Below are 72089 nucleotides of genomic sequence, written 5' to 3'. Positions count from 1 at the left end.
CACTTTCCCTCCGCCATGTCTTGCTTAGATATATGTTATTTGCGTTACAAGCAGTAAACTTAACATTATTGCTAAGAATATCGGCCGTCAACGCTATATAGTCATCCGTATACGTTCTCCGATTTTGCACTCGGATGATCAACATACATGAATAGCAAATGCACGATTTTTATCTTGCTATTTCACTCAAAAAAAATTTATCTTTTCCCTCCTCACCCCTTTCAATCATGTGTCACCTGCCCCATATGTACGGCACTAGATAATGATCTAGCGGCAGCAGGTGCGTGAGTTTACGAGGTGACGCATCAAACGTCATTGGGAGGTACTCCGGAAGGAATGGCAGCAACACGAGAAATACGCGCCAATTCATTTCAACGTCATATCATCTATGTGATTATCTGCGAAAACATAGGGGTCACTATGCCCTATATGGCGCTAGGGGGTTCTAGGAGTACTAACCAAGTACCAATAGTCCTTCGCAACGTTTAAGGACACGCACAGACAACCAGTACAAAAGGACGAACCACTGCAGCCGCGGCGGCGGCGGCAGAAATATGAACCGGTGCGGTCGCGTCACCGTTGTAGTAGTAGCAGACGTAGATACAGCAGCGATAGCTGCGAAGAATTACGAGAATAGGCGCGACAACGCAGCATCGGCGCCGAACTTATGCGGCGCCGCCGTTACTCAAACTGAAGACTTCACGGGGCGGCGAACCTAATTCAAAAAATGAAATTCTTCATTTCGCTGGCTTTTCGTTTCAGCCATTTTACTGGCCGCCGCCGCCACCAACAGCAACAAACTCAAACAAGCACACACTCTCGAAATCTCCAAAACCTTTGGCGAAGTGAGTCTCAGCTCACTTCACTCATGCAATCGTATTATTCATAGGCCATTGAAAATAGTAGCCAGGCGGCACAGAGGCTTGAAGGGCGCACACATGACCTTTTTCATGCATGAGTGATAGTGAAACACCAACAATATCATTAACAGGCAACAGCATTTACGGTGGTATCATTAACAACGGCACCAGCTGTAGTAGAACAGCCGATACTGCGGCAGGTGGCGGGACGACAACTAATGATGACGCACAAGCAGCAAATCATACCTCCTATCTCAATCGCAGCAGTTAGCAATACACCGACACCACTATATCACCGCCTCAGCCTGCCACTGTTGCCGGTGCTCCTACTCTTAACTTCCGCTACTCGTATGACTTACAGCGAGCGACCACCCGCTCCAAACTTCTTATGAAACAGACCGACAGCCATGGCAACAGGGCAAGTCTGAATGAACATTAGAAATGCCACTATTGCTAGAATATCAGCTGCAACAGCAGCGGCAGCAACGACAGTAAGCGCGATCACGGCTAACTACGCGAAAGCAAAGGAGAACTGCACGCTGATGCTCACTGATGACGGTTGTATCGTAGTGGTTGACGTGGCGGTGGCGGGTAGTGGATGGTAGGAGCGCCACCGGCCGCTTTCGTTTCCCGCTCTGTTACTAACCGTAGTTGTAGTTGTCGTCATCGCTAACAAGACGCAGCGAACACCGCTGAGCCGCCGAACTGCTACCTGCAACAGCAGCTGCTACACTCCTACTACTGCCACAAAGGGGCAGGGGATCCGCGTGATAACTGGCCGCTGCCAGGACCGTCGTCAGACAAAACGACGAGTTGAACAATCACAAAGGAAGCGTCGCACGGGCAGCCGCTATAGGAGTGGCGGTGGCGGTGAAGGGCGACGCTAACGCCGACGCTACTGGCTGCGCGGGTTAGCTATGCTTCACAAGCTGCACAAACAATTGACCAGGCAAGTCCGTATATAGAACACGCATCCCCACCGATAGGTACACAGCCAGGTCGCGTGATTCTGTCAGGACAAAAACACATCAGAAGAAGAAAACAGCTGCGGCGAGTGATCACTTTCGCAACAACTACTGTTACGATGTTGTTTTTCCCTGGTTGCTTAGAACGCCGTTCGTAGGCGACGCCGTGGTTGTCTTCTCTGCGGCCTGTCAGGAAGCCGGCACGAGAGCGATACTTCGAGAGAAAACAGGAGCAGTTGCCAGTGCCGCTAGCTGCACTGTGGCCTTCAAAGATGGTAGACGCTACAGTTGCGGGCTTCCTGGTAAAAGGCAGGGCGATCCACGCAGCGATGGCACCACCGTCGGCATCAGCTTCAAGTGGTATAGCGCCAAAACGCAAGAACACACCGAGCCGTCGCACTACCTCTACAACACCTTGCTCTCGTCCGACGTACAGGCCACGATGACGAGCACCAGTCGCAATCGGTCGATATCTGCGGAGCGAGTGAATCGTCACATTTGCTTCACCCCCTTGATAATTTCATAGGAAAAAGTCGGTCGCACATTGCGGCCGATGCCGCTTCAACGATGGTGAAACGATGGTTGGCGATAATACGCAATCGGTACCGTTCTGGAAGGGCATCATCTCTTTCATACGTTCGCGTGGTCCGATATGTACGCACTACACCGTATAGGAGCGGCAGTAGTCCTACACAGAGCGTCGTAGCTCACCTAGTTTTATGGAAAGCACAGCGCCGCCAATGTAACTAGGAAACATCCCATGCGTCATGGTTACCATCTTCTAATTGTTATAGGAATATTTCAGCAATACTAATGATTGCTCTTTCTTGCCCTGCGTCCGGTCTATCTCAGATCCTATATTTTCGCGGCCAGACAAGTGCCGCAAGTGGTGGATGTCTCTGTTATAGGAAAGATGCGCAGTAGAGAACGCAGCGCTTGTTAGCCCAATTAACCCGAAGCACCGCTATTCAAACAATACTTAATATTCTATACAAATGTTCAAAGGCATATTGCAGCGTTTTGTGTATAAAAGTATAACCTGTGTTCGAGTTCTAGAATTCGTGTGTATTTTTTTGTATATTGTCTGTGATTCTGAATATTAAACAAAGAATCATTTGACGGTAGCCCGCGAGACACCTGAAGTAGTGGTTGGATCTTTGATCGTCTACTATCTACTTATCGTCGTTGCTGCTAGCGGTATCGAAACGGAGTTCTGACACAAACATATATATATGTATATATATATATATATATATATATATACGATAAGACAAATGCATTGCTAAATAGGGCTGATGGTTGATTGTCTGCCACAGCTGTTGCCCTCGCTTTTAAACGCATTGTCTCTCTGCTGTCACTAGTGCTGTTCGAACGATCGTTGTCCCATCTCCCCTTCACCCTTTACCTCTACCCCGTTCCCCACTTTCGGAGCTCTCGGCCACCCTTACGACTCAGTTCCTTTCTTTGGTTAAGTCGACTCCCGCTTTGCTGGTTCATTCGGTTCTCTCCTGACTCACTCGGCCGGAGCATTCACCCCAGCGGGAGCGATGGTGGCGGATCCTCGCTACCGCCGCAGCGGCCACCCCGTTGGCGCCATTTTGAGCAGTCCCTTACAAGAGCTAAGCGGATTTTGGCTCGGGTGCGAGACTATGGTTCGCTGGTCGATCACCATCTTGAGAATCCGTCACCCCATAACCTGTAAAGCATCACGTCGTCCAAGGCTGACAAAATAGGTTTGTCGCGCGCTGTACATATGGCAACGATATACTATATAGTATTCTGACGCACTCGCACCAACGACCATTGTCAATGCTGCGTGTACAGCTTCTCCCGTGAAACAATTGACAATAATACGTTTTGCGGCCTTCACACTCTCTCGTTAGCTTTGGCTAAGTCCGGCGCTGGTGTCGCTGTTCCTATCGTCGTGAGCGCGCTAGAAAAACCAACGATCATGCGGCCTGCATGTTGGCTGGCCAAGTAACTCATTTCTGTGGCGGCGAAACGATGCAATAAGAATCTGCAAAAGCTCACTACATACCGTACAGATTGACAAGCACAGCGAGACTGGCACAGCAAAGTGGCATTACTCGTCGTACTATACGAACTTTAGGAGTAGGGGTGTCTGCACGGCGTAGGGCGAGCGACGGACGGACGGACGCATGGACGAACGAACGGAGCATTTCTGTGGCAGCAAGACCATGATCAGCTCATGTTGCTGCTGCTTCTGTCGTTTGTTGCGTCGCGAGTTCAGCTGCCGCTACCACTGCTGCTGCTGACAACGATCACTGTTCGCTCGCGCTTGGCCCGACTTGCTACCATTTCTATGGGAAGCCACCACTACGGAGCGCGCTAGGGCGGGCAACGAACAAGGTAGTAGCATCATTTAATACGCAGCGTTGCTACCGGATAGAATATGAACAGCGAACGGTTACATTGTCTTATTCGGCAGGTGCTAGCTTGTTATTGTTGCCATCGTCGTCGTCGTCGCCATCTAATATCAATTCCTGAAAGCGATCGGTCACAAGAACAGCACGAGCAATACGGGCATTCCTATCCGCCTGTCCTGGTGAATGCGCTGTATGGCGTTTCTATCTAGTTGCTGCTATGTAGAAAATTGGCAGCGCGCGATGACCGCACTACCGCACCGACTCTCGGCTGTTGGCGCGCGCTTCGCTTCTTTACTGATACACTCACACATCCAACTCACCGGAGACGGACAAACCAACCTAGCGCCCTGCCATAAGACGCGTGCGTTAAGACGACCCGCTCCGACGCAAGATAAATCAACTCATCGAAAAGTACGCTACCATCCCACTTTACGAACCCGTTGGCGGAATGCGCAGGCGCCATTTGGTGTGCTCGATAGCACAACGCGACCGCTAGAATGGCGGGACGAAATCGCGCCACGCAGGTTTTGCCGGCCGCCCACAGGTTGTTGACATGCCGGTCAGCATTCGATTTTTATGAAATACTTGAAATTTTGAAAAGTTTTTGCGCGCGTCTGATCCAGAAAAAATCCATAATTCAATTCACAGCAAGAATTATGGCCGAAATCGAATTTCAGATAAAATGCGATCCTACATGAAACCCGTAGAAAACCAAAAAAATCTCACATGATTTTAATGTCAACATGATCTCTGAGCATCGGAGAGATAAGTTCAGTAGTAAAATCGAATAAACTCACCAAATTTCAGTCAAAAACAGCATAAATCGAGGCATTTTCGGTGACAGTGGCGCCCCCACCGCCAGGTCGAGGGAGAGGGCTGACTGAGGCGCGGGTAGCTCTCACGGCGTTAGCTTTCACTCGAGCACCGGCCGCCGATCGGACAGGATCTTCTCGTGTCTTTACGCAGCTGCAGCGCACAAGCAACAACAACAACTTACAGTCGTCATCATGCCGGCCACCCGTTCTCGTCAGAGGTATGTGTGTTTCTTTGTTTGTGACGATTTCCCCGCACCTTGCCAATGTCGTGTACGCCGTTGTCGCCGTGATTCTAGGTGATTTTTAAGCTGCGCCGCGAAATGCCGGTACACCAGTTCTGGCAATATAGGTTCGAATCGACAACCGACTAACGACCGACCTGAGTGCCTGTGACAACGAGCTTTGGCTGTAACAGCTAACTTGCTGTTGTCCAGCTCGTGGCTCTCCTTGTGTGGTGTCCTAAAAACGCTGTGAGTTCAGGAGGCAACATTCCCCTGCCTGTGTCACGTTTTTAACACGCCCGTTTAGTGGCGCTAGCCAGCCATCGCAATTGCGCTGCTACACCGCGTCGCTACCGGTTGATCGACAGACAACAACGAACGGCCGCTTGTTTTTCTAGCCAATTCCTTGTACGTACAATATAGTAATAAATGTTCTGGTAAGTTTTTGTTTGTGTTGACCGACGACGACAACAGGAGATCTGTATTCTCTCTGGCCCGCTTCCGTTCCCTTCCCTTTTTCCACTACCACCACCACAACCACCACCATCATCACCACCACCCCCTTTTGAGCAGGCTTACTGCGTAGCCTATGGCTAGAGCTGGTTGTTTAGCGAGTTATTGCATGATGCTAACGTTAGGGCTACGAGAGACGTACGGGTGAATTCTAGCTGGTTCGGCGAGTGGCCTAGCCAACTAGAGTGGACTACCGACTCGACTAACCAGTTCCCTCTTTGTTTGGGGGGGGGGAGGGGCACGTTGGAGAAAGATTGGCGCCAAGCGGACGTGGGGGAGGGGGCGTGAGTTTCCCTACAGCAGCGACAGCAGCAGCAGAATCCATCGTTCGTTTATTCGTTCGCTTGTCTGTCTGTCTGTCTGCCTGTCTGCCTGCCTGCCTGCCTGGGTGCTCCATGGCGGCGCGGCGCGGCGTAGCGCCAATAGCATCAGCGGCAACTGCTGCTAGCCGTTCTGATGTTAAATTCTGCTCAGGAAGAAATTGGATGCTTGTTGTTCCATTTGTAGTCGCCAGTATCGGTAAACCAGTGGCTCTGGAGGTATAAGCAACGTGTATATCTATGCGCGTATGGTAAAAAGCCTTGAAAACAGTACGAATCGTAATGAAAGGGGGTCATTTTTGTGGGGGTAGGGGGGCGGATATCAATCAGGCTTATGTGCCATAAGTCTTTCATGCGTAGGAAGTGGCACTGCGTGGTATTGCATTCGTTCGTTTTTCCGTTGAAAATGACATAAGACATACAGTGACAGACGTGAATAATTATCGTATCTTTGTGTAAATGCTTGCGCACCTGATGTGTATTGCTCGTCCTGTCCGTACTGGCAGTTAATTCCAAAATGATTTGAATTCCACAGCAGCTTCGTTTTGCCGTAATACACTATTTTTGTGCGACTTAACTTTAATAAAGTTGTCGGTTAGACTTATGGTTCACTCCCTCGTTGTTAGGATAATCATTTACATACAATAATTAGTACTGAGAATAGCTTGATAGCGTAGGTATGTTTTTAACAAATTTTCCCGCCATATTTTGCTTTGTACCCACATGCCGACCCCGAAGCCTGTCCCGTGCCCCTGCGATGCTACCACAACTTCGTCCTCTCTACGCCTTTATTCATCCCGTCCCCCCAACCTTCCACTATTTGCTCCTTACCTCCCCCTGTATGCTTTTCTCGATAGTGTTTTTTAGTACCTATAATTACTGAAGTTAATGCAGCGTCACGCGGGCAAGTCCCCGTGACGTATTAATGTCACTTTTAATTCAAGCTTTTTATATGTCACTTTTAACTTATTTATTCGAGAGGGAGTCTGATTAGTGATTATTACATAGATTCCAGTAAATTCGCGGTAAGTCATTAATCGTTGAACTGATCAGTTAAGTGCACTACTGAGTGTTATGAGGAGACTTCATTTACACACCGGTTCGTTCACATTTTCGCCCCTGAATTCTTCGTTGTTCCCCATTTGGTGGGGCAACGCGAGTCAGACTGAGCTTTTATCATGTTTTTTGTATTCGCGAGTGATGGCGAGGACCAGTTCAGTCGTCGTCGTCGTCGTCTTGGCATTGGCCAAAAGAATCCATAGAACACGGCGACGGTGTGATTGGTGATGCGCCTCCGCTTACCGCCTGCGACTGCGGCCTCGGTTGCCCGCCCAGTGGTCGCCACCGGGCGGTGGTACCAGGTGGGCGAACGATCTGCCGCCGGCGTCGCTGCTTCAACTAGCAGTAGTAATGGTTATTGTTGGTATAGCATGGTATGGCATAACGCTATCACTTGCAGCTTTTATTGCCTGCTGCGGTTGAGGCTGCTGGCCAGCGACCGGCGCCGCTGGCGCCATCGCGAACCGCCGTGGTTAAGCCGCTGCAATACCAGCGACAGCTTCGCCAACGGTGGCAGCTATAGCCGCTTGGTTAGCTTTGGCTGCTGATGCAGCAGCAGCAGCAGCGCACAGCGTGCCTGCTGCTCTGTCTGTGCCTCCCTCTTCGCTTGGCGCGCTCCGTTCGCTCGTAATCCAAGATGGCCGTCGTCTGTTATGGTTCTACGCGGCGAGCTGAAGGCGTCCGGAGCGGCGTGAGCCAATCGAAGAGCTATAGCAGCAGTAGAACGGCGGTAACGATAGGCGCTACTGGTGGTAGTGGTGGCGACGACAGTGGTCGTTGCGCCGCGTGCTATACAGCAAAGGTATATGATGATATGGCCACGACGCCTATGATGATGATAATGCCGTTGCTTCTCTTGCCCCTCCCGCCAGTGCTGCTTCCTCGTTGCCAATGCTGGTGTTGTTGTGATGGTGATGTGCGTGGAGCAACAGCTACTGGTAGCTGGCCGGTGGCAAGCGACGCAATTTCATTGCCGCGACGTTACCTGGCTCATTAATGTTTGGCTGCCTTGTCCATGTTGCGTTGTCGCAGTCGTTTTTCGGTGTCTGGGTCTGTCGACCGTTCGGCAGTAGGGCGGACCTTCCGCGGCTACCTGTGCCGTTCACAGCCAACAGAAATGGTACTAGAATCGGCTAGACGAGGTCAATATCCGTCGTCTATGCTTCTATCCGGCATTCTGCTCCGCTATGCACCTCGCCAGCGGATGGGCAGCCAACAACTACAGCTGTATCCATGACTCTGCGAAACCTCAAAAACGAGCCTGTTTTCTTTCCTTTATTGCTGGGTCAGTTGTCGTTTCGCTCATATTTCGACATCATCGCAGCATCATCAAAAAGCTAGCAGAAGAGGAAGAGTAGACTTTTGTTTCACAGCAATTCAGTGACTGCCGCCATCGATCGGAGTCTTTCTCAATACCCGCAACAGTAGTAGAAGTAGCACTGGTCGCGCTGCTTCGCTTTTGTCGTCGGTTCGTAGAGAAAAGCTCGAGCATATCAGAGGCAGCGGCGACGACAGCACCAACAACTGAAGGACGCAGAGCTGAAGATAATGAGAGGTCACGGCGACTGCATTTATTTTGCAGTGAACGTAGTTTTGCTTGCGAACGTTCTCCTAACCCTGCCGCCACTACGGTACCACTAGGCAACGGAAGTTGCGGCTGCGACGCGACTGAACCTTTTCTTGCTGATACGCAATGATAATTTTGCGGTTTTCATATCAGCGCGGACATAGGGGCGCGGACGAGAGGACGGTCATTTAGGCGGTTTTCTTCTACAACCGTTTGTTCCGAGAGTCACTGCTGTTCTTGCTATTAATCACAAGTGAGCGCCCTATATAGATTTTGCCGTTTTCCTTGTTTGTCGCGTACTCATGCTGAAGAAAATGATGCGTGACGAGGTACTTCTTTAATTTAGAGTACTAAAAATATTAAAACAAACCTAATGCTTATCAACGACATACAAGCTAATTCCTTATATTTACGTTGGTTTGTTAGAAAATACTTGGCACTTAATTACTTGTTTGTGCATCAGACATTCGATTCCGGATTTAGCTAACCCGCTTCGTCCTGCTCTTTTTGCGTTCCCTCAGCACTGAGAAGCCCGTTGAAGAGGTTCCGACCGAGCCCACTAAGGTTGGAGACGAGGCCGCCGAGGAGGTGAAACCCGCTGACGTCGAAGCCAAGGACGTCGCTGAGGCAACCGAGGCCGATAAGGACAAGGAGCCCTCATCGACGGAGGAGAGCAAGGAGGCCGAGGCAGCTAAGGAGAACGGCGAAGATAAGGACACCGTTGATGACGCCGAAGACGACGACGAAGATGATGAGGCTGATGAGGCTGACGACGCCGTCGAAGGCGACAAAGAGGAAACCAACGGCGATGCTGCAGAAATTGGCGATGGTGACAAGCGCCCCGCATCTGGCGACAGCGAGGATGCCTCGCCGGCTAAAAAACTGAAGCCCGATGAAGAGGCCAGCGAGGATTCGACACCAGCCGCCGAAGCCGCCGCTGCCGCCGATGATGCCTAAACAGTACCAACATCAAGCGTTTACCTACATACACAAGACAAAAGACAACATTTGACACACACACATCTGACATACCACTATTCCTCTAATGGAACACACTGTAGGCGGTCGTCATGTATTAATGTAATAATTATCAAGTGAGCACACACAAGCGTCTCCTTCCCTCAGAAACTTTAAATCAGTAATAACCTTTCGCAGCGATACCTGCGTTGTAGAGCCAAATACCATCTGCGTTATCATGATTCACAGAGATAACGATAATACCAATGACGTCCTGTAGAAAAAATAACGGTTAGGAACTTCATCACACAGACACAAACTTTGCCGAAGTCGTCTTTATTAGTAAGACAAACACACAGACTAATAGAAGGAATACACAGAAGTTAATTTCTAAAAAAAAAAAGCTCCCTCGGATCCTAGTCTCATCTTTGCCTTCTTTATATACATATATAATACGTTAACACATTACGCCCGCTCCTACAGTGTATATTTATATATATACATGTAAAAGATTGCCGATTGTGAAATAATAATAATACTAACGCGCATGTCTAGGAGCCCGAAGAAGTTACGAAGAACAGGTGACGAGGGGGAGAGTTTGAACGATTAACTAAAATTAATTAAAGCGAGCAACAAACACGAGTGTTAAAATGATGAGTGCTGTAGGATGAAGGATGGACTAAGAGGTGGAGGAGACGGTGATGAAGATATTATGATATTAATGAGCTAGTAGTATTGTGAAGGTTAAAATAATGTAACACACTATTATTCATGATACACGTACATAATATACAGACGAACATCATACGGACATTCGGATGGTTCGGGTCGGGCTATCAAAGCCCTATTTAGAACCTGACGACAGTCAACATTTACACGACGGACGAAGAACGCAGGAACGCGCTTCAGACGACGATGGTAATAATAATGATTATGATTATGATATTGCAAAAGGAAAAGGAATAGAAAAGGAAATCAAGAACGCGACAATGATGACGACGACGATGACGACGACAACGACGACGACGAGGAGAAATGTGTAAGGCGGTAATTTATTCTTTTTCGCTCGGCGTGTGCCGCCCGCGTGTCCGACGCCGACGTGCACGGGGCACTGTTCATTGTGCTGACTAAAGCAGGTTCCGCTAGGTGGCGTGGAGGGCGGCCCCCTTTGTACATTCGTTTGTTCTCTCACTACTACAATACACCACCATAAAGAATACCGCAACCACCACTGCTAAGGACCATAATTACTAACAGGAACAACGACGACGACGACGACGACCACATCAACAATAACGACCGTCAACAAGAACAACGAACATCATAAACCAGGCAACAAAAATAACAACCGTAATATGATCTACTATTGAAGAACTACTGTATTACAACTATCAGTTATCGCTTCACTAAAACACTTTCGAAAAATGAACACCAGCTATATATTATATGGAGAACAACGAAATCTACAACTCTAAAAACACAAATATCGGCATTGGCAATAAAAGGCGGCGAGAAAATGTGTCCGACAACAGCAACGAGTACACAGTTCATGTCGTCTATTAAAACCTTCTTCAGCCAGACAGTTTTTCTAAAATCGGCGGGAATATATCAACGATGGCTTCAGCTGCCGAAATCGACAAAGACCGGCAACGATTGCGTCGATACTATTATAATTATTATTGCTATTATAATTACCATAATCACTGAACCATATTTGCTATATGATTGACTACAAAGACCAGTCAGTCTCAATGAGAAAAATCGCAATGTTGAGCATCTCGTTTCGGCCCCGTCACTCGCAATGCCTAATTACTCTGGGCGAGCTCTGAAAAGAGTGAACTACGAGACCACCTTGAATGAAGTACAACTATCGCCTGTCGATTTTATAGGAGCATGGCTTCTCATCGTTGTGGCATCGATGCTGGAAGGCGGCGGTGTGACGCATGCGCTCTGCCATCGCTTAAGAGATTCAGGCGAGCGGAAGTTTAATCACTGATTACATTGGCGAGGCCGAGCGAAACGACAGAACAGGAATAACGAAGTAGTTGTTAGCTGGTGTTTGTCGAGAAAAACGACCCATGTAAATGACTGAGGACGAAATGACTGAAGATATTTTACGAAGCCGTGTGCGTCTTGGGCTAACATGTTATATTCTCTAGCGGAGGTTAGTATCGACCTACGGTTGCCAGGTTTATGCACTTCACTACCATTTCTGTATGCGCACCTTATTGTGGAATATTGTCGTCGTTGACGCGCCGCTTCACGGGAAGTTTTTCCCGTGGAAAAGCACATCTTGCTCCGGTACACTTCACGGGGCTCATGTCCTGTGCGTGTGGTTAGGATTCGATTCGGTGGAACGACGACGCTCGACTCTCAACATAAACCGCGAGAGAGGAGATTGTCCATTGACCAATCAAGTAGGGTGGCTGCTGGTAGACATCATCATGTATAAAATACAGATAAAGAAGAGAAAGCCCTATCCTCCCACCCCGCGCGAGCTTCGGGGTGGCCGGCGGGTCAGTACACAACTGTATAAATAAATAAAAAAAAACAATACGTCTTTTCTATTATGTAGTTTGGAGTTATGCCTACATACGATAGGTGGGTTCGAGAAGGATGATGTATTTATTGTATGTCGGAAGACCACATGGTGACTGAAGCTGCGTGGTTTTACATACGCGAGAACACATTCGAGTCTAAAGCTTTACGGTTGAGAATAGAAGGTGAGGTAATTATAACGTCAGTCATGAATAATACATGTCCATTATCACGTTAGTAAAAACGCAAATTTAGAAGATGCAGTAAAAACTGATTAGAAATGTCCCGTTAAGAAGTATAGGTTGTTTCGAGTACCCAAGGATTCAAGGACAATGGAGAAGTAGAATGTTATGCCCTAGACGGATATAGATAAAAAGGTATTATAAGTGAATGTTTTGATAGATCAATTGTTCTAGTGGCGATGTTCAAGATGAGGACACCTTCGCTGTGCCATGTGATTGGCCTAAATAGAAGTTACTTGGTGTCCTTAGAATTATTGGTGTGCTTTATAGTAATCTTTGATCGGTTCTCCCAGCTTATATGATAATTTTCAAAATTAATTCTTTAATCATACATTATCATAGACCGAACATCAGTAGGATGTATTCCGATAATTTTGGTGATAAGGGTATAAATGTATTTTTTAAAATAAGTGGTTAAGTAAGTACTAATGTCTGATTGAAATAATGCACCATACGCATTCATGATATATAGAAGAAAAGTAACTAACGGCTTTGTACCAATCCGTGAGCTTCATGGTGATATTTAACTCATATGTACAGAACCGGATATTAAATATATATAAAGCTTTTTCTTACAATTATGCTTAGAACTGACATTTATTTCAAAAAGTGGCATTTTTTCTTTTTTTTTTTTATATCGAAGCTTTTTTCATATTTCTTAACAAAATCCAAGGTCTCTATTTAAAAAAAAACGAAGTAGCATCTTGATTTTTTTAATCTATTGAGTCGGTGAATTAGTGTCCGCATTTTGCATGCAAGGGTCAATTTACGCAAATCTTAATTCATACCTGTCATGAGAACTTGGTATGCAATCTAATAAATCTTTCAGTTTTATGAAAATTAAACTTAATATGTATACAAACCTGAATTAATTTGCTCAAGGCTAAGGCAATTGGAAACAGGACTTAATTTAAAAAAAGAAGAATATACGCATGACTTGATGATTTTTGATAAAACTTCAATGAAGTAACAACGATAGTCTTCTGAGCCACTGCGATCGATCAATGTTTGATAATAATAACATATACGTATTTTTAAAGTCAACTCAAAAAGTGCCTTCATTCGAAGGTATCTGTATCCTATTGCCGGAACCTTCATCCTTCGTATAATAATGATAACCACAATATAATATATAATGTTCATATGTAAGAATCCAACGTCCAAGAATATACGGTAAGCCAAGACAGACTTTTCGAATCTTTGAACTATCGCATTGTCTTTTCGTATAAATATTTAAGATGTATATCGTTGTATGCATTTAATTATTGTTATCATCAAATTGCGGTCACTTTTAATTGACACTGATATTGAGATTTTTAGGCCGCTACAAAAATAAACCTAATGTTTCAAATTAAAAATTGTTTGTCAGGATTATTATTAATATTACTACTATTATTTATGATCTCGGCCTTTATCAACGTACTTTCAATAAGTCGATGATTTCTTTTGTGTTTGTTTGTCAGGAACTTCGGCACTATATCGATGATTTCGTCGAGTGTGTAAATCTCCTAAAGATGATTGTTACAGGATTCTTGAAATCTAATTTTGATACGAAAACATTCTCGGGAAGAAAAATAATTTGATTGGTTGCTTCTTGACTCGATTATAATATATCCATATGCGATCCTTACATTATGGGCAAGCCATCCTTCAAGGTTCTGTCAAAATAAGATGTTTAAGTAGCGAATATTTACACATGGGTCTTGAACAACAGACACACAGTTATCGATATTAAATATGTGCTCACAACTACTTCAACGGACATGATCTTTTCAATTCACACTGGACAATTGACGTTTTGTGAGCGTTTCCTGTTTTCTACATTCCTAATTGAACGTTAATGAACGAGAACCTGTTGGAAACTACACAGAGAAAAATCAGATATTTACGTTTTCTTGGGTACTGGCGTGGGTAATAAGTAATACATTATTTATTACGGATTTATTATGACAGATGCGTCCTAATAGTGCAAATAATTCCATTTGATACATTTACATAGAGTATAGCATTTTTACTGTTGCGTCTTGAAGTTGCCGAACGTACTAAATAAAGTATTACTTACACAGAAGGTATTTCGAAATTTCGACGTAGCTCTATGTAAATTATGTCCGAGATACATTAATTTAATTTAATAATTAATACAGTAATACATATGGATATTTCACGTTCATCAAGCTGTTTTGCTTCAACCTTTTGTGATCTGCTAGGAATATGGCCAACGTTATTTGAGTAGGGTTATACATACGATGATGATATCAAGCTGTGGCCGCGCGCTTTTGCTTAGATGGGTTTGTTTTGATGCAGATAGTTCACTTTAACTTCTCGCATTATTTTTGCAAGCGATCTACCGAGTCCTATTAGAAAGAGAAGTAATTGTCCTGCCATCAACCCACCCTATCGTTTCAAAGTATATCTCACTAATATCGCAAGCATGGTTCTAAAGGTGCGCTTAGTTCAACCAAACCAGATTATGTACCAAATATTTTCGCCAGTTTGATCATACGGTAAGATTTTTAATCTCGTATTTTCATTGTATATATAGTTATCACTTCAAACGGGTTCAGACTCAGCGTCCAGTCGTGGGTGAATAATCTAGCAAACCCATTCTACACAATATTTATTATAACGATTGAAACATAAATATTGTATAAATATTTTCTTATATGGTATGAGATATCAAAACGCTAATGCACTTGCAATAGGCGGTAATTAAAAAGGAACTATTATACAAACGATTTCTAGTAAAAAAAAAAATAAACTCGTATTACTTTTTTGCTTAACAGAAAAGACAAATTTAGTCTGGTACCATATGAATAACAATGTCTATAATATTGACTATATACGGATAGGCAAAAACAACCTTTCGAAACCCCAGCAGTTTTTAGAGACCCTTTTGATTTCTCGCTTTAAACATATTTGGACGTATGATACTCGCTTGATTGAAATATTTTTAGCTTATCCAACTTTTATCACGTACCTCTGTACGCGACTACTACTAGTACCATTAAAATAGACTGTATAATTGTAAACGAGTTTTCTTCTATGTTCTTGTCGACCAGTTTCTATTTTCACTTTGTAATTTTGTTGTACTTCGACTTACACCTCCGATGGCTAGAGACGACTGGTTAGCGAATTTTCAGTTTTAGATTTTAATGACGATAATATAAAAACGTCGCCGTTATTTTATGATCACCCACAAAAAATGGTGGAAACAGTTTCACGGTGGTCTCGATGTGTGCACAAACACATCGAAAGCCTCATGAGTAAGTACAGCACTCAAAAATATAATACTCATTGGAATAATCACCAGAGAAAATCGCTCTGTTTAGCGTCTTGCTAAATTTGGCATGCTGAAAAGGGACACAGCAATAGAAATAACTGCAATTTCTTTACAGTAAATCAGCGTGTCATTCTTTTCGGGGTTTGCATTTAAAGAATTTGGTATAAGCTTAACGCACGGCAAACAATAAATATTTTAAATTTTGATTGAGTTTGGTCGATTTGAATAGACAGCTATGAAATACCTAGATCACCCAATAAACCTACGTATGACGGGCAAAAACTCTTAAATAGATAAGCACTGCAAAGGAAATCTTAACCACCACATCATTTAAAGAAATGTAGACTCATATAGACGTGTATATCGAAATTTCTCAGTCTTTCAATCCTTTCTCAAAAAATTTCTTTTTCAAAAAAACGGTAGCAAAGTGGGTCAGAGCTTGACATTAGGATTTTTTATGGTTTTGCGGTGGATTTCGGTCGTTCACACGACTGCCATTATTATTCGACATGGGAGAGGCTGATGAATTGACAGAACACAACAATCAATTAAATAACGCACTAATTTATAAAAAGACTTGCCCAGTTGGAAAGGATGCACGTAAATCATTCGAACACGATTAAGCTAAGGGTTTTCACGAAATCTCGTGGTCTGGACATATATACGTGTATACATAGTGATTCTGCAAAAAATTATTGTAATTTATGCTAATCGCATAGTTATATTTAAATAGCATGCGTACTAATAATACTGTATTGCATGTTTGACCCCATCGTTCGAAGAGCTATCGGCTTTTACTGAAATTATCGATGTTAACAGTGGGTTCTCTCAATCCCAGAACAAAAACAACATTTTCAAATTATCTGTTCTATATTCCCAAGCTGCGTAGAAACATCTCATAAATTAAGAATATTTGCTTGTTTCCAAAAATCGTACTCCAACAGTACAGGCATAGTGTAAAATCACGCTTAAGCAATAGAACTACTTTCTTTACAAATAAGCATCAATACATACGATTAATTGAGATCCTCAAAAAGACATCACTGTGATTTATATAGAGTAACGATTGTTTATTCTTTCATATCGCAGCACTGTCCATCTGCAAAACGCTTTCCCCTCACATAACTAATATAATGTAATGAATCGTTGCAAATTTGAAGTTATTGCCTAGCCTTTATAACTTTTCTGATATATGTTTCAGAAAAGTTATAAAGAATGTCTTATGTATATAACGCATGCTCCCAATGGCATGTCATGAAAACAATTAAGACTTTTACTAGCAGAAAATGTTAACTTTTGACTGTAACGGCTTAATGTGTTGAATTTCTTTGCTACTTGCTATTTGATGTTTTGCACTTTCGAATACAACATTCACCCTATTCACAATCGAATTCACGTTTGTACCATAGATATTTATGCTACTTTTAGCTCTTCTTGTGTTTTCTTATAGATAGTTGAACGAATAAGTCTTCGCCGTCGCATGATTCTAGCACGAAGTCGCTCAGAGAGACTCGAAGAATGCTTTTTAGCTATTGTATTTTTTCTAAGCATTTGCTTGCTTATCTCCCAGTTCTTAGCTCTGCTATCTCCATAGTAATGCGATTCCTTCATTTCCTTAACCATTTTTTTGCTTTGACATTTTTATTTGCTTCTTATACTCATACATTAATTTCGATTCTACATTGCATTTGGGTCACTTGTTCAACTAAACACGTGCTACTCTTACAGCCTTTTCCCACTTTGCATGCTCATAAGTCATTCGCTGACATTGCCCCTTGTAGTTGCTTACTTTATGCTTTCCCAGTGATTATAATTCTAGTAAACGTATTTAGGCTATTGCATAAACAGGGGCAAGCACTATATTTTCTTCTAGAATTAGTGCATGGTGCATCATCTGCTCACGAAAGGAAATATGCCTTTGTGTATATAACGCTATACTATATAACTCTAGACAGGTGAGAAACGAGAATCTTGCAGGACACTTTTGGCATTTTGTTTGTTATTTGTTATATTGACACCGAGGTATCGATTTAAGTTAAATGATGATGATAGGGTTGAAGCCGTGATGTCAGCAGTATCATGCAAATCCCACAAAACAAAGCACCCACTTATTATTGCAGACACATGTCTACAAATTATAGGCTGTATAGTAAAAGTCATTGCGCTAACTTCTCTGTCATTAATAAACGACATTCTAACTTTTTTTCAAGTCAGATAGAACACATAATTACGATATCTGTAAAATATGAATTATCTTGACGTATTTTGAGTCATATCATGTAGATTAAATTGGAGAAAACGTAGCACATAATTAAGCGGTATTTATGATTTAGTTTTTATTTATTTTTTCTTTATAAATATGAGAAAAACTCGAAACAAAATACCGTTTCAGAACAAAGTACGGTTGCATAAACTGTTTCTTGGTTTATTTGAAACTAATATTATTAATTACTATTTATTAGGCAACGAACAAAACGTAACGAATTCGGGGGAAGGACATTGGAAAATATGTATATATTAAGGCGCTCACCACTCATCCATGTGACAAGACAAGTTAGTGTTAGTAGGATTCGAAATGGTTATGAAACGTCGGCTTCGTTATGTATCAAATTCTACTCAATGTCCTCTTTTTTTTCTTTCTAGTAATAGTAACAATGCAAAAAACTACATCAGCTTCTAAAATCGTTCCTTTACGTATATATATATAATCGCTGAAGTGTTTACGCTCATTCGTTTTTGTCCTTTCGCTCTTTCTCGCTTTTTTATGTAGGTTCTTATTATCTTTATTATATCTACTTTTGTAATGCTTAGGTCCGTAGTAATAATAGTAGCAGCAATAATATATATATATATATATATATATATATATATATACTGGAGATAATTAGAGAAAACACATGAACGTATATTTGTGTGTGTCTCCTCTGTGGCCTCAGTTTTTTGAGCCTGTGCTCGAAAATCGGACAAATGCAAAATATGAACAACTTCTATTTGCTACGATGTTAGTCTCATGTTTCCCACTTCTTTCCTACAAAGCTTCGTCTGACGAAGCTCAACAGGGTTTTTTTTAAGTTTCGCATGTTAACGTAGGCTTTCGCGCAGTAGGTCAATCCTACACCGTCGCGTTTAAGGGAAAGCTAAGAGAAACTTCTCCTAACATTTTAAAACGACTGCTGGGTACAAACTTTTCATTGCACTTGTTCATTTTGTATCCCGTTCCCTCGACGCGTTCATATAAATATGTGAATCCGTCTATTGTATGCTTATGAATATCTGCGCGCGCATGTGTGTTTGCATTTAAACACTGATTACATAAAACTACTACAGTCATGGTACAACTGGTTAAAATATTCATCCACCAACATTTTTGCATACCAAGCTCCACGACTGTCACGTTTAGATAATTATTCTCATGATGTTATCCGAACAATTGCAAAACTCAAATACTGGTCGATAACACGCATATCATAAACACAGCCGTGGTTTTAAGGATCCTGCCATTTTGTTTTTTCGTAGTGATTGCTTCATTTCTCAAATAAAACTGACTAAAAAAATAATAAAGAAGATTAAAAAAGAAGTGAAAAAGAAAAAATCTATTTTTTCCGCTGATTGTACTAATATTAATTAGATGCGATAATCATTTCACAAGACAATTGACAACCATCACGTTTGACGCTGTCTGACGGACTATCATCACCAAACGACGTTGCGTAATTTTGCGCATTCGTTTTCGTCATTTACAATACCTGCCTAAAATTATTTGCCTCGTTTAGTGTCATCGCATCTTTACGGAGAACTATATTTCGGCCGTGGTATTTGTTGCCATTAATGCGCAATGGATAAGTCTAACAAAGTCGTACGTCGAAGTGCTATTCAGTCGTCTATAAGAGTCCATATGTAACCATGCGGGTAATAAAAACTCAGGTGGATGTCGTTTCCAACAGGATTATACAGTACAATAAATGTTGCCAATTTATCATACATTCGACAGGAGCTCATCTTTCTTGGGGTGCCTCCGCAATGCCACGCAGACGATAAGGGACTAGAAAGAGTAAATCAACATTAATTTCGCAATTGATTATTCAAATAAGCAACGACGTTGATATGATTGCAGTTAAAATTTGGTTCGCTTGGTAATAGTAAGCTAGCTTATATTCGCTCCTGTCGATACTGTTGCAGTGTTGTTAGAAGAAAAAACGCTAAAACCCGAAAGTTTATTTTCTGTGGCTCGATGATTCCTTCTTGTCGTCGTCGTCTTCGAACTCAGGCTTAGTACGCCGCTTCTCATAGATGAAGATAATCGTGCACAGGATTGCCACCTCGGCGCAAATTCCTACACATGCAGACGTCGCGAAAAATTAAGCACAAATAAGTTAATACAAAAATACCGACGGGATGACGTGTTAGATTGAACAGAATAGATCATACATTTAACGGTAATTACATCTCCTAAAAGTCCACACTTCATGATCGATAATTCTAAGCTAATATATTATATGGCCTGTGTGGTTCTGATAGAACGTGTTCAATAATACAAATTTTAGTAGTTACATTATTCATGACACAGGTAAATTATTATTTGATTAGGAGGAAACTATTTAAGACGCCAACTTCTTTGTTACCAGCCTAATTATTTTTGCCCTTGTAGGATACATGTACAGATGTAACTGATGTGCATACCAAGGAATGGCCAAAGGGCTGCATATTTGTCCTTCACCCTGACATTGATCTCCACTTCAGTTGTGACATTCAGCGATGTAGCCTGGCATACGTACCTGGCAAGAAACGACAGTCATTAATAAAAAAAATTAAATGTATTTTATTCATTCCATTAGTGATCATATGCGCGGATTTATTAAGCCTAATTATTTTGGATTAAAAGCTGTTTGGAAAAAGTGACAGCTGTTTGTCTCCAAACAGGTTCACAAAAAATACGCGTACTTTCCCTTGTCCGAATATTGAAGATTTCGAATGATGAGTTTGGCATCTTTTACACTGTCGATATCTTGCTTCTCCATTCGCTCATCCATTATAAGAGGCTCCCCGTCTACAGAAACAATTAGTAAATAGAAAGTATTAGCGGTACTTTTTAAGAATCGTCAATTTACTCAGATGTGCTTTTTACGTTGATTATAAATATCTATCAATAAATGTATAATAAAATTGAACCGGAGTCTATTGCAAGTTTAAAGAAGAAGTGCTGCTGACTATCCTAGTAGCTGCGTTTTTGTCCGAAAATGTCATGCCTCTTGACAAACTACAAAACCTAGCATGCCGTTTCGTTTCTGTGAGGTGAAATCATTGTTATTTTACCTTTAAGCCATTTAATTGTTGGAGTCGGGGAACCACGGGCCTTGCAAGTCAGCGTCAGGGGATCACCTTGGACCTGATTTTTTGAGCGTTCCACATGTTCCAACGTGGGATACATAAGCACCTGCAAAATATAAAATAAACAACTCAGTGAGTGAATTGAGGAGAACTGGTTTGTATTAATTACTAATATTTAAAATATTTTTTTCTACAAAGTAACATTTACGTTAGTGATTAAAAGGTTCGAAGTGTTACTTTCGTTCTAACTCGTATTACCTATTTATGCAGCCATAAAAGGCCATTCTTGCCAATATCTGCTGCTGATAAAGAAATCTTGTACACATAGTGCGTAAAGTAAGCTGTTGTTTGCCGTTTTCGTATGACTCAACCTCAGCTACTCCCAAAATTTTCATGCCGTACAAAGATCCTACATATAATACGAGGATCGGTATTTATGTTTCATGACATGTTTATACATGTGAAACTTCTTATTTGTGATCCACTTACCCGAAGCGTGGCTTCCTCTCCTCGTAGTTTACACTTGTAGTTTCCTGCATCATCAACATTACAATCTTCAACGGTCAACACCGAGGCCGTACCGGTAGTCTGCAAATAACACACATATGAATGCACTTTTTTTTTGATTTAGCATTTACAGAGGCAGCATAAAACAGATTAAAGCTTTCTAAATGTTCTCAGTATAAGAAAACTGACGGGTGCCTATAGTAGTGAATAGGAAGTATGCCGTTACGTAAACTTATACTGCGCACGAACTTTTTAGTATCAATTAAAAAAATGTTCGGTCGATTTTTGAGGTTGACTGCGCAGTAGAGCTTGCATTGAGGCTATTAAGTAATCGCAGCATACTTTAACTAGGTACTGCAATGAGGATATTAGTCTGTCACGACGCCTGTAGCTTTAACATTAAGGGGTTAAGTTTTTGGATCTTTTGCCAGAGTGACGCCTCAGAGTGGCTGTTGAAAGTGATATGCGCTTTCGTGAAAAGTCTCTTGCTTGTGAAGTTAAGAATCCACTGAAATTCTTAAATGACTATAGAAATAAACCATTGAATTAAAATATTTTCGAATGCTTTTGCAATTCAACACTGTTCAGGTTAAATAATTAATTTGTAGTACGAAACCCACTAGAGGAAAGTTTGTCGGAAACTCGAACCATGGACTTTATGAGACGTGTATATGCATATACGATATAAACGATTTTTCTTGATAAACAATCTAACAGGTTGTTTGTAAATAAATATTTGTGAAATGATTATGCGTTCCGTTGCATGCATATTCTACAATGGCACCCAATTAACTTGCTTCGATGCAAAAATACAATAAAACTTTATTCATCTTCACTAGTAGTAGTCAAAGATCTTTTTGAGAACTAATATAAATACAATCAACAATACAATATCCCAATATCAGAAAGAGTATATAGAGCCACTTAAAACCATTTGCACTCGTTGTTCCTCGTAGCATCAGAAGCAAAAAAAAACTCCATCAATCTCTGTGAATCTTCGCTCCTTGTTTCTAAGGCTTGTTTTAAAGTCTTTCATGGCTGGGAGTTTAAAGCGACGGCGTAGGTTTTCGGGCAACTGGAGCGGATCGGTTAAGACATACACAAGGTTCTAACGCGACCTAATTTTTCGAAATACTCCACTGTGAAGTTCTCTTAAATGATGCGTATCTAATACATTGCGATCGGAGCTATTGTGAGGTGGAACATGATGAAAACCGCTGCAAGGGACAAGCGCTGAGGCGACTTGATTCACCAATACAGCCAGTACTGCCTTCTTGCATTTTTGGTGATGTGCGGAACGAAGTTTGCATTGCTCGAGCAACCCAAATTACGGAAACCGATTCACATAAGTAAGAAAAAACCTGTCAAAATACAAGGTGCTTGTAGCCGCTTTTTTGCTTTCCTTTCTAAACTTCATCGGTTCTCACTAGGTCAGGATTAGAATATGCCTCAAGTCTGTCACTGCCGTGTGGAGCCAAGCTACACCTGCTGGACCCGTATATCACTTAATTGTTTGCATACAAGATGACTTCGACTAATTTCCTCGGCTCTCTTATTATATCAGGGACGCCCTTAAGAAATATGGAGAATAATACTAGGCTGAGGCTGTTTCCCTAAGTCAGATCGATTTTCTCTGGGAAGGACAGGAGTTCGGTTTCTCTGTTGTCGATAATTATTATGTTTTCCTGTAGAATAGAAGCTAGAGGGCTGCACACATTCATAAGCACATACACTTTGGCCACCGTGAACATAACGCTTGTCACTAAGCAACAAATCGAAGGGCGGTTTGAAATCGACAAACACCGCCTGTAACGGATTATGCAGGCATAGCCAAAGCTCTCCTGACGTCAGCCATTGAAATTTTGCAGGCCGTTTCGGTGAAGTGTTCGTTTCGAAACCCACGTTGGTTTGCTAAGATACTGTGTGCGATTTCTATGTAACTTTTCGGTCTTAGTCAACAACATTATAACAGCATATCCTTTGCCATTATGGCGGCGCGGTTGGAACGTTCTTTCCTTTAAAAAGCACGAACAGGATAGCAGTTCTATACTGGGCTGGAAGTATGTAGACATTAAATAGTCTAGCATGGCCCCAGAATGACGGTACATATGACCCTACCTGAGCCTTCAGTTTCCTTACTGCACGGGCTCCCAAAAAGTTGCGAGAGTTACCACATTATGAAAACTTCTTGAAGAATATCGCATTGTACTGATATACCTCTTCCCATGCTGCCGCGATAAAAGCACCACGAATGGTATCGAATCCCTTGACTCAAACATTTCCTAAAAGTGATTCATGTAGGACAAGAAATTCATCGGGCAAGCCGCCGAACTGCCATGGTGCGTTGGCCATTTGTATGGTTGACGTTCCGTATCGGCGATCAAACGAGTCTCTAGCTGTTCAGGGTAATATTGCCTTAATCATTATGCCCTTACTAAAATGTGATGCATACGTTCTCCGACAGATCCTTTTCGTTTGAAAGAAACGGAACCCAAAAGACTGATCTCGGGCTGTACCTTACCATAAGCTAAACAACGGCCTATGCTTCCGGGGGAGTGACGGAAAGGCTGTACTGTAGACTGGAGAATTTCAACCACATGCTAAGGGATATTCAGTCTTCTGAGGGATATCTCCACCAACATGAAATTAACTCGAAATCAGCCAGCTAAATATAGGGTGCTTCAAGACAGTCACTGGCCACACAAGGCAATGGCGTTGTTCCCCACTAGGCATTACGTGAGGTCGTCTATCTTATAATTATGGAAAACGGAGGCGTCTTTACTAGGCCCCGTGAAGCTGTCTGGTCCGTTGTTCTTCATTGCAGGGCAGCGCACCGAATAGAAACGCGGTAGGTTGAAAGGGCTAGTTGCCCAAGTCTAGCGTGAAGATAACTATACTGTCCAAAACATCCGGAAAGAGGAGTACCAGAGTTGCAACCCCTCACAATCCCATTGTGTAATTCTTAGCGTCCCCTCAAGGTCCGGCCTCGCTGCAAGCTCCATAATCGACCTTGTGGGCGGCTGCGGTGAATCAGTGCGTCGCATGCAGAAACCAGTTCTTTAGTCGTCAATATTGCGAGAAATTGCTCCACGCCTTTACCATTGGGCCGAGCGGGATGGGTTGTAGTCCAGCTATTCGGCTTGGTGCTGCCTTTCCAAAGGGGGGGGGTCTTTTAACGGGGCTCTTCAAGCCCTTTCGGCTTGTTGCCATCGATGGTCTTTGGACGAGCATTTTATGGCTCCCGCCCCTCATTTTTTTTATGTCTAACTAAGGCCTCATCCTCCTGACAATGTTGTGAGCAATTTTCTCCCTTGGTACTGTTCACTTTCGACGATCGGGCGCGTTGTTTTGAAAAGGGAGGAAACCAAAATTTCGCATTTTCTTGATTCGCTTTTTTCGAATTATTATTTGCTGCTTTGCATTTTCTGGCCGAGACGAACAGCGAAGACCCCATTAAGCTTTTAACCCGGGACGCAAGGTAATTAACGTCTCTGAAAAACTCTCCACTTTGTTGATCCATTTTCGTTTTCAAATTCTATGTATTTATGGTAACTAACTCGTTAATACATAGCAACTGACCCATCGATGCTGTTAATATATTAATATATTTCTCTACTTCACTCACGACACTGTCGTTGTCCATTTTCGGCGCCTCACGAATAGTTATTGACGTTTTTTTTTTAGCAACAATGTCTCTCAACGCGGGGCCGAGGGCTGCAAGGTACTGTTGCCCATTACTAGTGCAGTTTCTTTGTGACGAGAGAGGAATAGAGCTGTCCGAAAATCTCATAGAGACATTGCTCATTTCACAGTCAGCATATACATATACAATATACAGCAAATACTTGTGACAGGGTTACGGGTTTTGTCGTATGTATATGCTTCAATGCTACATCGTTGATCTACCTCGATGTGAAATTTGGTCCCCTCTTGGATTGGCTGGTCATCCTTGAACCAAGCGTACGTAGCCTGAAAGTGTGATATGTTCAGAACAACAAGAATGACAATATGAGAAATTTACTGGTGTTTCACCTTCAATAGTCTTTCATTAGAAGGCACGGGTCATACAAATAATTAAAAGACAACAATTTAAAATTATTAATTAAACTATATGAAATGCAAGCATACAGCACACACGTATGTTGGATAATCGAACGTTTCCTTACATCTCCGTGGTCCTCGGTGCCAGTATAGTTACATTTAAGAATAAGCTTCTGAAGCTTCGGGTTAACGAGTACCGCTAAGCCGAATTTGGTCTGCTCCTCGTTTGTCAGTATCTCCGATTCTGAAGGCATAAAATGAATAGGTTATCTGGTGATGCATACATTAACCATTTCGTCACAAAAAAGACATATAGCCTGTCATAATCAAGGGTAGAAACAAGCCGCAGACCAAAATGAATCGTATTTTTCCTAACTCAATTTACATAAACTGAATGTTCGAATCTTGTAGCATGTTTAGTCTAACTAGTAACTAAAGAAAGATAGCTTAACAATGATAATTAATTTATCTTCATAAATATAACAGTTAGAAAGAAACAAAACGAACACAACGTTTTATAATGACTGTACATTTGTAGAAATACTTTTCTGTTCCCGAGTTGTTGTACATCGTCGTGCTATTGGTATCTCACTTCAGTGTAAAGGTATTAATAACAATAATTTTCGTCCTCGTTGATGCCGAAATAAAGTAGAAACTATTATTTAATTGTTTTAGTGAAGACCAAATGTCTCAAGCCTTGTACAGTACTTAAAAAACCGATATCGAAAAATCATATTGTTTCAGCAATCGTGAGCTTCATTATTCTTTTTTCCTCCCCTGTTTCATGCAAGAACGCACCGGTCAACGAGAGTAAAAGCAGCAAACGGTAATGCCATTCAGAATTATTATTTACTATGTGGTAAGCAGATTTCAAAAATAAGTGCTAGAATTAGAAAAATAATATAAATTACTAATTAGTATTGTCTGTGATATTTAACTAACAAAATTATGTTACATGGTATGGTTGGTTAACAAAAACGCAATGCGTTTTTGTATCAAAAATATTATGAATTTTTTGAACTGCCTAAGTAGTCAAAACCATCAGACATGTTATAATGGCAGCAAATAGCGTCAACAGTTCAAAACACCGGTAATTACCAGTACAGATAATATAGATAATCATTACGTATCTTACCCGCATTCATAGTAATCAGTCGTTCAAGCATACGAAAACATAAACACGTAAATCGATCTTACTCAATGACTGTTGTTGTGACATATTAACACATCCTTCATCCTTGAAGAAAAGCTCTGCATTTTTCGAAGGTACTAGTTGAATATAACAAACTCTAATCCGTAATGCCAGGGTATTTGCAATTTATAAGCTTGCTCAAATTTATCAACTGTATTTCAACTCTTTGCAAACCAAAAGCAAATGGGCGAACACGCCCTGTTCAACTGAAATATAAATAAATTTAAAACTACAGTTGTGGTACTGAAATTTAACTGCTGGTGGCATTTATTATATTCGAACGTCTCCTAGAGAAAGTGTTCGCCTCTCCTCATTGTTAGTCAGTCATAACTATAGCTCTATAGGTTATGAATACAGGTTTGTTCTACGTATTTTTTTTTCGATATCACAATAGATTTTTTTAATCTTCAAATGTTCCTCTCTATTACAACTTCGTTTTCATCGATGTGTAGTAAACAAGAGAAATATGAGAAAATTAAAGGAAAAGATCACAGCTCTATCTATGGTTAACCATGACGCGCCAACTTCAAAACCTTAAGTCTACGTTTCATTACCACACTTAGCATATTAAACTGTGCCTGACGCTTTTGCGTTGTTATGCCATCAGTCGTCGGGTGCATGCTCAAGTGCCACTTTGAGCTGACCTCTGCTTTCCCTGTTCATTTGATGGTCGTACTATCCATTTATCCTCTAGTTAAGAAAAATGAGCCCAACTACCTGGTACATCTAACACAAACTTCTGCCGCTGTTGCTACGAGTCAGTGGCAATAGTGGGGGCGTGCGGCGACGCCACGCCGCCGCCATGAATGACGTATAAAGTACTATCTTATTCTTACTGGGCGACAATATTGTGTTAAACTAGAGCAAACGTACGAGATTCTTCCCAACTGCCTCTAGCATTGGCAGCTCGTAGGAGCAGTAAGACCTAGCCAACAAGTGCCTCGATTACGTAGAGAAACATATATCGTCAACAACAACAACACCGTCGTCTTGTCAATATACGACGACATGCCCCGATCGTTCCTCCTAGCTCCTGACTGAGCTCCTTTTCCGCGCATTTTATGGATGACTCGCGTACTTGTTAGCGCAGCGTATTATTGCATTTTTACGACTATCTTATTAAGTGGACTAGATCATTAGTAAATTATTTCTAGGTCGTTCGTAATATCCTTCCATACAGCTTCTGATGACAAAAATAACGGATGAAATACCTAGAGAATTAGGGAATGGAAAAGATTTGAGAAAGAAATTATACATTTAAAGCACGCAAAAATAATTTCATGTGCGTGTCTTCGCTTTTAGAAAGTTCTGCCCGGATTGCACAGATTCGGCATGCCCTAACCTATTTTAGCACGTTTATATAACACTCGATACACAACAAAAACGCGTTTTTGCCTACATTTATCAGCCAATAGCATTGGCTATTCATATCGCCACGTACATTTACTGCCAATGACATATTTATATGCTATAACATTATAGGTTTTCCCTTCATGCTGCATCACGGCAGGTAGCCAAAATGATATGAACTCCTCCGTCGTCGAAGTTCTGTATAGCCACACCATTTCAGCAGTCCTAGGTACGGTAATGATAATACTATAAGTAGAATTTATGTTATTATATCGTTTGGCAGCACTGAGCCGATATCAGCGCGTTCAATGTTAACCGGCCGACGTTTTCAAGTGTTTTCAAAATATCGGAAAACTCCAACCCATCTAGGCTGACATTACCAGCAAAGGTTGCTGAAATTTTTTGTTAGACCATTCTGAATGATCACCACGGCCAGCGACTATGGCCATAAGTGATGATTTCATCTTTTTATGAGGTGTATGAGAGAATCTAGCAAGGGCTTTTAGGTTTTCCTAAACAAAATCTATTTGGCCGATTTTCAAGTAGGTCCTATCTCAGCCCCTAAACGTTTTGTGTATACAGGAAATCCGAGCCCCAGTAATTTGTATGCCGCAGGAATAGTGATAATAATATTAGAGACCGACTTTTTATTCTGCGTAAAAAATATATATCAATGGCAAATAGCCTCGTTTCTGAGTGGCTAGATGTGTATTTTAGAATACAAAAAAACATAACATTTTATTCTATCTTTCTCGAAAATTTTCAGAAACATACTATTTCAGAAACTCGTATTGGAAAACGCCTTTTTATATAATAAAAAATTATAAATTCAACATAAGCGCGTAAACTATTTTTCCGTGGGCAAAAAATACAGTGACAATTCAATGGGTAAGGTCTGCAGCCCAACAAAAGCTTTCTCTGCTAACTGAAACCTAGTCTGTGGTAATCCAAAGTTTTTTTATTTATGAGTAAACGCAGGTAGCTGACCGAAAAGCAGCAAACATTGACTGTTTTGATTAAAGGAATAACATTATTTAAAGAGACTTGTCCTTGTCGAAACCAATTACTACGTCAGTATTAATCTACAAAACACAGTTAAAAAAAGCCGAAATTCAGCGGTTCTGGAAGAGACTAACTTTACATCAACGTTCTACACCTGCCGAAAGTTATATTAGGGAATGTCAAATATTTTAACTGATACAAGAAAACTTGTGGTAATTTGTTTGTTCTTGAAGATCAGGAAAGATCTTCCCGTTTTTACGTTGAGTACGTACTCAATGAAAAAATAAAAACAAACATTAAATAAAGTTCGCGAAACACACGGTTATACGGCTCCTTCTTGGCGGTCCGTTTGCAAGGATAGGTTACACTTACTGCTAGAACTTAAAATTTGACAACGATCTCGACCTAATACTACACATAACGTAATGACATTGAAGGGGCATCTATGATAAAGATCCTCTCACAAACTGGCTGGTGCGAGAGGATCTTTATTGACTAGCAACAAGTAAATGTAAATAGACAAGCCTACATCAGCAGTCGTGTGATCCTAGCGTGCATTCTCTGTCCTGACCCAATTAGTCGTTTGTCTAGCCAACGGTACCTAGTCGTCTTGGCGTCGGGCGTACACCGATGCCGTCAGCAATTTATGTAGCTCGTAGCCGTCTCGCAGTTTCAAGATTCTCCACAACAGAGTAACCAAATGGTAAAAAAATATCGAAACGCATAACAAGAGCCCCGCATATCTAATTGATCGATAGGTGCTTACATCGCGAGCAAGTCGACCTTACTATGAGCCAGCGGATGAGATGAGCATAAGAACACAGGCCGATGTTGTCGTTCTTGCGCTTTGTTACTGTGGAACGACTGGTAGATTTTCCGGCAGCAAAAGCGCAACTACGGCGTACTAGAATTTTTTTTTTATTATGGTTGGACATAAGCACGAGCGTCTAGCAGCTTCACCTTCAGCGCAATGACAGGTACGGCGAATGCTTCTAGCAGATGCGTCATCATCTACGTCGCAGTCGCGATACAATACGCAATACAGATGTAGTAGGAGAAAAATCGAGAGAAATCAATAAATTCGAAGATGGATGCGAAGTAGATTTATTAACTGCAGCGATTCATCCGCCATTAAGCCCATTCGGGACTTTGTTGCGCTTAAGTACATGCCTTTACCCCGCGCGCTCCCTTCTTGAACCTTACAGTTTTGCCAATTTCGCCATTCAAGTCAGTCCATCATGCTGGTGTCTTGCCTGGTAGTTCGATGGTTGCCTTATTCTCCAGTTGATCGCGGACACGCAATTGAAAATTGGTGATAGCCTCTCCTCCGCACGTGTAGTTTCCTGTATCCGAAGTTGTAACGTTCTCTATAAGCAGAGTCCACAGCTCGAGCTTCTGGCCTTGGCTGAACACAGCCTTCAGGCGCTCTGAAGGACCTCTCTGACTTCTCTGTTGCCGCTTAACTCTGTTATGTTGGTTTCCTGCATCATGCTGCTGCATTCTTCCTTTTTGATGTTGCCTAGCCATTGCTGAAGGACCTGTAAGTCCATTTTCTTTCTGAACGGCTTTTTGGTCTTGCTCGAGTTCTTCCTGATCACCTTCAACCTCTGCGGATGCATCCTTTGCACTGTCCTCGCTACTATCCTCGCCTTTTTCCTCTTTTGATTTCTCATTTTTGGATTTTCTATAATCGTCAGGATGCGCTTCTACCCCGACTACTTTCCCGACCTTAAATTGGATATTTTCCCCCAATGAAATCTTAACGGAGGCCTTTGACTTCAATTTTTCCTCCCTGTCTGCATTCTGTTTTGCTGCCAATTCACCCATTTCTTTTTCCTCCATTTCTGCCATTTTATCAATAAGCTCTTTCACTTCCTCTTGTCGAAGCCTAACACTCGTCATAGCTACACCCGACTGGCCTGATGGAAGGACGACATCATCTTTTTTCCAGGCGTTAACCAAACCGATCCAAGGAGTGACACAACGGATCACCACACTGTCTCCGGGCTGTACAGCCATCGCCGGTCTGATATGGTCTAGGAAGATGTTATCCTGCTCTCGAGCAACAGCGGCCCTCCTTTTTTGATTAAACTGACTATGCTGAGGTTTCTCCGCTGCGTTCGTGTGATGTATATTAACACTTAATGTATGTCCGTGGCCAGTATATTCAATAGGATAGCTATTCGAATTGGTAGAGGAAAAACTTTGCTCATGAACCCGATGCTTATGAGCTTTGGTTTCATGGTGTCTCACTAGGAAACCGCCATTATACAGACGTTGCAAATGCTCACCCGAGATGCCGACAGCAAGCCCTGCAACAAAAAAAAAAATGTTATTTAGAAAATCTAATCCTCTGACTTCATTCCAAATTTTCTATTTGCATGCAGTTAAAGCGTGTCGTTCTTATATGCCGCATTATGCGACAAAATTAAAATTAACATACAGAAATCAGAAACACGATATGCATGCACAACTGATGTCTTTACAGGCGAAATAGGACTACTACATAACCCTACCTTTGTTCATGTGTCTGCGCTTATATATATGTATGTACACTTAGAAGGCCTTTAGTTTTTTTGCCTTTTAGCTAAACATGTAAGCATAAGTACCTTTTCAATCAAAAACCGCAGTGAACCTTCTGTTGTACAAAATACACGCTGTGAAGCGAGCGAGATACAAATACAAGCTACCATACACAAGCACGTTCAACGAACATATAAAGAAAATAGCTATCTTCATACAAATATGTATATGATTCGGTGTGCGTTCACACTTCTATAGACGTTCGTAAAAATTGTTCATTCGATAAAAGTTATCTGCTCAAGGACCGCTCAAAATCCATTAACAGTAGACGTATTATTCTGTTTCGACTTTACTAGTTTGGCCCTGCGGTCTTTTATATTAATCTTACAGATAAAAAGTATTCTCAATCAGAAGAGAAGATGTAGCGGCGAAGCCTGATTCGCGTTTCAGAAACCGAAATCGCCGTTCAGCTTTGACGATACCTCAACGTGACATTACAAAGAGGTGGACTGGCCGACTTATCAAGATTATATAACTCGATAACGATAGCAATTATGAATCATGGAAGACACCATACTTCCTTGGCAAGGTCGTTAAGAACATCTCAATTAAAACACTGAATTTCCACGATAACAGGTACAACGCAAGTTTCCTTATGCTCGCATATTACGATGTTTAAAACATATGCTTTAATGTATATCTACACTTTCTACTAATGGCAGGGCCGTACACCAGAAAGTAACCGTAGCAGAAACAGACGTTCTTCAAAATTGAATAAAAAACACTGATCTAAAACGTTGATTTTATATAAAACTCTATACTTTCAAACATGCCGGATTTACGACCACAGAGAGGACGTTGTGAGCACTATGTCCGCACGCCTCGTTCAAGTAGTATCATTATGATATAATTTATCATCATTATATTCCTATAGATTTGGTTGATCATTATCCAGTTTGGGCAGATTATAGATATCGTCAATCTCTGTATGTTCAGTATTGTCAAGTAGACGGAGGACAAATATATACACGGATACCATCCGCCCTGGGAGAATAAAAAAGACCGACACATACATCTCACTTACGTATATATACACCTAGCTATAGTTAGGCATACGTGCAAATCTAAAAGATATACATGCAAACGCATCGAGAACAATTTGAACTGTCGCTGAAATATAAATGGTTGAAAGTAATCTGGGTGGATCGTTTTTCTATTGATTTTCCAGTCACGTCAACAACAGCAGATACAGGGATTCCAATCGATTCGGCTGTCATTTAATGGCACCTTTCCGTGAATCCGTTATTTTCCGTGATCCGTATTGCGGTTGTGGTGGCGATTCGAGACGGATGAAGGAGTGGTTTGAAGCGACCCGTAAAATAAATTTATGCCTGTATGAATATCTGTGTATAGATTTCATTGCATGCTCGATGTTTTGATCATATTGCGGTGTGAAATTATACCAATAGAATAAATGAGGCAATACCGATACATTTCGTGTGAGTCACCCCAGTTTAGCTAGCAAAAACAGGTGTATGGGGAGTATTCTCTCAGAATTGGGACCAAATAGAGGTGATTTTTGTATGTGCCACCCTCGTGGACGTCCTATCAATAAAATTGACATTCAGTTTGAGATTTTTAGTTTAAGGTCTGATCAACTTACAAGCAGTTTTCAAAATTTCCTTATCTAAATTTACGAAAAACCCGAATAGTAATTATGAGCGATACAATATTGATATGGCTAGATCCGCTAAAATTTCGATCTTTACTCACACTAAACGTAATATTATTTCATTTTAGGCTACTGAGTTATTTGAAAGTCCTGCCTTTGCTTTCAAATGATCGGAAATCGTATTCTAAGCCTGATGGTGTGTGTACGACGGTTTTCTCTACCGCAGAAGACGAATGGTGTTGATCCGCGTTTTTGCTGCACTTTATACTGCACACAAATAGACTTCTTTTATAATGGTACATCGTCTGCACAAAAAGCGCGACGGCATAAAGCGACTCTCAGTAGGCGATATTTTCTAGCTGACACATAAGTTTAACACCGATCTTTCACAGGGACTTTCCAGTTCCAATTAAAACTGAAACACCCTCAATGTAGTGTAGAGACCTGTCTTCAATTGGCTATTGCAAATCAACGGTAAGACTTTCTCGTCAAAGGAAAGCTGAAGATCGCCGGATCATTGCTACTTTGAAAGGTATATCGGTGAGAAAGTTGCCTGCTGCTTGCCTCTTCAGCAACTCTGTTTCTTACGATAGAAGAAGTGGGCCTAAGGTCCTCGTGAAACAAGCGACATATGCGCTTTCGAAAAATCACCTTTGAATTGCGAATCGATATAGTAGGATGTCTAATTGTAAAAATTTTCTATAAGTTTTTGACTAATTTGAATCCTGTCTCGAGTGACTGCTTAGTATCAACGTATGGAGGTGTACTTTGAACTTTTTGAAAGCGTCATTGGATATTAGACATAAGGTGAATCATAAATTTCAACACACGAAGAACGCTTGCAACCCCTATGGGTGTTGGTCCAGTGCAGACACAGTGCATAATGGCTAATTTTCTTTTATGTTCCAAAGACAAATCTGCTATTTACACCGTAAAACACGTGTGGTATTGTGCTAGAAAAGACTGACTTCCTTCTACTACAATGGATAGCAAATGAACACAAGCCCGCTACGACAAACAACTCCAATTAAAACTTGTCCAAATTCTGACTGAGCATCCTGTAAAAGAAATAGATTATTTATGCGCACTCAGTGATCTCCATACAGACAGAAATACTTCTAAGACAACAGTACAGAAATATTAAATTAAGGAAAAAACGAACTGATTTGCAATTAACAGCGCCTTTAATAAAGATAAACCTAGTTTGGAATCAGCGGACCCTCTAAGAGGATAGACCCCCTTTCTAAATTCAAGCGGCATCAAACGTAGAAGGGCACCGTTACAGATCAAATGACTGAAAGACATCTTGTCGTTCAATCTAGAATATTACGCACGTGATTTCAGCATTTCTAAAATACGTGTGAATGACAGGAAAGACCATATCTATCCACTGTCAACAACTTACGTATCTTCATATTCCGGCTGTGGCCCAAGAAGGCACAGTGTGACGCAGTGTTTTACATTATCGCCCTGTATAATCTACAGGGTGAAGATTGTATGTCATCTAAATTCGCTGCGTAGGATAGCATTAACTTGAAAATGCATTAATCTATATAAAAATAAGAAGTGGTAATTCGTTATCACAATGTTTGACGAACTGCCGTTGAATTGGGTTGGAACTAAGATACGGCAAAAACCTATGGAAAGCTAAAATACCAGCGATGCGACATCCAATAAAATGGGCATCAATCTAATATCTCTATTTCTCATGGTCCTCGAAGCTAGCTAACTAAATAATTCTACGATATTAAGTACAGTTTCGATCCGGCCTATTCCCGTGTGTTTACTCAACGGCAGGCTTTAGACAGGCTCGGCATAACGACGGCGTACATATCAGACAATACTGCATCGATAGATTTCAGGGAACCATGTAGGCAAGAGAAAAAAAAAAACAGCTATTTAACCAGTAGTAAATGGAAACAATTAGGTGCTACTGCCTTGTTTGTCGTATCCTTTTGCAGGGGCTAGAGAAAGAAAAGCTGAAAAGGCCATTTACAATACAGCCTCTCGCCGTTGCCTTAGGCAGGTGAGTTATAAAGCATTCTATAGATTCTTCGATAATCTAAACAGGTCCACTTGTCCATTTTACTACTGGCTGATGGCCACGCTCATTATAGCCCCATGATACAGCTATGTAAGACTCATGTTCTTAGGAGCAAATACTTCTTAGGAGACGGCTCTGTTCATGTGTGGTCGAAAGGCGCATACATACATAACACCATATATCTACTCAAATGACACGATGTCTAGATCGAAACCGCCCTTAACTAGGATCAGCCTTGTTGTATCGCAATAGCCTTATTACTCACTCTATCAGTTCAATGCTGTTTAAGAATGTAACGACAGCCAGCACTGCGTCAGACATGAAAGGTAAACTAATTCTACAGGAAGTATACATGTGTTACTAATTACTATCGTTATTGTTGTTATAATAATAATCATTCATTGTTACGTATTGATGATAGTACGCAGAACTCGAAATAGACTAACTAAATAACTATTTAGTTTGGTTATGAAGCATTAGTAGACAATCGTGTTTATCTTCCTACCGGACCTCCTTGTGCTCGACGGAGGCTTCTGGCCTAAGCTTTCCTACATTCTGTCTAGGTGTTCTGGGCGAGCCACATCACGTCTGTGCGACATTACATAAGATGTTTGATACGAGCAAAGACCTGCATGAATCAGACTATACGTGCATCCACTCACCTAGAAGAATGACGGCGATACTGTGGAACGGTGCTAAACGACGCATTGTGATCTCCTGCCTGATCCCTTAGAAGATTTACTTGAGAGGACACTCTAGTTATTCGGTGCGCTACTGCTGACCGCGCCTGCGAACCCCCGCAGCTGAACGCAACACGCTTAACTTGGCTCACGTTCGCCTCTTGAAGCACTCTTACATACGCATACACAGTCACAGCTTCACACAAGGCTTCGTTAAACGACCAATTCACTCGTCGTTACGAATCGCTACTTGCTTACCAGTAGCAGCACCAGCACTAAACTCCGCTGTCTACCACAGCAGTCACTGTTATGCAGGCAGCAATTCGGTGTAGCGATGGGTACACTCGCTAAACGGCCGGCCTGCCGCCCGCCTGCCCGCCTTTTGACGGAACGGCGTTGAACAGCTGCTGTCGATGAACGCGAGATGTCGCTGCTGCTGCTGCTGCTGTTGTTGTTGCTTTTGCTATAGAGCTGTCACCGAAATGGCACACACCCCACTTGCAATGCTGGCAGCGTTCGTCAGAGCCTTAACGACCGTCTTTCAAAAGACGAGTGCCACCAGCATCAACTGCTGCTGCAGTTGTTAGCGAGTCAGCCGTAACAGCGCAGAACAGCACCTAGTGATAGTCGTCAAGTGGCGCTGCAATCTCCGGGCACCCAAGATACTCTCGCAACTCAGCGGCTGCGGCAACAACAGCACGACCGGGCGAATGCAGCCACCAACAGCACCGAATTAACAGCAGCAGCAATACCAGCCGCAGCAAGTTACCAACAGACGGCCCTTGGCGCTGTGTCTTTCATATTCAACCAACAAAGCACGCTTACCCAGCAGCCGCTACCACCAAAGCAGTTCTTGGCGCACAGCCTCCGTTCGTCGTCTTCTTTCGGCACTTAGGGGAATAATGGCTACACACAGGTAGCGCTAGCAGATATTTTAAGGTGACGCCGAGTCTAATCTCGTGCAACCCATTGAGCTAGCAGTAGCTGTTGCCCACTGAACGCTAATGCTGGCGGTGGTGCTAGCGGCAATGGCTGTACCACCTTGCGCAGCTGCGCAGAACAGTAGCCCACTGCTGCTGCTGCTGCTGCTGTTGCTACACCCGGCTAAGCGATAGCGGAAAAGAACAGAGGGCCAGGCTAGGAGCAGGCTGCTGCGAGAGGCGTGCGTTTGCACCAGACGAAAGAGAGAGAATTCAGAGGGCGAGGGGGTTATAGCTCGCGATTTAGGCGCGCGAAACTCTTGAATCCCGTACGCGCGGAGGACATGCTCGTAAGAAAAACGTCAACATATATTATCAGCAATCTCATACACAGGCGACATGATTAATGCGCGTACATATAAAGGCGCTTTTATTTTTAGACTCTAAAATTTTTAAAACAAACAAAAAACACCGTAAGTATGAACTTACGGAAGTTAAATTGGATTAGCTTACACCCGTGGAAGACGATTCGATCTCGTGCCGTGTTGAACCTACGTATTTATTTGTATTTAATGAATAGGTTTTGTAGCAGATTCTGTTTCCAAGCGATCAGGCCCGATCATTGCGTTCGCTAGAGTCATCATGTACTTTTTGCGATGATACAATGGTAACAGGTTTGCTTGCCAAGCTTGAAAACGCATAGTGACTTGGGTTCGAATCCAGTTGTTTTGAGCGCTTAGCCATGATTACTTGAAAGCTTCCGCTTGCTTTATGATATAGGGCGACAGATTTTTGCTGTAAACTAGTAGTTTAATGTCTGGCAGAATTAAATAGCTAATGCATACCGAAATCTTCTCCAATTGATCTCATAACGCATTCACTTTAAAACACTTGGAGTTTTAAAATATCGTATTGCCGCTACGCACTGCTCTAGACGGCTGGTCGTTTAACAAAAAACAAAATCCGTTTACGCACGGCTTCTGACTTAGACCACTTATTATCACTTTTACGTTTAATTCGCAAATAGTTTATTACCCTACGCTCACGGCACACTACGCGTATATCAACCTGACTGCTAGTGTGCTACCAATAGTGGTAACAAAATTAATTTTAAAAGTAAATAAACATTTTGAGTTACAAGCACAATAATAAGCATAATGTCCAACAAAAAACAAAATACAACACAGTTTTTCAAGTCAAACGAGCGGAAGTCGTCGCGTTCACAAATTTAGTATATATTCATTCATTCGCATTCAACGTCTGTGACAGACACTACAAAGTGATTTAGAATAGGGTTCCCGCATAGTCGGCTTAGTTGTTTACTTATAATATGTTACTAATGAATAAACATAAAATTAACTAATATGACACAAAGTTTACTTTATTACTTAGGGAACCTTCGAGCCTGCGAATCATTTGGGACCTCGGAGCGTCAAGCTGCATATGGCTCCTATGGGAATATCAAACGGGCATCGTAATACGATGTGAAGCAAGGTTGTAAAACTAGCGATCGCTTAAGCTACTGAAGACAGGGATCGCGTTGCCCCTTACTTTGCTCCATGATATTGTGGTTAGGAGCAATCTAATAGTAGATTTGTTCCACTGGAAGTAGAATTCAATTTGTAAATACTAGTGCTTTGGTTCGGGATTTCTCTAGCTTGGCAAGCCAAAATCTTGCGCAGTTAGCGGTAACGGGTTGGGCAAGCTGATGACAACGGGATTCAATGGTAAAACGTCTACGATCAAAAGCGAAAAAATGCTATGCACTAAATATAAGTCTTCAAACAATTAAGGTTTAAACAATAGAAACGGTTGGAGTAAGCATACTTGATAAACTGTGACAATCTCAAGAATGAAACAAGTTAATAATCTATTTGAACTACGATCACGTTCAGAATAGACTGTGCTCAGAATGGGTCCTAAAGTATGCTAATTTACCCTACCTGTTTGTCCTAGAAATTTATGAAGATTTTGACAAAAAAAAAAAACCGATAGCTGTGCGACGAGCTATAAAAAGAAATACAAAAAGAGTAGACAGGGAATGCTAAGTAAATGTAGTAAATATCGGAAACGTTCTATGTCAATTCAAGCTTCCGCCACTCAGCATAACTCACGCATGTACTCTGTAATGATCTTGCCGAGGCGTGGAGAGTACACTAGGTTACATAGTCTAGTCTCATTACCGTGGTATCATACTCTTAAATCATTTGTTCTGAATACTTACTTTGTGCCCGCATCGATATAATCTGCTCGGTGTGTATACCACACATGAGGTGTGAACCGCGACAAGTATACTCATTGGTGTCGGTGGGATCTACGTTCTGCGCAAAGGAAAATAGAAATTGCCAAGTTTATTTAAGTCTTTCTGATTAATGACCGATTTTTTTTAACTAAGCGCGAAAGCCTTTCGATTTTGCAAACGTAGCGGAGTGAGTATTGAATCCTAGTTTGATAATGGATTTATGATTACTTGTGGCGCTGAAGGTAGAACTTCCACAATAGAAGCGCAATGACAACCAAAATAATGTGCTAGTGATGCAATTTAGCAAGAATATTGTTTGCTAATAACAAAAAGCTATAAAGCTCTTATTGTTCTCCGATATATTAAACTGAGGACCAAAACGAGGCGAACCGAAATTATGGCCAAATGTTTCAAACTTTGAGAGGCGTGAAAAGCACTTAGTTCAAACCAACTCAACCAAAGTTAAGGTAATATCAAATATTTTTTAGTTATAATATGTCGTCCTAAATTTCTTTCCGTCATCATAACCTATTGACATTGTTTGCTCGGTAAATAAATTCTCAACACAAGAGCCTGTCTTTGAATGAAAAGCTTCTAATTTCATATTCTAGTATTTATTTTATACTCTTGGCTCGTGTGTGTGTATGCGTAAACTGTTCAAACGATGCGCTGTCCTTACTTGTACGATAAGACGCGAATTAGCTACCCCTGTCTTCGGGTTTGTAGATATATGCACGCGGTGTTGTGCACGTTTCTTCAATTCGGCGTGGTCAAAACCTAAATTGTGCACCATAGAGCATAGGTAGTGCGGATAAGAAGGCAATTTAGGTAGTAGTAGTAATAATAACGATAACAAAATCTTATGTGTGAAAGACAATATATCAATGAAGGTTTGTAGGCCAATGAAAGAATCTGCCTTTTGGTCTCAAGAAAAACAGGCTCCCGTTACCCAGATGTCGAAGACAGGCTTTAAACCAACCGTTGTCCTAGTGCACACTTGAACAGTGTCGACATACTCAGCTGTTAGACATTTATATTCCTTTCTTTAAATAGCAAATAAACATTCAACATGCAGAAATGGGACTTAGGTAACTCACCGATGAACCATTCAATATGAGGTTGAGGGTCTGCAATGAAATCACAATCAAGCGCCACTGACGCACCAATTCGACCCACTGTGTTCCAATGAGAACTCTGTTTTGATGTAATAGGCGCTGTAGATTAAAGAAAATGTACACAACAGAAAGAGGTCATGCCTGGTATTCTAGATCGTTCATTTGTCATTCGCGAGGGCCGAAAAATTCCAAGCAAGTACAATAATATCCTTGTACTATCTAGTAGCACGTGTTTCCTATTATACATGATCAAATTTAAATAACCTTTGTGTTCAATCTAACATTTTCCCGTAAAACTGCTTCAACACGAAGTTGATTTACTTTCTTTTATACGATTCATGAACGTGTGGCCCTCCGCGCCAATCGCGTCTCAATAGGATTTTATCATACCCAAACATCACGCTGGAATGTTTTGCAATTTTTTTTTTTAAATGTATACCATTATTGCTTTATTATTGACTTCTGCTATGACTAGCGATGACAGCACATTTGAGAAACGTCAAGGGATAAATCTATACGTACTAACGAGATGAAAGACCGTTTCGATCGAAGGATCCCGTACGCTGCGGCATGTGTATCGCCCCGCATCTGATAGTTGCACTCCATGAAATAACAACTGAGCATTTCGCATTTCCACGTGACCTTTCGGAAGATACCGCGTGTTCTCTTTACCGTAGAACCTGAATATAAGAAGATATTGGAAAGTCTCGATTCTTTAAGAAGCATCGTTGATTACAATACATCTATAGAGTATCCAATTCGATAATACTAATGGTCATTCTCTCGCTACGCGCCCAGAGTGCAATAGCATGATAGAACTCCAGCGAAAAAACATTTTATTGCATTATTTTCGTCGTCTTATTCAAGTAAATTAGGCATTCTGCTGTAAATAAATACTTCAACAATGAAAAATATGTATATAGGATTAAAAGACAGGCCGCAGTTTTACTACACGGTGAGAAGAAAGTGTGATATAAACAAAATGGGAAAATATTATAAACAATCATAGTGTCTACTGGGAATTAAGCGGGACATTCTGTGGTAACAATCTTGGAAGGTATAACTTTCTTTATTACATAGTAAACTAAACACGGTAGTTTTGAAAGGCTTCCACAGCCTTCTCCTTGTCAGGGTTGAAGTAGTCTAAATTTCTAGTCCACTTTTAGCTCAAAGAGATTCCCTTGTACCTGGTTATTTGTCAAGCGGAATCGTGGACGGCATTATACAATGGCATGAAAATTATCCACGTAAGAATAAGTTATCGTCCGTTGCAGTGTTTCAGGTAATGCTTACCTTTAAGGAGAATATATGAGCGCTACGAGGCGTATTACGAGTATTATGTAGTAAACAGTGGCCTAAGTATATATGTGTTCTATTTATGTTAGTTTGAATTGTTTTATGAGCTCTGCAATATATACAGTTAAGGAATACGAAGGTCCTACCAGAAGAAAGGGGCCCTTGACTCCGGCTCACAGCTGAGAGCTAGAGATCTGCCAGGCTGAATCAGGAAGCATTTCTGGGTGTCGTTTAGACGTTCTGAAAGACAACACAACATGATTATATATGGAATACAACCTGAATACCAGGATAATTAATATAATCCATTTCTATGGAAAAATTCTGTGAAATAGTGCAGTTCTAGAGTGTTGTAGCCCTAGTGCGGCGAATGAAGCGTACGCTCGAGTGTGTCGAAATTTCGAAGTTACAAAGAGGATACTAGCAACAATAAACCACGATGGTAGCGAATTAGATTCATCAGATATCCCGTAATTGTTCCTTTCTTTTTTGCGTGATGATATATTGTAATCCCCCTGGCTGTTTCTGACGCTAACGAATAGTATACGATTGTTTGCATGCGTGAAGTATCTTGAAGCCGCTATGAGGGCTTATCCATAAAAAAATCTATCATATGCCGTAGTAACAAAATATGGCCATTTGTTTTTGCGTCTTGCATGATTTACGGAATACTTACGTGGCAAAAATAGATGTTAAGGACTTACATTTACCTTGACAACCAGATGAGAACTAAAAATCTCGAACGGAATCTTTAAAGAGACATCCTTCACTAAGCAGAGCATATGCACACATCTCCATAGGCCGTACAAAATTTGAACCTTCCTTTAAAAAATAGGCGCATCGGTGAGAGATTACATCACAGTATGACTTGTTCTTGACTAGACTACTTCAGATACCAGGTGATTTGTCTAATAATCGAGTCGCTTACAATAGAGCTGCAGAAGAAGCCTTCAGACTTATATAGGAAAAAGCCTAATTGATACCTTAGGGGTCTGGCCTTTCCAGTACTGCAGCTCGCTCACTGATTTTCGCCCTTGTGGCATTACTACGTAAATAGAAATTACAAAATATCTAATAGATAATGTACTCTGCAAAAATCTCGATCATACAGATTAGATGTTTGTTAACGCAGTTTACGTAATGTAAATGCATATTATTTACCAGAAATAAATAACAAACTTCGTCGTAACTCTGGATCGGTTGTCGACGCCTTTTATCATACTCGTAAACAATAATAAAAACATCGAGCTCGAAATAAATATGATTCTACATATTTATGGTGAAATCACGTAGCTTACATTTATTCAGATAAGCTCATTATTTCAATACGAACGCAGTATGTTAGGAAGAAATCTGCATTATGCCAGTTTATTCGTGTGTTAGGGTGCTACAAGTGTGTCCAATGTTATTAAAAGTGAACGGAAAGTATTAGAAGAGGAAAATTGCACGGATAAGAGGTATTCAACTGTGAGGTGACTCAGATGTAAGCCTTCAGCAAACGCACAGTTCAACAGGAAACAGATATATGACCGCCAATGCTGCTTACTTTTCAAAGTAGCACACACGCTTTAGCTAGAAAAAAAATTGATCCTATACGGAACACAACACAACCCTGGTCCTACAAAAGAGAGTTTACGAAACACGAAATGTCTAAAATATCTTACTCTAGTACAAAGTGTTTTAGAGTAACTCAGCCAGACAGAAGTTAGAAGTGCTCAACGAAACACCGAGAGTGGAGTCAGAATGAAATTCTGTACCTGTGTCAATAACATAGATATAGTGTTTATCCACGTCGAAGGGATCACAGCTGTATGCGCCGGAATGTTGAGGTCCGGCAGATAGGACATGGAGTTTTGCCTCCTGGCGACCGCGCTCCTTTAACAATAGTCGGATTGTAGTCATAAGTATATATATAAGTGAAGAGTACACCATACGGTCTTAGTAGCTAACTCGACAGCTTATAGATCGAATAAGAAAAAATCTATATAAGACGTTCTAAGTGTGAATGCAAGATAGGTTAGAATTCATTGCCGATTAGCGAACATCAGTTGGCAACACAAATGGAACTCGGAAAGAGCTTTCTATTTAGTTCTATTAGCTGTGGTAGGTGCAACGATCGGTGCTAACCACACGAAGCCAGTGTGACTCCTGACGATACTGCACGTGAATCAATCATAAGCGGTGGTCGGAGACAGGTTTCTATGGAAGCTTTGGCACACCTTTGGTCTGATGACTTGTAGCGCAAAATTTCCCTCCATGCTGTGCCCGTTCAAGGTCCATTTAGGAAATCGAAACGCATCAGTTGTGCACGTTATAGAGAAGTCTTCCCCAGCACGTACATACACCGGACCCTGGTAGGTAGTGTAGCCCCCTGAATCCAATTCGCCAGCCATGCAAAATAAAACAGAAGTCAGATTATTGCGCCAAGGCAAAATTGAGCATATATTGGTCATGCTGGCCAATTATTTATAGTAATGTCAATTCAGAAAAAAAGTTGGAAATTATGGCAGAATCTAGAAACCCAGACTGTTTTTTCATTCTTGTTTCTCTTCGCTCGTGTTTCAGGACTGGAAGGTGTTGGACAAAAGTGGTTGGAGCCTGTTTTCAGGCTGAGCTACAGTCGAGTGGTTTGAAACTTAATGAGTTGGGTTGTTGTCAAATGAAGGTGCGAGTTCCTGTTCGAAATATTGTTCATGCAGTATTGCCATAATCGATGAAATTATTTATAAGGCAAAACCAGAAATACAAATCCATTGATGAGATGTGGAAAGAAGGTCTTGGAAATAGGAAGCTGATTTCCCCTCTAACAAGGGACTCTTACGTCATGCGCATTTATCGACCCTCATTTGTCCTCAGAAGTGTTATTAGTACATAATAACATTTGGTAGATTATATATTCCATTAGTACAGGGCACGCTTTGGTCGCCTGTGTCGATATAGACGCAAATCGGTGAGGCCGATACTTCAAAAAAAGCATGCGTACCTTCGCATATAGACAAGTGAAATTTCTTATCTATATACCTTAACAATATACCATAGTGCGTAAAAGCAACGTCTCGAAATCAACAATTAACCTAATGACAATTCATCAAATTCATGCCTGTGTGTGTTTTGATCTTTCCGAGCTGCTGCTCAGGGGATCATGGACTGTCAATGATTTTGGCCTAATGTAAACAGGTTTGATGATGCTAAACCACAACAGGTTAACAATTCCATTATAACTTAACTATTTATTTTTTAAGAGGCAAAATTAATGCATTAGCGCACTTAGCTGGGAATTATGTTAGACCCAAACCCGACGGATGGACTTGGTTCCGCCAAGACTGGTAGCTTAACTATTACGTACAACCAGCTTAACCTAGTTTACATATCGGTACATTACGATATACTTAAATGTAGTCATAGTTTTTTCTTTTTTCATATTTGTTATTGCTGTATGGCTGTACAGATTTAAAAGAACTATATCGTATTCTGTTGACCTATACACCAAGCAACGAAGTAACGAGCGATTTAAATTCACATGTAAAATGACTGTCGAAATCGTGGTCAAGTGATGTTCTTTTGTTCAATTTCGACCTTTCATACATACCGTAGGCGGTGGCTGCACTAACGAGAACTACTAAAATACAGAGAACGTTAAGAGAGTCCATGATTGATTCGAATATATTCCTCATAAGCGGCACACACAGAATTCGGATAGAGCACTTTGGTGTTCCTTCTGCTCGCTAACGTCTACGAAACGCAAGACGTCAATCTGTTGTTCATGCGCAACCAGCCTTCACCTACAATACTTAAAGCACACTCACTATAATCCCAATCTTAAGCGGCGTAAAGATAGCACACCATCCAACGGTGCATCTAAACCTAGAGGAAGAAAGTGGCTGTAGATCAGCCACTGCTTTCTTTAAGATGGTTCAGCTACAAAACAGGCCCAACCAACAATAGGCTGTCGTCAATTTATTTAAGAAGGAGGTCCCGATGGCAAGTAAGCTTGATAGCTAGATGTGCGAGAGGCCAGCCTTGCCCGAAACCGCAAATCTCCTCAGTCAACTCAGGCATTCGTCGACTGTGGTCTGCCTATACTTTCTCGGCCTGCCACCCAGATAATGACTGGCGAAGCGACATGCGCCCGCTATACCGTGCCAGGGATGACGCGGTTCTTTCTATATTGGTGTTCTCTCGGGTTGTATGCAAGTGTCCGAGTCTTTGTCTAGCCGTATTGGCTGTGCGTGTTCATTCGCTAGCCAAAACATTGAAAGAGACAATTCCGAAATCCTGAAACCCTCTTTTTGTAGCCGTTGCTGGTGTAACAATGTTCGATAACTTGAGATCCCGTGCTACACTGTGTGCCAACTGCTTTAAGTAAGAAAGCCGATAACGCGATCCATTCATGATGACATGGGCTAGCATAAACGAACAGAAGCTAAAAAAATTACGTTTATGTCAAGTATAGTCAAACAATGTAGCAAGGTTAATACTTGAACCGGCGACCGCAAGAATTGTTTTTATGAACACTATATTATTATTACATAATAGATACAATATGTGCACCTCGACGGGGGCGAGCAAGAGTGGCTGTAAAAACTTGAACACCCATAAAAAAAAAGGACACGAAACTTAGAGATTCGACTTAGTCAGTTGTTAAATAAGATGGCTTTGGCAGTTTCCGAAATTTTCTTTGTCTAAAGTTGATTTAAAGATAAAAGAAAGATTCCACTTATTTCGAAAAGCATAAGCTGTACACTTTGAAAAACTATTAGCAAGTAGATTAGACGTTCACATATTGTCAATTTGTTGTGTAAAGCTCATCGGTATCTGATTGACATTTCAAAGCATCGGACGTCTGCATCGAGTCACACTATTTGTCTCTATTTCTTTGTATTTCTCAAAAACGTTTCTGTTTTAGGTCTTCCTGGTCGATACCATCGTATTTCGATCCAACTTCAACATAACATAAAACTGTAAGCTATCTTACTACTGCTCGCTGTCTAACGATAACTACGAACCGATTGTTAGATTACTATGCATGTATACACATGTTTTTGGCAACTTGAACTGCTTTTGATGTACGAACAGGTCACTGCAGATCAGTAGCGTAGTTTTCACAGTGTTGTTATGCTGAATCGGCCATTAACATTAACTGGAAAAGAAGTACTACTTTTGATATACCATCTAATTAATCATGCTTTAATTAACGCATTCATTAAATTAAGAAACAAAGCAATTGTTATGACCGCATCAATCGTAGCGTTCATAATAATGAATGCTTTCTGAAGGAATTACTTTAGATCGTTTAACTTACGTCAACTCCCGTGTCTGAAACGAAGTCAATGCTATCGACATCGATTAGGATGCTATCTAATTGAAAGCTTAACCGACCCAGTTATGTAAACGAACTTATAGGGATAATTCAATGTTCCATTCTCCACATCATAAGTCCGGAGACCTCCTGCAAAAAACCATCAACGAGAACGAATTCTGTCGGCACGTAAATGGCGGTTATTATGATACTCATGCACAGATTCTTTGATCATTCACATAATTTTATGAGAGTTCAGGCTCTTGGGAACATAGTGGCGTCGTTAAACGGAAGAACGGTCGGTCGCTAAAACATCTACCTACCATTCCAGTTGCCGAAACTAGATATAACAGTAAGAACCTATGTATACATAAAGAGAGCTTTCATCATCAGCAGAAAACTTTGCACCTATTTGCACCAACATTGCACCGAGTACTAAGGCGGAATTGATAAGAGCATATATTTCCTGACTGTGGGTCCTTGGATAGGACTAGCGACATGAGATACATTCATTTATTGGGTTAGTGCTAGTTGTTCTTAGTGGAACAATTAATTGATTGAGTTTAAAATGATTTCAGGTAATTTGAAAGCTTTACCTATACAAAGGCCAAACAGTGAATTAAGAAGCTGAGAGTGGCATTTACAAGACGAACGTACTTGGACAAGTTATAAAATTTTTACAATGAACACATCGACGATTCTCCTACTAATAGCAGTGTACAAGAATCTGCTCATTGTATTTGATTTTTTATTACTGAGCTCGGTACCGGATATTTCAAATCGACAGCAGCACCCTCATACGACGATTCCTTTCAAAGCAAAGTCACCGTAGGAGTTGGTCAATGAAACGAATATCATTACTGCTGAGCGCAAATTCTCGAAATTCTCTCTACGAAAGCCTCTGAGAGGTTTTTGAATCTATAATACCATCGAGGCTAGTTTGCCCCGTGCTAAATCTATTTATTTTTAGCCAAAATATAGGTTCACTATTTCAGTCTTTCATAAACGAAGAAGTCAGTCTATTAATCTGCATTATATAGCCATATACTGTTAATTTTATAAATTCCTTTTACATTATATGGAACTTTAATAGAAATTCACAAACTCCCTCAAATCGAGTAGAAACTATCATTAAACCAAACGAGTGATATGATCAATTTGGCGATTTATGTAAATGTGTGTTGTATGGGTTGGAACATTATTGTTTGACGCCAGAAACTACAATATTTCGATATCGACTGGGTGCCAGCGCATACATGGACTATGTATGTCTAGCATTTGCTTTATTGATAACTGTGTTACTGGATTTGTAAAAAAAAAAACCGTTAAGTAAACAATGGACAACACATCCAACGCAGACACATCCTTGTTGTGTACTATTTGTCACTTATTAAGTCCGCGTTACATTTTTTGCTAAGTTAGTAAGGGACCAAAACACTGCTTATCAATACAGTAAGCAACGCTATGAGAATCTGTATTTCAGATCGCAGCCGGGCTGCAGCGGTACGTGTTCGAGCTGCGGTCGTCTCATGCTGATTCAATTCATGGAACTCGCAAACGAAAATTTCCAGTTAAGTATGCTGCCTACAAATTCTAACAGTTAATATGCCCGAGTATATATACAGACCAAAAATTTATCTGAAGTCATGCTTGACAATGTCGTTATAGACAATTACAGGCTTCTTAATTATCCGCTAGAGCACGCATCCTTTCGCTATAGACTAGGTTATTTCTGAGTAGCACTCCCCTGTAACAACGGCACAAAGGATATTTCCAGTGCTCACATGTGGCTTCAGTTTATTGCACAGAACTACCCCAGTACCGTCCGATACCAGCCGATATCTGATAAATTACTACGAAAGTACAGTTACACGATTAAAACTCCACAAAAACGATGGCATTATAAAATAAATTTTGGAGAGACATAGTGGCCGACTAAAGTTGACAATAAATACGCATAGTTTTTTTTTTCTGTGCTGCCTAAGTAACTAACGAACTAAATCATAAGTTAACAGCCTTCAAAAATAATCCCGTTTTTGATAATTATAGCCGTTTACCGCCTGGCTCGTTCCTATCATTTCATCGTGAATATATCTTATCTATAATACATTAGAAACAAGTCCCGCAGATAAATAGAAAATGATTGCCGTATTTTAACTATAATGCCAGCCCCGTCCTCCCCCTATAACGACTCCGCCATTTCCTTGCACTTTTCTATAACAGGTCGATCGCATCTTTAAAAAAGCCATTTTAGTTCTAAAGGAAGAGTTCATTGTCTATCAAAAAACCGTTTACTGTTGCTTATCAGATCTTTTTCTTCTAGCTTTTATTCTCTTACCGTTAGGGAAATCACAGCGATCGTACAACGAAAAGCACTCGTAATATTCGATACTTTTTCGACAAACCAAATCGGCGTTGGCTATATTAAACAAAGAACACAAATCCTAGAGAAAAAATATTATATAATTCCGTACGTGTGAATGTAGGATTTATTTATGCGTGAAGGTTTAAGGAAACGTAGCACTGAAAAGTAAAAAAAGCTCTATGAACTCTGTGCTCGGATGTAAATCGTGCACGAAATCCGTATTCTTCTTAACGACAATGTTTACAGGGACAAATTGTTGCTAGCCTCGATGGATGTGAGATGTGTACAGGTTGCAAATAACTAATCCATGATAGACTATGTAGTCTGATAGGATAACTGTATTTTTAAGCACCGCAAACCGACAATCTGCACACACAGATACGCTTAAGCCATCCTTAGTTAACGAAAAACCGCTACCTACATTAGATGTGTTTATAGCTAATTTAATTGAAATATTTAACTGATAAGAGAGATAAACACAATAAACAACTAACCAATGGCATATCAAATGAACGTAACTTTGCTATTTTACCGTATAATTTTAGTGGTCGGATGCCGATTCCGCAGCGCGCTATTTCGACATATAGGTTGTAGATCTTCAGTGCCGCTCAAAACCTACACTACTCTGAAAATAACCGAAGTCAATTTCAACTAAAATATTTTGACGGATAACTTAGGTTTTGTGTCAGAGCCTCTTTTAGTTAAAATTATCGCCCCTGCGAAGGCGTCAGTAATAAACAATTCAATACATTTTTTAGCTAGCAGCATCACTTCAACCGATTTGACTACAGTGATTACATCGAAACCAGGAAACAGATCAACCCCTCCACAGGGCCTTGCGGATAACGTTACTGCGTTCATTCTTAAACTTTACTAACTCCAGCTGATTTTTCATTGAAGTCTCCAAGCGCTCGACCAATTGCATTAACTAGTCGTTCTTTAGAAATCCAGATCTATAAGAAGGTCCATCTAGTGCAATGTCAAATTTATCGTGCCACTCCAAAGGCCAGCTTCGCATTTATCTTAGCAATGTTGCTCAAAGCCTGCCAGTTTATACACAAATATAGTAAATTCATGTATGCGTGTATGAAAGTGTATCTCAGAGTAGGCCACGCTTAAGTAGACACTCTGAACGGACAGTGCGATTTTCACAAAAGCATTAAGTCTTTAAGGATGCAATTCTCTACGTTGTTTTTCCCCATTTTTCCTTAAAGAAAATGTCATGATAATTAACAAGGTAATTCAAAAAGCAGTTCCGAGCCAGGCCTACGTAAGGCTAACAAAAAGACACGTAAACATTTGTATAATAATGGCTTGTTGATACATTTGAGCCTTCAGTGGGATCCCATCGTTTCCCTCGCTCTCGGACTCCAGCATTTCTCAAGTACGTTATTACTAGTCAATGAAGGTTTATAGCTAGACTTGTACGAAAAAACTGCCGTGAATGTAAGTGTTGAGCGTGTTCAGGTTTTCCTCTTTGAGTCATCTTCTTTGAAATGGCTCTATTGTACAGCAGAGAGTTCTGGCCCACAAAGCTCATCGTTATAGTGTTCTAAAATCACGAAGTTACAAAAGAGTAGCGTAACTTAGGGATTTAATAAGACGGTCAATGACTTCGATAAGACTCAATGACACTTATCGAAAAGTCTACAAAGAAAATTTCACTGAAGGAATACATTTAAAGAATGGTCAATATTCAAGGCCGTAATAATGCGAGTCCATTTTAGGCTTCATCAGGCATGTTTGAAGTTTTTGAAAAAAGGAATTATTTGATTCATTTTCTGAGAATTATTGATACATTAATGAATACTAAGTGTTTTTTACTATGTGTTTAAGCGTCCAAGTACCGGACGTTTCTTCTTATTTTTGGGACAAATAAGTATCCTGTTAGACCAGATGTTGTTTCAGTAGTAAATGAATGCGATCAAATGCGAAACTGCTTTTAATTGGGCATTTACGTTTCTTCCCTCGGCAAATATGATCTAAGTATTAGTCGGGACAATGCTTGCAATCAAGCATTTACTTATTTACTCCGATTTAAGCCGTAACTTGCAACATACGATAATCGTTTCCTTGACTCTCACGGATTTAAGTTAGTTTTTCAAATGGAACATCCGACATTACCTAAAATAATAACTCCGCAGAATTAAGTCACTAAGGAAGATTTTATTGATGTTCTAATTAATAAAACTGCCAGCAGTAACACTAGCATTGCAATCGTTGTCCCTGATAGGTACGGCGAATATTCCTACCGTATTGCGATGATTTTCCATCCTGTAACAGCCTTCAAGCACACATCACCGTTATATGAGTGGATGATGTAATCTTTTCTGGACTTTGTGCAAGCGGATAACCTTGTGCAAACCTAAAAAATGTCTGACATCGAAAGCAAACAGTAGGCGACTGAACAGCTGTTCGAAACCACTGGCCGATAATGGGAATGATCTTCCACATTTTTCTTTACGCTAGCCACGACTGTCAGATGACCACTGCATTGGACAACTCCTTCAAAATACGTGTAGTGTGCAAATATCTCCTAGCAAAGATAGATACGGACAACAGTCCCGTTGTCGATGTTTCTGCAAAAAAAAACTGGCTTCAATCTGTTTTGCGCACACAGGGAGTACTTAAACGGCAGAATTTTGATGAGCATTGAAGAGCTGCACCATATCGGCTCGCCACCGCAGTCCTATCAAAACCAACAGGGATAGAAAATTCAGGTGAGGATTATTGGAGACTCCTGAGAACGTACCGCTTGTTGATTGAATGATCCGACCGTATCGCGCACACCCTGTGAAACACACCATTTCATTTCTAATGGCTACACCTCTGCGTTCGAAAAAGCGGCATGTATTATTAAACATTTAACTTCGTAGTTTTTTAATTTTGCATTCTCAGTGCATTGTGGTGGTAACCTTAAAACACAGTATTATCGTTGAGCACCGTTGTCTTTCGATGAAGCGCTATTTGATTGTGCTTCAAAACCTGCGAAACATAATTAATCGATGAATAAAAATAGCTCGACTGAAATAACCTGACACTTCCATATGCGGTCTTAAAGGTGCCCAGATGAAGCAGACTCGCACGTACACCCCCACACGCTGTCTGAACTTGCCGTAGAAGCAACGTTCAAACCATTGCTCCACCTAAAATGCCACACAGTAAATGCGACAACATAGTGGGTCATTGAATTCAAAATAATCGAGTACTTAATGTCACCCTGGGAAGTGACTTGAGAATGACAACGCTTTTGGTTCAATTAGTTAACTAAATGATCTAACACCCCCAAAAAAAACCTATCTGAATACTGAGCGCTAGCGTGTATTATAGACGCAAAAGCGCTATTTTACAGTACGGCTTGTACTACACGAAATATAAGGTCGGCGGCAATCACGAATGCAATAGGACTATATACGTGTAGTGACCTCGTATGTCAATTGCAACTCAATCAGCTTTGATAAGAGTGGTTGAAATCCGTAATTTCAGTACGTTGTCAACTTGATAGTTATTTGTTGAGGACACATGTTCAACAACCACCGACCTATGACAAATGTGTACCAGACGCAAATGCCTTCTACATTATGCCTATAAGTATAGAGGCTTAAAAGTCAGACTACCTTCTAAAGGTGGACTCACGCTGTATATACTTAGTGGTTTATCCTATTCAAAAAACCTAAAAATTTCCTACAGGAGTACGATTTGGACACCATCGGCCCCCGATGACGTCGGAGTCTTCTTGTGCCAATGCGCTTTGTCTTTCAAATCCTCGATGATGGTGATGACCCTGAAGAAGCAACAATGTTTAGTTCGAGCTCGATGACGATTCCGCAACCTGAGAAATCCGACAGACCGATCCGGCGATTCGTTCGCCGCAGAAAAACTAGAAAAAATTGATACCGGAAATGCCTATGTACCAGCAAAAATGATGACGACATCTTATCTCTGGCGCTGGGATGCCTGATACGTCCTAGATGAACGAGTGTTTCGAGTCTGACCTCCTCCGCATGGCAAGTATCGCTGTCCTAAAAGCAAAGAAAGCTCAGCCATGTTGAGCATCATGTTCAACAGTAATGTTGAACGCGGTGTTAAGTAAAATCGTTCTCTGGACTCAGATGACAAAGCCTTCATTTTCCCCCCTGGCTTACTACTGTTTATGGATACACTCGATACCACGCTTCTGACTGCGGCCTTCAGTCCACTGGGAGGCTAATTGGCCGCATAGGCCAGTTTTCCCATCGGCATCAGTCAACGTAGCGCTGACCGTAGGGGCAGGGGTGCTTGAATCGTGAACCTAGAAAGAAAGATAAGGCCGGAAAAAGAAGCGACGTAATCCTCGCGTTCCCCAGCGGACCTGAAGTCGAGTCGCTTTTGTTGTTGTTGTTGTTGTTATACTTCTCGTTGCCGTTGTCCCTGTAGTCACCACCGTCGTTGTTGTTATTGCTTTCAAGTGGCCAATCTCTTGGCTAAGTCTGCACTTCGTCTGATCTCTTTTGGCTTCACCGACTGACTTGTTCCCAGCTTTTCCCTACGAAAATCTATGGGAGAACATGAGTTGGTTGAGCAATACCACCAATGTGTTGTTATCCCGCTACAGATTTCTTGGGGTACAGCAAGCGAATAAAAAAGCTGAAACGATGGAAGGCACTAATCTGTCCGCGTACTCTGTTTTATAGGATCTTAGTACTTATGTTGTACTATATGCTCAGTGTGAGTGGTTACTGTCGTGAACAGCAATCAAGTTAAAACTGAATTGGAGCTAGAATAAGCGTGACTCATTTTTCCATGTCTAACACACCCACACATATACCCACACGCGGTTGTATCCCATCGTGGTGCTTGCCACTACTACTCGCTATGTCTACAAAAAATATAGACATAGACAAAAAAAAATATCGCCCCGATTTTGCTGGCTACTCCAAGGAACCCACTTTTCGTAGTGTAAACAGTTAGTGTGTCTGTGTCTGTATTTCAACGTGGCAGCGGCAACAACAACAACAACGACAACAACAACAACAACAACAGCAGTAACAACAACAGCAACAACGACAGCAACAACAGCAACAACGACAACGACAAGGAGAACGATAGAGGAGAAATTCAGGATTAGCAACCAAGCAAGTTGCCGCTACCGCAGGGCCCATGTAACGGTCCATACGCGGTGTTACAACTTGTCGTCTGTCACAACAGATTCTACTCAGCCCGTGTTGTGTTGTTTGCATCTTCTCTCTGGCTGCGGTGAGTGCAGTTGTGTTAGAGCTAAGACTTGCTGTCGGTGATAGTGGCGGCGGGCGAAGAGCCTTCAGCGCCCGGGGCAACCGCCCGGAGCAACGAGGGAGAGGAGACCTAGAGAACGAGAGAGAGATAAAAGTGGCACGGTGGCTTCAACCCCCCACCAGCAGAGGGGGTGCGCACGAACCTGTTGGGTACACAGAGCGGGCCCAAAGTTACCCATGAGAAAATGTTGCATCACCGAAATCGGTCATGACCAAGGTGATATCGCCTTTCATTTAATCTATTTAAATGCGTTAGGGGTTAGCACCATTGCTTACTAAAACGTAGCCTCATATTTTAAGAACTTCCGATAAAAAGACATGAACGACTTACTAGGGTCCTAAAAAACTATTGAGGAAAAATAACGATTTTCACCACACGCACGCAAAGTACAGTGCGATGCCCATCCCGGGCTTTTTGTCTGATGGATATCTTCAAAAATGTCTAAGTTCTACCGCCGTGCGGATCATCATTGTTATAAATTATTACCGCATAAGAGAACAGGTCTCTCCTTTGATTTCCCGCAGAGGTTTCCTTTTTAACATTTTGAGTAGCGTTGTAAAGGCACGTCGCCTTAATAGCAACTGATCGGAATCGAGCGGAAAATCGCTACATATATGTATAGTAACGTGATTAAATGATAGAGGAGAGATGCATATTTTGTGGATTAGGGTATATTTATAGTATATACTTTATTCCTTACACGTTGGAGAGTTCGCGGATGGAGGCGTGCTGCCCCGCGGTCTGTCTGTCTGGCGAGTCTTGGCGTCGGCCGCCTCAATCGCTGTTGTCTCTTAATTCCCCCGCTGACGACTTTGTGTGTTATCTGTAACGGGAGCTTCTTAATCAACAGATTCATCTTCAGGATTCTAGCAGTACAAATAGGCACACCATTACGGGTCGCTACAGAATTTGATTCGAAACAGGTTTACATATTACTGTAATACGATAGTCCGTGAGCGTCATCTCGTTGATCTTCGTCAGCAGGAGCAAATCTGTCGGGTAAGTAACAACGCTCGAAGCAATGTCCCAAGGTTTGTGGAGGTTCGCGGTGGAATTGGGCTGGCATCTGTAAGCTTTTCAAGTGGCTAATATTAACGTCACTATCCCGCCGTTACCGGTATTGCTATATAGGCCCAAAAACCTATAAACACGATATATGGAGCAGCGTATGCCCTTTATACATATACCTGAACCAATTGATTGCCGACTTTACGACAAATTATATATATATATATATATGCATATATATATAAAAAGGATCATACATATTTTCATTATGTGATGTCCAAAAAAACAAAATTAAGATGCCAGCCCACGCACATACAGGTCACACGTTTCCTTTTACCACTTCTCCACAGACCCTACCACACAAATACATCTGCGATTCACCCTGCGCCCCTCATTTCCTAATTTACACGTTGTTATTATATACTCCTGCAATAAACAATGCACTGTCACTGTCTAATACCTAATGGTACTCGAACATGTCGAAATTAACTCGTAATAACTTGGATGTCGACGACCCTCCTAACCCACCCTTCCTACGGTTCTTTTTCATAGACCTATTTCTGCCCAGTGTATACACAAGCTCATCTTCCGTTGAGCCTCGATTTTTTTCTTTCGCGGGTTCGTCCTCTCCTTTCACCATATCCTATTGGTCAAAATGGATGACGGGTGCCGCCATTTCGCCGGGCATTTGGCCGAGCTCTGACGCTACGGGCAAGCGGCGATGATGACGATGATGGCGACAAAGACTGACGATGCCTTCATCGAAAACGAAAATATTTTTTCTACAAGAGTTGAGTCGCGTTGATTGCGTCCGGAAAGAGCTGATGATAGTTGACCACTGGCACATAAGCTGCTGTAATAACTCGTCCAGCAAAATAGCGTCCATGTAGCACCCCGACGGCTGCTGCAGCTGTGGCGATCGACGGACATTTCACGTACACATTGCCTGTTGACTTATCGACTAAGCAATGAACCGCTCCGCCATGTTTTCGACACTCTTCCAGTACGTCGTCACGTAACTCAGCGGCCCAATCTTCTTCTCCGTTGTCTTTAGCTGCTTGCTCGGCGGGATCGAACATGTTGGCCAGAAGAAAACACTGGGTAGCGATCGGGTTTGCCTGTTCGGTCTGTGCCGACTGCATCACCTGTTGCGACTGTTGAGCAGTTTGCATTGGCCCGGCCAGGCCAAGTCCTGCGGCCAGACTGTGTGTGCTGTGCCCCGTCATTTGCTGAAGAGCACTTTTAGCAGCATCAGGCAGTTGAATTCCGGTACCTTCAGCCAGCTTAGCCATGAGAGCCAATCGGCCATGAGCACCCAGCTCGATGCCGGTACGATCAAGTTCCTCGTTGTCAAGAACCGACGGAAGGCTTCCGTCAAGCTGTGCTTGTTGCTGATTGTGATGATGGTGGTGATGGTGATTGAGCGACCCGGTGCCTCTTTCAGTGACGTGGTTCACCTTTATTGGACGTCCGGCGATCTCAAAGCCATTCAACTGTTCCATTGCCTTCTTGGCAGCATCGGCTTCGCGGAAGGTCAAAAAAGCGAATCCTTTTGATTTGCCAGAATCCTCCCGCATTAACTCAACACGATCCACTCGCCCGAAAGGCTCGAATATTTCCTTAAGCATGCGGTCAGTAATGTCAAAATGAAGACTGCCAACATATAGTCTCATTGGCCCTTTGCCATTGGCGGCAGCGGCGGCAGCAGCCGCCGTAAATCCACCGGGCTGATTGGCCATGCGGTTTCGTTCGGCCTGTGTCGCCTGCACGATTATTGGCACGCCAAACAGCTTTTGCCCGTTAAGACCCATAGCCAAGGGCACAGACTCGAGATCGACAAATTCGACGTAAGCAATGCCCTTCGACTTGCGAGTTTTGTTATCAACAATCATACGCACGTCGCGGACTTTGCCCACGGCACTGAAGAATTCTTCGAGATCCCTGGCTCGAATACGTTGACTTAGCTGCATACAGAAAACGGTACGCAAATCACGCTCCTCCGTGCTCATGTCTTCACCGCCACGCCGCTGGAACGGACTCAGGCCTCTGCCGCGAATCGGCGACCGCGAGATTGATCTCTTCCTGCGGCCCCCGCTGTGCGACCTTCTACGACGGCCACGGCTTTTGCTTCTCGAGGCGCTGCGCCTGCGGCGATCTCGGCTTCGTGATCGTTCGACTCGTCTACGATCCTTTGACCTACTGCGCCTTCGGGCGGCGCGCTCCTTTGAGGGAGACCTGCGTCTGCGGCGATCTTTTGAACGACTGCGCGATTTCCTTTTGCGGTCCCTTGACCTCGAGCGTTCCCTTTCCTTAACGTCTTTCGACTCCTTCGCATCTTTGCTACTGCCCTTCTTGGCGTCCTTATCGGAAGATCGCTTCTTGTTGTCCCTAGAATGAGATCTCGACCTTTTCTTAGTATCTCCACGATCCTTCGATCTGCTTCGGCGTCGCCTATATTCCTTTTCAGTGTCTCTGGTCGGTCGATCACGATCCTTCACATCGCGATCTCGGCCGTCACTACGATCCTTCGGTATCGATCTTGAACGAGACCTGCAAGAAGGATATAATGTGAATCAACATACAATGTGCGATGATTAACTATTATATTATCAAGCCTAAACTTTTCTGAAGTGACTATTAGAACGAAGATCAATAGTCAATGCTCAAATGCGGCACAATAAGAATTGCAAGTATTCTTACCTAGAACGAGAAGATTTTTGATCTTTACTGTTCTCCTTGTTCGCTGATCCTGAAGATCCCTTACCGTTGTAAGTGGTATCCTGAAATTTTAAAGGCAATATTCATACAAGTTTGTGCATGAGAAACAAGTTTAGAACGCTCGATATCAAACCAAAATTAAAAACCGAACGTCACTATTATTAGAAGAACGGAAATGCATGCCCCATCTTCGAGATCTATACGAAAATGTCAGTCGGTAAAAACAGCATTGCAAGAATTGAAATTGTTTCCTCCCCTTGCCCTCACTTATTTTTCAAGTAACGCTGCTATGTCCAGTTCACCATAGGGTCTGTGCAGTATTTCGGCAGGCACTCATGTCTTAACTAAGACCATTTTCTACAAGAAAAGCCCGGCAGGTACCACCGGCTTAAACACATGTTGAGATAGAATATTCTTCCACAGTGTCGAATTAGCCACCTGCATCAAATTTAGCAAAACATTTCTGAAAATGCTGCTTTATAGCTGCCTCTCCGTTAAACGGAATCAGGCGCTGTTGTGTTGATTCATGATTTTTCGATTGCCTACAATTCACGCATACGAAATTCCAAACAACGAGTTAATCCTCGAGAGAGGACAGTCAACAGGAATCAGTCGAGAGAGGACAAAGTGATTAATTCCTCGCAAACAATTGGCTAGATAACGAACCCGTCATTGTTGTGTGATGTCGTCCCCGTTTTTTTTTTTCAATATTTGCTTCTGCCTATGTTGTTGTTACTGTTCTTAACAGCTGTTTGTGAGAAACAGCTGAGACATAGGGATGATCAGATTTTCTTATAATTTTTATTACTACCTGAATACGTGTCCCTGTAGCGCCGTTAGCATAACGCCATTCAGATCACTTTACACAATGTGTCGCTTACTGGTAGGCTGATCTGTATATAGCCGATAGGAGGATCAATGGTATATATAGAGTCAATGTGTTATTATGCATTGATGGCTCTGATAGTGCACACGACACGGCAGACGCCCCACGTATTTGTAAAAATCTTTGAGCTAATAAACTTACCTCTCCACTATAACTGCTCGATCTGTTGTAAAATGCCTGTTGATCAAGCTGGACATCCATTTTTGTCTCAAAGGCTGCTAGAATTCTGAAATAATTAAGACATTTAGATGTCAGTCGTTGGTTTATAAAATCCGATGGAATGGTAGCTTTCTGTAAATATGGCTATCTATTACTAAATATTTGCTCGCAAAACTGAAAATATGCCGCAGTATTTTATTGCATGCAATAATTAACTTAAACTTCAAACATTAGGCAACACAAGTCACCGTTAACCGGCATACACTATAAATGTACGTCAAGTTTACTCAACGTACAACGCGCGGTACCTCCGAAAATATCAGCAAACAATACTATTCTATTTAGCAGACGGCCTGCAATAGTTGATGCCATCAATCAAACTCAAGTTCACACACGTGTTCTCTATTTTTTCAAAAACTGACATCAAAATATTTGGCTCCATTTCGGTGTAGTAAATACTGATTTTAAGAGTTTAAAGTTAAAGAAAAGTTTAAAGCCTTAATTAAAATCTGACCATCATTTGCCAGTTTCAGGTCAAAGACACGCAATCCAAAGATTCTCCAAATCTCAATAACTCAAAACGTCACATTTTGGTCTGTGCATTTGCATTACGTTGTAATCAACCACAAGTTAAACAAATACGACGCAATATGTTCTACAAGTATTCACCAATTTAACTTCACCGTTCAATATCAGCACTAACCCGCCGTAAACTTTGAAACAATTTCGTGCATTCAAAGCTCCTAATGAAAGGTTTACACTTAGGTTGTGGAGCTGTTCGCAATTACAACACTCCAACAACGTGAAGCTTTTTTAGCAACAGGCACTGACTTTCTATGATTCAATGAGCACATCCAAGCAGGAGAAGCAGGCTTAGGTGGCGTCCCAACGATGGAGAGGACGGTATTATTTCGAACAAATTCAACAATCGAAATTAACTCTCGGATCTTTCTCTCTCGCCCAACTGAAATTTGCTGAAAGTTCCTTTACCGCTTGGGGTCACGGACACTTTAGAAACCAGCAATTATCACAACAGCACATTCAAAGGGATGATGGTTACCAAAAACTCTGTAGATTCTACTTCTCTATAGTTTCTCTGGCCTACTAATTTGCGTAAAAAAATTATCACACGGAGCTATAGTTAATATGAGAAGAAAGTAGAGGAGCATACCGAAGAGATCGTTTTTTTTTTAGAATTTCAGGCAAGCAGTCCGATATTTGCAATATATGGTAGTAGTGACGTTCAAACAATAGACATCAAGACGGCGACTATTGCCACCTAGAGAAATATAGACTTCACTAACTTGGATAGACTAAAATAGTACTCGGAGCTTTCTTGCAATTCTTCGCTTGGCCGACATAAGCAATACACGGGATCTTACAGTAACTTAATTAGCAGACGCTGGTATTTGTATAAACAACATCGAACTGAAGCGAGCTGAACATACAAAATCTCACCTTCTGAAATGCCCTGTGATATATATTCCTTTATAAAAACCTCCAGAAATCTCGGAATATTTCTTCGTCAATCAAACAGTGCTTCAGGCTATTGAACATTTAATCAAGCCAGAATATTGACCTGTTATCTAAATTATAGTCACGTTGCTCACAGCTACTTGACCGTTGCTCGCACCCAACCACCACATGAATCTTGTACTTTGACCACTGTATGTAATTTTCAGTGATATCATTCAGCCATTATCTTACCGTAATCATCTCATTGTAGGACACACGCAATTTCATTATCGTTAAGTCGTAGCGTAGACGTCTTATTGAGTTGCTAGCTGCGAAGAGTTTCTATCGATCTCTTCTAGAACGCAATTCAAGCACACACACACATAGGGTTAAACGGCCACCAAAATACCGAGCGAAGAACGTCGCACATATTCCTAGACACGTAAAGAACTATTCGCTGCGTCTTCGGTACTTTGCAGATGTTCCGTTCTGGATAAAAGCAACACTGCCTAGTAGAATATTTTACAGTATCCTGCTGCCCTTTTCGCCCATTGACAGCACTCGAAATTTGAGGACGTCAAATGGTCCCTCAAATAATAATAGTCCTTATAAAACGAATAGATGATGACTTAAAACACTTATGTATATTGAAATGGACCTTGAATTAAACGATCGCCTCGATACAGTTAAAACAAATAGCAAAAATATTACTGTTCAAAAGCAAAACGTATCTTCGACTACTACAAGTGATGGATACTAAGAATTTCTAGTTACTCAGTTTTTCGAGTAGAATTAAAACAACAGTACCACCACATGCTCTAGATCACGCCATCGATCACGTACCTCAAAAAAAATGTAAGTAATGTTATGATGAATACCTTACAGCTAAGAGGGCGTGTGCCCGATGCACTGAATCATTGACAAAATAATCCGTCTCATAAAACCTTATACGCAGTTTATATCAATTAGCGCAAAATGCACGAAACATCAATTTCCATGACTGATACTAAGAAATTAGTACCTACTGTACGTTTTTTGTTCTTCTGTATATAGCGGTAGGTGTGCATCTGAACGTGAACCAATTAGTAAATTCGACAAACTGGCCGTTTAGTCCAGCCGCTGGCTACACTAATAATGAAGACAAAGTTTTCCGTACCTTCCAGCTCAACAATATAGCAGCTTAGTTAAGGACCGACGCTGTGCTACGGGCCAGTCTCCGGGCAGCACGTTTCCGTTTACAAATGAGAAGATTTAGTCGCAAACCGAAAAACGAAGCCGAATTCACACGATTTGGCCACTCGTTTTACTTGATAAAAGAGACTGGTCATTGACTTGTTGTCGTTAAGGCCTATAGTATGGAGGCTCTAGAACATTCGCAAATGGTGGAGTGCGTGTCCCGACGTGGTGGGAGCCAATTGGCCAACCGATGATACACTAACACTACTATGCATCTATCAAAACGAATTTTGCACCTCGGCACCGTTCACGAACGTCGCTGAAAAAAACACGTTCGACGATGCAACACACAGCAAACGAAAACATACCAAAAAAAATCTACGGAAATTTGATGAATTCGCACTGGCCAGTGGCTGGAAGCGGGGGGTAATCTTGGGGGATGAGGTGTCTGGAGCAAACGGGGGAGTGAAAAGCCCAACCCCAAAAGGTTCAGCAGGGACTCACCGTGAGATGGCTGTCGGAGCTCCAGCTTGCTCGAAAATCGCACAAACTGCCCACAAAGGCGCAGCCGATTAATCTTGTCTTAGGCCTAGCGGAACCCAGCTGACCGCAGCGCCCCCTACAAATAGACGCATCGACCCGCTTAATCGCAAATTACAACTTTAACCCGTTGTAGCCGCCATGCTGCAGCCAAGCAGCAGCAATGAAAGCAATCCAGGCCAAATCAAAGCGGACAGGCAACCCCAGAACAGAAACGGCTAGAGTTAGGTAAAGTTGGCGTTACGGTTATCGTAGTGGTCTAGTCACGTTCGGGAGCGACTAGGTCCGGACAGAATCTACGTCCAGTTCACCGCCACTGCTACTGCTGCTGCCGTTTCATGCTACGAAAGGAGACCCATAATCATACATACACACTACATGGTGCTACGACGCACAGACAACAATAGCAACAGAGGCCAGCAGCATCCAAGCAGTGAAGTGGACCATCTAAATGATGATATAAGTCCTTAAAAGAGAATTAAGGGAGCAGCTTTTTAGCGAAGAAGATTATAACAATATATTAGCGGTAGGAAAGTGCGATTTGGAGAAGAAAAAACGCCATGTAGATTTCAAGTTTTGTAATGTTCTACTCGCGAAGGACTAATTTTGTTAAAGAAATACACGAGATAACAACAAGTCTTTTGTGGTATGTGTATTTAATTTCACTATATAGCGTGCGTTGGAATCATGATAGTAAGACGTGTTACAAAACTGGATAGTAGCGCTAGATTTAAATAGGGGTTGCTTCTGTCAAGGTAGTCGTGCTCTTTTTTGTAAAAATGTTGAAAACCAATGCTAATGTACTCGGCAAGTATATTATATTTTGGCGAAATATTTTCCAGGTTTAGTTAAGAGCCGGCACAGTCGAACGAATTAGTCGAACGAGTGCATATTGGTACTATAAAGCATAAAGTCATAATATTATTTCTATCACACATTATGAATAATGTTTTTAAACCCGTTGACTACTACATTCACAACGACTTTGTGAACGCGTGTGTGTGCGCGTATACGTGTGTAACGACTATAAATATATATATATGAGGAGTATACGTGCATTGCTTTAACCCGTGCACATCGGCGTTCCGTAGCCAACCTGTCCTTTCCCCGTTTCTTAATGATTCTTCCTTTTTCTCAAGGAAGATGCGATGCTCCTTTGGAGATTGTTGGTTGTTGAATGGATCAGGGTGGTGACCGGGTGCCCTCTGGTGCTACTCCCGCTACAACTGCTGGTGCCGCTGTCGCCTCGTCAGGCAGTGAGGCTGAGACTAGGAGGTGAGAGCTGCTGAAAGAGGAGGTCACGACCCTTCTTTTGGTACCCAGTCTACCAGCGTCATAACCGTCACTCCCCGCGTTGCCATTGCCACTGTGAGCCCGTTAGCAGCCCTTGTACCCCCACGGCTCACTCGAGGTTGTTCTCGCGGTCGGCCATTCAACTTGGAGTGGCACAAGGACCTATCTTATCCACCCGAACGCTGACGATGGCAGCAGCAATAGTGCAGCGAATTTCGTTGACTCGATGCCGATGTCGTCTGCGCTGACTGTTTACCACCGCCGCCGCCGCCGTTCGTTCATTCAGCTGAGCCCTCGACTGCGTATATCTGTCAGCTTGGCCAGACCGAACGCTCGCTTCTCTATCCATCCTTTCGTTTGTCCTATCTGTACACGAGTCTGCCTGCCAGCCACCCTGTCTGTGTATGTGAGCAAACTGAGTGTGTGTCTGCGCATGTCTGTCTGTGCGGACGTCTGTTGCAGATATCTGCGTGTGGACGCATCGCGTGTCTGCTGGGTGTGTACCATCGAACTACGTGCTCCTGGTCTTCCCCACTTTTGCTGGTGTGGTTCTCCGAGACGCGGTGGCAGGCGAGCGCCCGCTTGCTCGCTCGTGCTGTTGTATCGTGTGGGATGGCGCCACTAGCACAATTCGGCTGTTCGCACTCTGTCGTAACAGCAGCAGCATCAACCGTCATCATCGCCATCAATGCAACTGCGGCTGCACCCCCATAAGTATGGTGGACCTCTGCCACTTCTACTACCATCGTCGCAACGACGAAAAGAAGGAGCAGCAGCGGCTTCGGGACTTTATGTTGTTGTTGATGATACCGCCGTCGTTGCGGCCGCGGTCGTTGCTGCTGCCACTGCTGCCGCCACCACTCTGAACAGCAGCAGGCGTCACTTTCGCTATAGACGACTACGGTGGCGGTGGCAGCAGCGGCGGCGGCGGCGGCGGCGGCGGCGGCGGCGGCTGCGGCAGCAGTGGCGGGAATGAACAGAGGAGAAGAGGAGCATTGGCCTGGTCGCTCATTGCGCTCTTCACTCAGTCTCGTTCCCGCTGACTCGTTCGCGGTTCTCCTCAATGTGTATATATTACCCCCACGGCCGCTGCCGCCGCCATCGGGTAGCATGAGGGCGCTCATGTGTGTTAGGCTGTCTGCATGTCTGTTCCTGTGTGTGACTGTCCTGGCCCTCTCTTGTCGCGCTTCTCTTCCTGCTCCATCCTCTCTCTCCCTCGATGCCTGCCTGCCTGCCTATCTGTCTGTCGGTCGGTCCGTTTGTCCGCCGGTCTTGGCTGGCTCCTTCAGCTCTGGCCTGCGACCACCGTTGTCTTGTTTCGCCTTGCCTCCTGCCTGCTTCTGCCGCGGCGGCGGCGGTGGCGGCGGCGCGATGTGCGCGTGTGCTGCTGGTCTGTAGGCTTTTTTGATGTGTCGATTTTTGAGATGGCTGTGTCTTTGTCTCTGTGAGTGAGTTCGAATGCGTGTGTATGCGTAGTCAGCGCTGTGTGTTTCTCTCCGCACCCCCGTCAACTCAGTCTGCCCGCCCGGATGGCGGCTGATTCTTTGTGGAGAACAGACGGGGGAAAGGGGGAGCTGGCCGTCACTGCTAAACGGTAACCAGCGCTAGCCAGCCATAGGCAGCAGTGGGGTTGTGGGCTCTCTATTCCGGAGGCGATGCTGTCGTCTCGCCGCAGCACCAGTAGCGACGTGTCCAGTAGCGGTAGTAGTAGTTGTAGCAATGCTATGAGAAGTGCTGTGCGCGTGTGTAGTACGTTGGCTGGCTGTGTCCCGTTTGTACGAGACTGGGTGCCGGTCTGCGCGTATGTGTTGTCGCGTCGCTCGTTCGCGGTAGGAGACTGCTGGGCCCCGCTTAAACGCATTGTTAATTAACGGCAGCAGCCGGAGAAGCTGCCGGGTTGGTTGCTTGGTGGCGCCGCTGTGCTTGCGGCGCTTGTGAGCGCCGAACGGCGCCGAACAGCGGCCAGCGGCTAGAGAGCTGCCTGCTTGGCTGGTTAGTTCGTAGGTTGGTTCGTTTGTTCGTTGGTGACGTGCGGTGTGTTATGAGCGCTAGAATGCGATCGCTCTGAACCAGCAGCCAGGCAAGCAGCCACCCTGAGAGAGAAAGCGAGCAACAGCAGCACGAGCTAGCCGCCGCTATAGAAGCGGCAGCAGCGGTCGTCGTCGTTGCCGCCGCCGCCGTCGGCGACTACTACTACTACTACTACTACTACGACGACGGCGGACAACGACACAACGCGACTTGACAGGCCACTGCTGGTTCAACTGGTCCAACTTGTAGGGCAGGGAGTCAGGCGCCAGCCCCGAAACCGCTACCGCGCCAGCAGCAGCAGCGGCGGCGGACAGCAACAGCGGTACTACTCGCAGTCAACGGAAAGCAACAGACGTCGAGGACAGCAATAACTGTAGCAGTTAGAAGCGCTAACAACGACAACAACAACAACAACAATACGCGGAGCAGCAGGAGCGGCGGCTACACGAACGTGAGCTCAACGGGACGTCGGACTCATACCGAATTTTCTGCCAACAACAACCGGGCGGCGGCAGACGACCGTTGTTGTCGCTGCTGTTGTTGTTGTTGTTGTTGTTGCTGTTGTTGTTGTTGCTGTCGTCGTTCATCCAGTTATCTCCACTCGTCGTCGTCGTCGTCGTCGTCGTCGTCGTTGTTGTTGTGGTCGTCGTAGTAATGGCGATGTGTTCTTCGTCCTCTTCGTTTTCTTCTTCGACTTCACCGATCAACAACGGCCATCAGCAGCAGCAAACGTGCGACAGCGGTCTGCGCTATTGACTCTGGCATCGTTATCCAGCAGCTGCAGCAAAGACAGCAGGAAACACGAGCTGGATTGGGAACTGTGAGCGCAGCACGGACGCTACGTCGCGCTTAGCCGAGTAACAGTTGCCGCTATAAGTCGTGGCAAAAGGCAGATACGGACGGAGACTGACGGGTACCGCTGGCAGGGCGAAATTTACCTTGCTGGGAAACCGGCACCCGCCTGGAATCACAACAGACCAGATCTACGGCGGCGGCAGCAGCGGCAGCAGCAGTAGTAGTAGTAGTAATTGACGCTCAAACGAGGAGCCCTACGGACCCCCACAAACCGATATTGCCGGATAGATCATCTCCGATCGCGTTGACAACCACAGAAAAGAACGAGTCGTTCAATTTTTTATTCTTTGGATACTCTCGATGTGTACAGTCTTGGTAGCATTAGCCGATTTAAAAAACGAGGAACGGCTAAAAGACGGTGAAAGATAAAGACAGCTATCCAGCCAGCCAGCCAGCCAGCCAGCTAGCTAAACAAAAATGCCCCCGCTGATGCCAATAATAGCTCATACGGTTCATCAAATTTGTCCTGTCGAATGCAAGATTGTCTGGACGCCTACCACTTGTAATACGAAAAATCAATAGTGATAGCTAACAAGAGTTAATAATAACTGTTTTGCATAAAATGTTACGATCAAATCATCGTAATGGTAATGGTATTACATCGAATCAATGACGCTAACATCCAATTGTTGTAACAAGCACCAGCGGCAATACAAAGTAGCGCAAAGCGTTACCATTATCACTGGCATCGTCCAGACTGTGCGCATTTACTCGCGTCGTATCATTGTACTCGTCCATTTGCCGATCATAACGATTGTTAGGGTTCGATACTGCGGCTGCTAACTAATGTTTTATTAGCTGTAAGGGCTGATCTGTTTGACTGGTGGCTGGGTGTCGCCGACTGCGTCTGTACTGCTCAAGGTACCGTCGCCATCGCCATCATCGACGCTGCTGGCTGCCGTGCGTCTGCCTGGCCGAGCTGCTTCTTCGGAGGGTGTGATGGCCGCTGTTCTGCTAAATGACGGCAGGTTTCGCGTAAACTACGAACTTCGCCGAAGAGATCCGCACGGTCGAAGCTAATGTAAATATTTTGTGCGACGGTTCCAAGCGTTCTTCTATCAGAGTTACTCTCGATTTGTGTGTGTGTGCGTGTCTAAGTGCAAACGTAAAGATATACGAAAAGTATACCCACATATATATATATATATACATATATATGTAAATATATATATGTATATGTATACACACAAGTGCACGACCGTTACGGAATATGAATAAGGAATAACCTTGTACACAGCAGGAAAGCGAGAAGGAACTAAATAAAAAAGAATGTTTCTTTAGTGTAAGAGGCGAAATCAATCAGCGGCAGCAGACAACAACGAGGATCTGTCGAGAGGTATAGCTCCCATAGCTAGTCACCCCATTAAAGAGCAATAATGGGGGTCGGCGTCGTAACATGAATCGCCCACGAATAAATAATTCAAATAAATCAAGTAAAGAGTTATTCAGCTCCCTCCACTTAACGGCTTGTCAAAGACTTCGTAGCTTCCGTACGCACATCAGTAAAGTACAGATCATAAGCTACATGCGAGAACGCGCATTGAGCCCTACAGTTCATCTGTCAGTATAACGTCCATTTTGACAAGCCCTGCTTCTGGTTGCAGTCGACAACCCCGTTTGCTTTTGTGGCGATAGCGAAAACGATGTAACGCCTTTGACTTGTCCAGTAATCACTGCTGTCGCCAATGTACCAGAAGGAGACGCAAAGAGAAACACCAACAAATCCAAGACCTCGTTGATGACAATTTTGACCGGCAGCGTAAATTGTCAACGCACTCGTCATCAGTGTCCTTTGTTCCGTTGATCGTGTCGCGTGTCGGTCGCTCTTCGTGTTGTTCGCGGCTCTGGTGTCAACGGGGTTTCGTCTCGAGTCGGCACAATCTTCCGCTATCGCAGCAGCCGTCTGCAGGTCGCATCGCATCCCACCGTCACCACCACCGCCGCCGCCGACGTCGACCGCGCTCCGGTGCTCCTGAGGCTGTCGCCGGAGCCGCCGTGGTCGTCGTCGTCGTCGTCGTCGCCGCCGCCGCCGCCGTCGACACTAGCACCGACTGGCACTCGCCCGGCACCGCCGCGAAAGCAGCAGCAGCAGCAGGCGCAGAGAAGGCACTCGGGTTAGGCCGCAGCTTCCCCCGACAGCCACTGAAGCAGCAGCAGCAGCAACAGCAGCCAGCGGCGAGCAATTACGGAAGGAGGAGAGCAGCGACAGCGGCAACATCAGCAGCAGCCGAAGCGCTCGCTCGCTCGTTCACTCACTCACTCACTCAGTGAGTCGCTAGCTCACTCGCTCCGAAAGAGCGACTGTGTTCGCTCCAACAGCCGCTACTGTGGTGGCCGTAGCCGACAGCAGCGGCGTTCGGCAGTCCGGGCTGCTGTTAGCTGCTCGTGCTGGCAGAGCGGTCCACCGTTGTTCGAGAAGTTGTTGGTGTCTGGCGTAGCCCGGTGCTGTTCGGCACTCATTGTCGTCGTCGTCGTCGTCGTCGTCGTCGTCGTCGTCGTCGTCGTCGTCGTCGTCGTCGTCGTCGTCGTGGCTCCGGCTCTCGGTGGCAGCACGAGCAGCGGCGACCGTGCTGCCGACTACCCAGCAGCCAGCTCATGCCGACTGATTGTGTTTGTTGGTTGTCTGCTATTGACTGGCTCCGGCTGTTAGCCTGCCTGAACCTGCCACACTGACTGACTGACTGACTGCTTACTACTTTACTACTACAACTACTTCTATCAGTAGCACGGCTTTGCTCCGCCGCCGCCGCCGCCGCCGCCGCCGCCGCCGCCGCCGCCGCCGCCGTCTCCCGTCGTAGCCCGGTCGGTCTGCCGCTCGTCGCTTTGTTCGTTTAGCTGGCTGGTTGCTTGTTATTGGCTAGTCGCTATTGCGAGTCGCCACTGATGAAGCAGCGGCTGGTGTTGGTGCACGCGGCTGCCATCTTGTCGATGAGAGCGGTTAACTGATGAGAGCCCCTTTCAGAACGTCGGAGTTGAACTTGAACGGAGATCGACAACGTTCCGGGAACGACAACAACAACGACAACAACAAGAACAACAACACAAGCAGGAAAAAGACGGCGTGTAGCAATCGCAGAAGCGACAGCAACAACAAAGTACGACAGCAACAACAACAACAACAACAACAACAACAGCAACAACAACAATAATAATAACAGCAGCAGCAGCAGCAGCAGCAACAACAATAACAACAGCAACAGCGAGCCAACAGGAGAGATTGCGGCAGCAACAACCAACTGCACTACAACAGCTAACACAAAAGTATTCAGAGAGCGGCGACCGATTGAGAGTGCGACGGTTATAAGCACAGACGAAGAACTACTTCTGCCACGAAAACGACGATAGTAACGAGAAACGACGACTCCGAGTGCCCGTGCTGAGTGGTTGGTGCCTATTGTGATCTGTCTCCCCGTGAAGTGCAAGTGGGGTTGTGGTGTGTCCTGCGAGTGTTGTCCGAAAAAAGGAGTACCAGTGACTGTTTCGACGTCGGTACCTACGAACGACAGCATCGACAGAAGCAGGCGTCGTCCCTGTGTAGCCATCGCCGTCGCGGCTGGAATATCATCATCTCGCAATCGTTCCACCTTATGCGGAGCTGGAGTGTATGTCTTCTATGATTATTATTGAAAAGTGTACGTATTGAATCGCCTAGTCCCGCTGCGATCGCATGGAATAACAAAACAGCGCTCCGCACCGGCAGCAGGACCGGTTTGTTTTACTGAAAGCAAGCATTTGCATTTGTAAACGAGTGACGGAGTGCGACTGTACAACAATGTAAAGCAGTGTCCGTCCGTTGCCTGATCTACCACTGGTTTGTACTCGCTATCGTTCCGTAGGACACTGGCCGCATTTCTGCAGGTAACGAGCACAGGACCGTTCGACGAACGGTGGCTTCACGTCACTTTTTTACGCTGAAAAGTTGCTTATTGAAATTGTATCGAGCACGGAATTGTGCCAGGATCTGTCAGTGTTCATCGGTGCAGTCACACTATCAGCATTTAGCTAATGAGTAGGAGTAAATTTCTGGCCGAAGCACGAGCTAGATCGCCCGTCTATCTGGAACGAATGCGACACGTCTCTCGTGAAGTGTGACGCTGCCGCCTGTTGTAGTCTGCGTTGCCGCTCGTTAGAAGAGTGTATTCTCTCGAAGACGACGACGCCGGCGGTGGCAGCAGCGGCAGCAACGAACGCGAGCCGCATCGTTCGTCTCAACAACGATAACAGCAGTGGCTCAAAAGAATCGCGCCGGTCGTCGATGGGGTTTGATTGGCGTCGTCTCTACCTCACGCCGTTCAGTGTTTACCTACTGTCGCCATTGTTTTTGTAATAGTTGTAGTAGCGGCGTCGGTGTTAATAGCAGTGCAACAACCGGGTGATGTTGCCGCAGCTGGTGAGGCTGACGGGCATAAATTAGTTGCGACGTCTGGGAACGACGTCCGTGGCGATGGTGGCGGGGGTGACGGCGCAAATAATAATAGTAAAACAATAGTCATAATAATGATAGCGGTAGTAACGTCAGCATCATAGTGGCAGTCTGTTGCCTTCGCGTACAGCGTGGCGACCGTGTCTGTGTTGTCCTGCCCCGCGCCTGCGAGTCTGTGAGTAGCAGCTCGAGTGGTCGCGTGTAACGACATCATCACCAGCATTACTAACGAATATGCTAGCAGCGGCAGTACTGGAAGTGTTAAAGCAGTAACAGTAGCAGCATCAGCGTCCGCGCTCTATCGGAGTTCGTTGAGCGGCTGTGCCGGCATCATGTCAGTTTGAAAAGCTGCGACATTGCGTCCTGAAGGAACAGGCGAATCAAGCCAAAAGAACGCACGAAACACTTAAATGGGCGGACAGCGACGCACATAGATGCCCCCCAGAGCTCTGTGCCGGTGCGTATGTCCTTCTGGCTGTATTATTACTATCATCACCACCAGCACGATTATTACTGTTACTGCAACCTGCCAGCGACATCTGGAAGTTGCGTCGTATTCATTCGAAGTTCCAATCAGCGCCATCGGTTCGTGAAGATTTTATGCAGTGATCAGTTTAAACAACAGCAGCAGCAGCAGCCGCAGCAGCAGCAGGTGAGGTGACAGGGGCGCTGTCGGCTAGTGAGGAAAGCTGCTAATTGTAGCGGTCGCGGTGAATGTGAATGTTGATCGTCAAGACGCCGCACATAGTGCCATAGGGATATTGGCTAGTCATCATTAAAACCAAACTCCAACAACGGTAACGCAACGTACCCTGACCGAACTGGACGAAATCTAACGATCCAGGAAGGTACGCTGATCGCTTCGTAGATTGCTAGGTTAGCGCTACACCGAACGAAGAAATTATGCTTGCTAAGATTAGTATAAGTATTATAATGACAGAGAGACCGTAAATGATCTGGGATAGGGGCAA

General features: G+C 43.1%; 3 protein-coding genes and 2 long non-coding RNA genes across 6 annotated transcripts in view; 2 read left to right on the top strand and 3 right to left on the bottom strand.

Annotated features, from left to right (window-relative positions):
- The window catches only part of LOC111270180 (uncharacterized), a 6744-nt gene extending 5346 nt beyond the window's left edge, over positions 1 to 1398 (bottom strand). Inside the window, exon 1 of the long non-coding RNA XR_002686191.1 lies at positions 1107 to 1398. This is a non-coding gene — a long non-coding RNA (uncharacterized LOC111270180). The remainder of the gene's footprint in view (positions 1 to 1106) is intronic.
- A 3700-nt stretch (positions 1399 to 5098) lies between these two features.
- Positions 5099 to 12218, top strand: LOC111270178 (uncharacterized). The gene is made up of 2 exons (XM_022850245.2): positions 5099 to 5245; positions 9229 to 12218. Exons 1-2 carry the CDS (start codon positions 5220 to 5222, stop codon positions 9662 to 9664), a joined length of 462 nt encoding a protein of 153 aa, XP_022705980.1. The 5' UTR covers positions 5099 to 5219; the 3' UTR covers positions 9665 to 12218.
- A 4550-nt stretch (positions 12219 to 16768) lies between these two features.
- Positions 16769 to 45432, bottom strand: Bsg (immunoglobulin domain-containing protein Bsg). Of its 2 annotated transcripts, XM_022850243.2 has the most exons (15): positions 45226 to 45432; positions 43856 to 44007; positions 43394 to 43511; positions 41783 to 41876; positions 40863 to 41020; positions 40323 to 40439; positions 39905 to 40002; positions 39208 to 39304; positions 25726 to 25844; positions 25466 to 25528; positions 21542 to 21640; positions 21038 to 21158; positions 20666 to 20771; positions 20405 to 20499; positions 16769 to 20057 (listed from the first exon to the last, which is right to left on the bottom strand). In XM_022850243.2, exons 1-15 carry the CDS (start codon positions 45308 to 45310, stop codon positions 19939 to 19941), a joined length of 1641 nt encoding a protein of 546 aa, XP_022705978.1. In that variant the 5' UTR covers positions 45311 to 45432; the 3' UTR covers positions 16769 to 19938. The 2 variants fall into 2 exon arrangements, with proteins under 2 accessions (XP_022705978.1, XP_022705979.1); XM_022850244.2 differs by lacking the exons at positions 43394 to 43511; positions 43856 to 44007 and having other exon boundaries at positions 18036 to 20057.
- A 239-nt stretch (positions 45433 to 45671) lies between these two features.
- LOC111270176 (uncharacterized) lies at positions 45672 to 48940 on the top strand. The gene is made up of 3 exons (XR_002686189.2): positions 45672 to 45998; positions 46543 to 46597; positions 48419 to 48940. It is a non-coding gene; the product is annotated as an uncharacterized LOC111270176 (long non-coding RNA).
- A 2506-nt stretch (positions 48941 to 51446) lies between these two features.
- LOC111270183 (RNA-binding protein 39) lies at positions 51447 to 60148 on the bottom strand. The gene is made up of 5 exons (XM_022850249.2): positions 60049 to 60148; positions 59328 to 59412; positions 58283 to 58362; positions 55275 to 58132; positions 51447 to 54716 (listed from the first exon to the last, which is right to left on the bottom strand). Exons 2-4 carry the CDS (start codon positions 59385 to 59387, stop codon positions 56365 to 56367), a joined length of 1908 nt encoding a protein of 635 aa, XP_022705984.1. The 5' UTR covers positions 59388 to 59412; positions 60049 to 60148; the 3' UTR covers positions 51447 to 54716; positions 55275 to 56364.
- Between the last annotated feature and the right edge of the window lie 11941 nt (positions 60149 to 72089).

This window comes from Varroa jacobsoni, unplaced genomic scaffold, assembly GCF_002532875.2.
Source record: "Varroa jacobsoni isolate VJ856 unplaced genomic scaffold, vjacob_1.0 scaffold_1451, whole genome shotgun sequence".
Taxonomy (NCBI): domain Eukaryota; kingdom Metazoa; phylum Arthropoda; class Arachnida; order Mesostigmata; family Varroidae; genus Varroa; species Varroa jacobsoni.
This window is presented reverse-complemented; position numbering and strand designations above follow the sequence as displayed.

Coding starts and splice junctions, on each gene's coding strand:
- LOC111270178 (XM_022850245.2), top strand. CDS start 5,220: ATGCCGGCCACCCGTTCTCGTCAGAG. Junction 5,246..9,228: donor GCCACCCGTTCTCGTCAGAG/GTATGTGTGTTT, acceptor GCGTTCCCTCAG/CACTGAGAAGCCCGTTGAAG.
- Bsg (XM_022850243.2), bottom strand. CDS start 45,310: ATGAGGAATATATTCGAATCAATCATGGACTCTCTTAACGTTCTCTGT. Junction 25,845..39,207: donor TATATCGATGCGGGCACAAA/GTAAGTATTCAG, acceptor TTATGCCTTCAG/AATCGGAGATACTGACAAAC. Junction 25,529..25,725: donor GCACCGAGGACCACGGAGAT/GTAAGGAAACGT, acceptor TCACACTTTCAG/GCTACGTACGCTTGGTTCAA.
- LOC111270183 (XM_022850249.2), bottom strand. CDS start 59,387: ATGGATGTCCAGCTTGATCAACAGGCATTTTACAACAGATCGAGCAGT. Junction 58,363..59,327: donor CGAGCAGTTATAGTGGAGAG/GTAAGTTTATTA, acceptor TTAAAATTTCAG/GATACCACTTACAACGGTAA. Junction 58,133..58,282: donor CAAAAATCTTCTCGTTCTAG/GTAAGAATACTT, acceptor TCCTTCTTGCAG/GTCTCGTTCAAGATCGATAC.